This window comes from Armigeres subalbatus, chromosome 1, assembly GCF_024139115.2.
Source record: "Armigeres subalbatus isolate Guangzhou_Male chromosome 1, GZ_Asu_2, whole genome shotgun sequence".
Lineage (NCBI taxonomy): Eukaryota > Metazoa > Arthropoda > Insecta > Diptera > Culicidae > Armigeres > Armigeres subalbatus.
This window is the reverse complement of record NC_085139.1, coordinates 11,173,672-11,245,760: the sequence shown is the minus strand read 5'-3', so window position 1 is coordinate 11,245,760 and position 72,089 is coordinate 11,173,672. Positions and strand designations below refer to the sequence as shown.

Genomic DNA, 72,089 nt, shown 5'->3' with positions numbered 1-72,089 from the left:
GTATTTAACGGACAGTCCTGTTTTAGACCTTATTGGGCTGTCCTGTCGTAATCGAAAAAATCCTCAATTTGTCCTGTTTTTCATTGATTCTGCCAAAGAGCTGCAAAATGGAATTAAAATTTGGCCAATTTCATTAGTGGATTGAACGAAACCGGTAACTCGGTAAATAACCCTAGTAACATTTTGGTTTTATGTTGGTTTTATAACACTCTTGTAGAGTAAATTATGGTTTTCAAGAGCGTTAGAAAACTTAAAATGTTACTTGGGAAGTATGATCTGAAAATCAGGTTACGCTTCTATAAAACGAAGCGCAGGGACAGACATTCTAATTTCCCGATTAAGTTCATTTTCCGATTTTTTAAATCTTTAAAGAAGGTTAATTCTATTTTTTAATTCTGCTACACCACATAATTTTCAATCGTTTGAATATTTGAAACATTAGGAATCAAAAGTCTTCTTGAATAATTCAGAATATTTCGAATTCATCCAATATAAAAACGACGGAATAAAAAATAATAATTTATAAATTAGCTGAACAAAATCGAGTTTAGGTTTGAGTTTAGGGTAGTTTCAAACCGAGTGAAAATTTGGTCGGACTTCGGTCCCACGTACCTTAAGTTAGTTAATAGTTCAGAGTCGCGTGAACCTTTTGGAAGCACATGAGAGAAGTGAGGCTACTTTTAGCGTCATTTAAATCAATTTCGAAAAAAGAACTGTGAATTGATTAAATATGATATTTATTCACATGCGCCAATCATATTCATGGAAATAATTAAAATTACTTCTTATTAATGTTCTTTCCTTGTTAAGATTCTTGTTATTTTTATCCGCAGATGTTCCTCATTTATATTCATGGGTAAAGGGTATTGGCATGGAAAATAATCCCACCCTATTTCTCTTTTCGCATTTGTCTTCTGACATTTTTTAAATTGTTTTTTTTATCTCTAATGCCCAAATCGGCTTGAAAGGCTGGTTTACAATGCGTAAAACTTGTCACGGGATTTGATTCGCCATGTTTTTTTTTAAAGAGGCGGATTGAGGGGATTTTAGCTACGAAAACGCAACCCCCCCTTTGATGCATGGGAATCAACTCCCATGACACGTTTTCCGAACTGTAAACCAACCTTCAGGAAGGATACTTTGACTATTTTTTGTTATTTTCAATAGTTTAAAATTGGAAAAGTTTTTTATATTGGTCAGTAATAAAATCCTTAGATCTTAATGCATGTTTAATACATAATACATAATACATAATGTAGTGGATTAAAATAAAATTTCAAAATTCCAGAATTTTTCATAATATTGAAAAATGCGTAATTTTTTGTTCCTTAGTGTTTTTGTCCGCGCCCTTTGAAGAGTGAAGTATTTGAAGTTTAGCATTTTCCACAACTAACTTAATACTTAGAAGGTTAGTTAATGTACTTAAAAGAAGGTTATGGATTAATAACTTATGGTATTGAAAATTCATTCTAAACTTTTCTCAAACTTCTTACACGGAAAATGAAAATTAGCTCCATAAATATTGAAAATTTGAAGCTCTTGAATTTTGTCACAAGTTTTGATATGTCCCTTTTTGCAAGTGCGTTTGTCCCGTTTTTCTACCAAAATGATCTGGTCAGCCTACTTTTGGACACCCTCTATGCATCTTCAATGACTGTCCTGATTGAATCCAAAGTCGATCTCCCTTTACGGAATCCGAACTGTTTTTTTCCGATAAGCGTCTCACCTCCGTAAATGTGTAAGCCTTTAAGGATAACCTTCCAGAAGCTTCCCAGCGTATCCAGCAGACATAAGGGCTCATACGATAATGGATTTTTCTTCGGTTTTGGCAGCAGCACCAGTTTCTGGATCTTCTACTAAACACTTCTGCAGCACAATCCTCAACAGGTCCAGAAACACCAAAATCGCGGATTTTAGAGCCACATTTGGAATTCCATCCGGACCCGAAGCTTTCTTCATCTTCAAACCTTTCGCCACTAATAATAGCTCGTCATTGGAGACTTGCATACCTGCAGCGGTTACTTGGTTCACCTTCGTACGGCGTACGCGCCCACGTCGTAGAACCATGCTGCGGAAAAGGCCGTCCGCGATGATCTTCAGCTTGTCCGGACACAAAACCTCCGCTAGAGCTTGAATTTTCCCATCACTTGGATAGCCGCAATCCCCGATGAATCCGCCACCCAGTTACCGTTATTTGAAGGGAGTCGATAAGGTTCAGCAAAAATTGCCACGTCACAAATTGCTTCTGTTGTCGACTGCCATAACAGTTGCTGTGCGGTGTCGCAATGATTGAGATTCAACTGGATGATCTCCATTAATCCCGACCCGCCATCGCCTTCTTGTCTTCTTCTTCTTCTTCTTGGCATTACATCCCCACACTGGGACAGAGCCGCCTCGCAGCTTAGTGTTCTCTAAGCACTTCCACAGTTATTAACTGCGAGGTTTCTAAGCCAAGTTACCATTTCGCATTCGTATATCCTGAGGCTAACACGATGATACTTTTATGCCCAGGGAAGTCGAGATATCCAATCCGAAAATTGCCTAGACCGGAACCGGGAATCAACCCAGCGCCACCCTCAGCATGGTCTTGCTTTGTAGCCGCGCATCTTACCGCACGGCTAAGGAGGGCCCTTCTTGTATGCAGGGCATTGGCAGCCACCCATCGTATGATCGTTTCCATCCTCCGGTTTGCAGAGCAGGCATCTCGGTTGCTTCGTACAGTCCCTAGCAACGTGTAATTCTTTGCCACATTTTCTACATATACCGGATCTGTACGGACCTTTGCAGTTTCGCGCCTGGTGTCCAAACGCCATGCGTTTGAAGCATTGCACCGTCTCTTTGGTGCCCACGGAGTGAGTCTCAACGGGCATACCGACCATCCGACTTTCACCTTGCCCACCTCCACCATTTTGTTGGCAGCAATTGCTGGTAATCGTATCGCTGCTACTTGAGTACCACCGTACGCTTCCTTCAACCGGATCGTCATCTGCACCTGCACCAGCATATATTGCGAGACTAGAGCCTCCCTCAGTTCGTTTTCCGACGTAATCTCGTCCAGGTCTCTGCACTCGACTACTGCATCCTGTGTTAGAGCTCTTACGTTTGCTTCACTGCCCAAGGAATTGGCAACGAGCTTTTGATTGTAGGATCTTTCTTCATCGAACAGCAACCCCTTCTGGGTACGCCGTCCTCACTTTCCTGAGGATTGCTGCATACGTCGTTCTATCACTCGCTTTTATGATCAGGGCGTCGCCTCGACCGTCTCCAGGAGATCGACGTTTTGTAACGTTTTACGTTTTTTCGATAAATTTTAAGTACATGTCGTCGGGGGTGACAATGGGTCAAATGGGGGTGAGAATGGGTCACTGTTCCAACTACTTAGAATATTTGTACATTGGATTGAATGTATCTGAGGGCAAGAAGACTAAAATATAAGAGACCTTTTTGACCGATTTTGCTCTACGACCTCCAGGCTGCCGGTAAGAGCGATGACCCATTCTCACCCCCAGACCCATTGTCACCCCCACTGGCGGTAAGTCAAAATAGTAATTTATGACGTTTTTTCTTATTTCAAGTAAAATTACAAATTTAAATTATTTGGAATTAATAAAATAATGCAATATTATATTAAGTGAATAATTGGAAACCGGACGAAAAGAAATTTAAATGTTTGTTTGAATGTCGATTACGATGTTTGTGTCCTTACTAAATTATTATCCAAATTGAAATTGACCATTGACTGTTGTAGTGTTCTCATGTGTTCGTTTTTATCAACTCACTGAAGGCACGCACTCTTTGTCGCCATTTTAAAATTTATTTGGCGCAAATTTAAAATAATTAACGGCTTTTCAAAGGATAAGTTTCTTCATAAAATTCAGACCAGAACTCGATCATTTCGCTAAGTGAACGACTGGTGATTTAGGGAACGATTGCGAGAGTAGGCTACGAATTTTCTTAGTATTTAAAGTTGGGTTTGGCTAGTTTGACTAAAAGGTAAAGTGTGATTGGAGTGAATTGTTCTGAGTCTATTTTAATCAAATTTCTCAATTAACAGTTAACGTAGCAGACGTCATAAGGACGTGTTTTTTTTTATTTCAGCGAACACCGTGTTAGTTAATGAAACGTAAAAAAAGGTAAAACGAATTTAAATGTTTAATGTAATGTTTTTGTTAATGAACATAGGCGTAACTAGAGTCTCGGTCTAGGGGGGCCATGGCACCAGCTGGTGGGATGTAATTTTCAAAGGCGATTTAAAGCACTGTGCGCATGGATTGCAATAGAAATTGTTTGACTAAGTTTATCGCTCATTCGTCCTACAACCAACATAAAAAATCGCGAATAATACAATTGATTTCCAATGATGCTGTGATTGCTTCAAAACGCTGTGTCTGTGTCAACTTGTCTTCTCCATGTTACTGAATGTGGATAAGTGTAATCTAAGATTCAAGAATCTTCTACGAATTAACTATAAATGAAATTCGATATGAGTATATTTCTGAAACGTAACGCAAAAATCCAAGTTTTGACCCCTCCTCCCTCGTAGCAAAAAGTAACATTTTTTGCTACCCCTCCTCCCATGTAACGCGTAACTGTGAAAAAAAATTCTCCTTCTGAAGCATTTGGGTTTTGGTATTTTTTGAACACTATTAGAATAGAGCTCAATAATTAATAATCAAAGATATCAAGAATGCAGCTAGCAGAAACGAAAATAGAATTTGCGATCATAACCATTTACATAGTTTGCGGAACTGTGGTGTCGAGAAATACAATATTCGCTTGGTATTTTACGCATATCAGTCCCGCTATGTTAAGTTTATTCGATAATGACTAATATCGATAACGATAAACAGCAATTACTTCAATCAGTGATTAAACAAGACATTCAAATGAATTTTTATTCGCGTTATGCGTAACATTTGGTAGTACCCACCCCCCCACTTTAGTGTAACAAGAACGCAAGTAGGACCTCCCCCCTCCCCCCAGAAGCGTTACGTAATTTGTGAACAGACCCTTACTTAATGCATAAAGATCTCGATTTTTTTGAAACTTGAAATTTTTGAAACTCTTTAGATGTGGAATAAATTCTACGAATTTTTTTTTCGAATAATCAATATAAATGAATACTTATATTCCAATTCCAAAATGTATGCTATGTGCTGAAATAGTTAAGTACCGATGACCTCAAATTTGGAATCCTAAAGTGTTTTTTATGAGTCATAAATTCCATGAGTCATAAAACAAATTCCAGAATAACATAGGGTTTCTGTAGTTACTGACGTTAGGAAGAGGCTTTATTATGGTTTTCTGAATAGGTAAGAGATTTCTCTGCAAAAATCAAAGAGACTTGAGAAGCAACCAAATCGATCTGAATTGTGCTAAGGTTGCCTAAGTTTTGTTCAAATACTTTCAATGGAATGCGTTGTTGATTTTCTGTCATTGTAACAAAGATTCTTAAGTTTTAGAATTTTATATCTTTCTTGCCAGAATTATATAACGAAAGCAAAAAGCTCCATAGGAATTTGATCAACCGTTTTGCGGCATACCTTGCGATTAGCTCGAAGATTTTCGAAAGAATGGTCGTTCGAAATTTCATTGACCGGATTTGTGTACATGTACTTATTTTGATGTAGTGCTTCAGTCTTTTTGAAGCGGATGGTAGTTTAATAGAACAGAAATATTTATATCTTAATAATATGTTTTATGTTTCTAGTGACCAGGATACTAGTCAAACAAATGCAGAACAAATTTATTATTTTAAGCTAGTAAAGAATTAGAAGCGGCATTGATTTTAGCTTAAATCGAAAAAATGTTCCCGGGGTCCAACTTAAACATTTCGATGCTTGTTGAACAAATGGTCATAGATGTGATAACGCAACAAAAAATATGTTTATAGAATTCATAATCAAAATTAAGAAATATGTAGAAATATGTAAATGAAATAAACCAATTGTTGGAATTACTTTTCAAAATTTTCTGGGGGGCCATGTTAGGGGCCAGGCCCCCGGCCCCTCCTTATTTACGCCAATGTTAATGAAACGAATTCTCGTTGGACTTTTCCAGCGCATTGCGCTTTTTCGGGCTGAGGATACTGACCGAGTCGTTACGGGAATATGTGGCGTCTACAGGGCCCACCATTTCGTCCAACAGACATCGAGAGCTCGAGCGTGCGTTAAGGCTCGCCTGTAAAGACAGTCAAACGTAGGAGGAGTGAAGTCGCTCGTCAAAAAGCGAAAACTCGGCGTTCGCCAATCAACCGTCGAAGGTAAGATCCCGCCGATTCCCGTGGATCATTCCGAGAGTGCGGTCCCGTATGCTGTCAATAATCGCGCTGAACCGAACCGAATCGACGGTTAATAGTTTTCCTTTTAGTCCTCGCTCGGTGAACGGAAAGATACGCGAAGCGGTCGTTAGAAAGGTTACAAGCTTGAGGGAACGGTTGTTCCGGACCATCTCGATTCTGAAATCGGAAACCTTCCGTCCAGCCGACCCCTCCGCATCTCTAGTCTCGGTCATATCGCTCGAGCTCGACCTCCATCGCTGCGGGCCAATCTACAGCATCTGCGGCAAAGCCATTCGACCGCCATCGCCACAACCTGGTCGGAGGACACCGTCGCCATCTTTTCGGCGGAGTACTTTCAACGCATCAGTGCATCGAGAAGCAAAAAGCTGCGCAGGTATGTGAGCTTGTTATTTGCGGCCATGATTAGCTCTTTTTGCCTTTCCGTACCGAAACGTCTAACCCGAATTAGAGAATGGATTTGAAGAAGTTGGCTTGAGTTTTAGTTGTACAGCTTCACGGGGTGCGACACTCCATTGCGTTTGCCGTGCTACAGTTTGAAAGTTGGCTTCGAAAGTTTTTTCCGTTCTCTTTCCAGTGGGTTGAGCGAGTTCAGGAAGGTGGGAAGTGGGAAGTAAATATTAAGCGTGTAATTTTGGAGCCAGCGACCGTCGAGAGTCCCCAGAGGTAAAGGTAAAAGTAGGGCAATAGAGCACCGGTGGTCTCTTCGAGAGTGGCGCTTAAGCCACCGTGTTTTAAAATCACCTCGAGAACAATTCGCGAATGGTTACAGTTTTTCTTTCTTTTTCTGTTCCTTCTTCTTTTCCACAGTCATCTTCTGCTTCTTCCTCTTCTCTCGCTGGCTTTCTACGGTTTGCCAATCACCGTTCTTGACGCCATCCTTTAGTACGCTAGCACAGTCGTGCACGTTCTGCTGCTTTTTCGGGACTTCCTGCCTCCTGGCGAGTCCCTGCTTCACTCTCTCCGTGCGAGTATTTTGATGCTCATTGGTGTCTGCTGTGTGTCTGTTATGCTCCACTCCTCTCTCAGCGTTTTTCAGCTGATTCAGCTCATTTTGAGTGCGTTCTGTTCCGCTCGGCAGCTTTAACTGCGGATTAGATGATAGTCACTAGAACCTTTATCTTAGTGTGGACATTGTGTTCGTCCTTCACGAAGTCATAAAGCTCGTTGACTCGCTTCCGCATCTCCATCAGGTTGGACCTCCAGTTGTAGTTCCTGAATACACTATTGTCGATTTTGTGTGGGCACCTATTTTGGTTCCGGTTCGGCCTTGTTCTCAGAAATCTTGGCCAAATACTGGTACTTGCTACTGCTCCCATCACTGGAGATCGCTGCGCTTTCCACTTTTTGGAAAACATTTGCTCCACCTGTTCCTTCGTTGTTTTTTGTATTCTTTCCATGTTAAAGGGTCCCCTCCTGGTCGTTATCTCTACCTGTTGTAGATAGTCGCCTTGTGATCCCATGGGTCTTTGTAAACAGTGAGGTCTATGCAAGGGTGACTCAGTGCCTTATAACACCGGGTTCAGAGCCGAATCGGCGTAAATCAGGAATGGTGCATCTGAACCTACTACCACAGAGAGCTGTGTAACAGTCGAGCACATCTGTATATGGATGCCCATATACAGATGTGCTCGGCTTGCGGTTAGCGGCAGTATAGGTGACAGGTGTTGAGCGTTACCGGAGACCTACCAGGTTGTTTACCGGGACGGAGGCAGCCGAACCATTAGCCTGCTTGCAATTTCAAAAAGATGTCACTCTTTTTTACTCAGGAATCAGAATAGCTCGACTGTCATCCCATATACGCCTATCCTAATCCTGTCCAAAAACAGAGAATCGTCCAATGTCGTTTGCCATTACCAGTATACCATAATCAGGATCTTACTGGTATGAATCCCGATGTGCCGGTGGCGGTTTAGACAACTTAACAACCAACAAGTTGAATTTGACGAGTAATTATGTCCCATTATTTTTTATTAAAAATCAGATTTTGGGATCATAAGTTATGATCAATATACTTTTAAAACGTCAACCTGAGTATAACCGCATGTTAATATTGGGATATCCACCTAACAGTGCTATTAAACTTATATAAACTTTATCGCAACAGAGTTTTATCCAAAGTCAAATATTAAACAAATTTAAGCTTCATTTTGTTGAAAGATGTCACTAAGCTTCAATTCCCTGGGTCTTTTAAAAGCTTGAATTGACCGGCTTGAAACCGAAAAAAAGAGAATTTAGCAGAATGTGACCACGTAATAGTTCTCTTGATTCCTCCCAAAATCACAACAGATATCGATGTCATATGTTGAGGTCATTCAAACTGTCACCGTGATCTTAGCACACTCTATCAGCACCCCTAAACATCAATGTCCGCGTTCTGGGTCAAAATTGCTACCAACCATTCACAGTGAAATGAAAACATGTTGCTTCGGCTTAACTCCAGTCACGCTTCACAAGCTCGATTCTCGAAGTCCGCTTCATATGCCACTTTCAATCAATAACAGGTTTCATCAGTATCAGGAGTAACATCTGATAGAATAGGAAAACAAACGAGTAGCGTCGCAGGTTGAAGTGAGCGGTGATTGTAATGTCACCCAGCCCCAAATCATGGCCAGCTGTGAGCGGTGGATTGCTGGGACGCAATTTCATTATTAAATATTTGATGTTCCAAATTCAAGTTCAAAGCGTTGTTGTCTTATCAAAATAGAAATAATGAGCTTTTGAATTGATAAGATCATAACGAAATTGATTCATGGAACAACATGAGTGCGAGTTGTTCGGCACGCATCAGTTTCGAACCAATAGCCTGGCAGTCATGGACTTCTACTACTTACGATCGGCTCCGTGTCGCAGTGATGATGGTCGCCGAAACAGTGGGAGTCGAGTTGAATCACAAACTCACCAATCTGCTGAACGGTGATCATCTGAAGCCGGAGTTTCAAAGTATCCAAGCTATTTTGATAAAATGATTATTAATCGATTCAGTAACTCCAGTTAAATCCACAACACTGTCTGCCAACTCTGGTGGATGGAGATTTTGTCCTGTGGAGTCACGTGCCATCGCCATCTATCTGGGAGCAGTACGGCAAGGATGATCGATTGTACCGAAAGAGGTCCGCAAGCGAGCCGTGGTGAATCAACGGCTGTTCTTCGACGCCACAGTTCTATATTGCCGGTTCGCGGAGGTCCTATCCGCGATGAAGCGCGAAGGATTCTAAAGAGTTCAAAAATTACGCGGTGGCGATGTTGGAGGTGTTTCTGGAAGGGAAGAATTGTTGCAGGAGGGATTTAACGGTGATTATATATACTCCACTCAATGACGTTCGATGTGGCTGATTATGAGGAGAGGTATCCGAATGTATAGTTGGTATAAGGGTTAGCGGCTTAACTCCCGGATGGAGGAAGAACAGAAGAGGCGCTATGCAAGCAATTTTGTATCGAAAGTTCTTCCAGGTGTACTATCCGAAGTATTTCACCAAGTGAAGAGAGAGTAGTGAAGGGCGCTACTGCTTAATTTTTTGGAGCAGTTCCTGGATGGTATTAACATTTAACGGGCGAAGTAATCTCCATTGATCGGAGGTCAACGAGATAGGTAAGATCCAGCAACAAGGGATTTCTATAAGTCAGTATCTAAATGTTATGACATGGGCTTCAAATCGGAGGTCTGTAATTGAAATAAAAGCTTTTCCATGCTAATAACAAGGAAATTGCATTTTCTTGCAAGACGAAGTCACGAAACCGCACAAAAACTGGATTACCGTTAAACCTGTTCCAACTTGCTCGCCAACCCACACGATGCGACACGGATGTGCAGGAAGCAAATTCCGCTTCTGAAGGAATTTTAACTTAGCTGTCGTCCCAGCCGGCTGCCGAACACCAGTAGAGTCAGCTTCATCTGCGTCTGCATCGGCTATAACTTTATATTCATTATTGCACAACGCTCCAGCTAGCTATTCTCGCGGTTCTGTTTGCCATTCCCCAATAGCTATACGGTGTCGCACTGAAAGGCTGTAATATAAGAATGGAAACTTCGTTAAAAAAAAAATTATTGCATTGCAATGTCCGAGGAGTAAAAATTTTGCATAAATTACAGCCGTTGAAATCCTGGATATGGAAAAACGAGACGTAATTAAGTACTGCCTATGGCTACAAATGGGTTTGAACATCGAAGAATATAATTATTTAGTATGATGCTCTTACGAGTAGAATTGACATTCATTTTGTGAATATTAATGGGTGTCTGGCCTCAAATGTATGACTTCGTATTACAAGTTCAACGTAGTGTCACTGCCTAAAATCGTTTAATTTCCCTTATGGAAAGCTCGTTTTCACTAAATTCTTTAATTTTGAAACATGTTTAAGTATGATCCAATTAACAATCATTGAGGCGTCAAGAAATTTCCGACCTGGAATAGAGTTTTACGTTTATATAGAATGAAATCACAACAAAAAACATTCTCTCAAAAATATAGTTTTTCCCTTGAAAAAGCACATCCAAATGGCGAAAGTCGGGGAGTAAAACGCTAATCGTTTAATGGTTTTTCTTTTCATATACTGTATACAAGGCTATATGATCGCTCCAAACACAAACTTTTATAGAAGGCCCGGAGACCCATAGTGTTATATACCGATCGACTCAGCTCGACGAATTGAGGTAATGTCTGTGTTTTTTTTCTTCCTAAGCAATGGAGGGGAATCTGCTCAACAGACATCCCTGTCGAAGCGGTTTAGGGCCACCTCCCAACAGCAAACGAGGGAGGCGGACTACATCCCTGACCCGCTAAATAGTTTCCATTGCCGCCATCCCATCGTCCTTTCGGTCAACAGAAAGTAATGCATCGGGGCAATGCACAACGCACCCTCGAGGTTAGCTGCGTGTCCTGGCACCGCACATCATAACTCGCTTTTAGAAGAACACCATGGTCGCCAGCGTTGCCCTCCAGGTTGGAGCAATTACAGGTGATGTCTGTGTGTGTGTGTTCGGCACCCACCCAAAAAAATGTCACTCATTTTTCAGGTGCTTATCTCTAACTCGATTTACTCGCAACAAGTTGCACTCTCGACGCAGAATCTCTACCATTAATTACTTATTTCATAATGCATCGAGAAAGGCTTCATCACCGCTAGGTGGATTAATCAGGATTTTTAGACTGAGATAGCCTAAATTTCTTCATATAAAATATACCCCTTTTGATTCTATGTATTACAAAAGGGCATGCATCTTTAAAAAAAGATAACAGCTCCGAACTTTTCAGCATCTAATTTTGTTCCGCTGCTCTAATTTTGTTCGTGATTTCAAGGGCACCACTATCATCATGAAGAAACGAGAGTGCTGTCATCTTTTATTGTAGTATAAGCGTGCTGTGACGCAGCTTAACCAAAATAAATAGATGATAGCTATTCATTTGCTTGTTTATCGCGATTGATGTTTGTAAAAACGCGAGTATAATTTATTTGGATTCTGGACAGTTTTACCTTATAAGGTCTAAATGCTAGAGATTCTTTTGAACAACTAAAATGGAACGAGAGAACAAATATTGAACATTGAATCACAATCAGCATAAACAAAAGAAAAATAAGACAAATAAGACAAATAAGACAAATAAGACAAATAAGACAAATAAGACAAATAAGACAAAAGACAAATAAGACAAATAAGACAAATAAGACAAATAAGACAAATAAGACAAATAAGACAAATAAGACAAAAGACAAATAAGACAAATAAGACAACAAGACAACAAGACAAATAAGACAAATAAGACAAATAAGACAAATAAGACAAATAAGACAAATAGACAAATAAGACAAAAGACAAATAAGACAAATAAGACAAACAATAAGACAAACAAGACAAATTAGACAACAAGACAAATAAGACAAATAAGACAATAAGACAAATAAGACAAATAAGACAAATAAGACAAATAAATAAGACAAATAAGACAAATAAGACAAATAAGACAAATAAGACAAATAAGACACATAAGACAAAAATAAGGGCTGCAAATGGTGGGTTGACATCAAGGAAGGAGCGCCCAACAGAGCTCTCCCCACAAGACCCACTTCCACGGGCGTCTGATGACAAAAGACCGCCAGCTAAGGGTTGTGTACTTAGCTGGTAGTGCAGCCTGGGCACTGTGTCCTTCTGACATCAGCTAGAGTAGAAGGTACGCCCGAGCGTCTGTTCACCAGGGAGTGGCTCAAACAGCGTCTGCCTGGACCCAGCGGCTAGACTGAAATGCTGTATCGCGTCAGCTATACCTAAGGTGGCAGCATCATCGCGATGTAGGTAACGCGACTTGGTAAGGTTGCTTACTGAAGCCGCTCAAATACCACGAAAATGGAGATAGAAGAAAAAAGAGAACGTTATTTTTGGCAACTCACCCGCAACGAAATAAGGACTATGATTGGGTCCCGGAATGTCAGGACCCTAAATGAACCTTCTGTTCTGGCTCGTGAACTGCAGAAGGTTGGAGTGAACGTGGTTGTATTCAGAAGTCCGATGGCCTAGATCCGAGAACGTGAATTTCGAGCCGTAACCACGACCAATACTCGTATCCATAACATCTATCACAGCGGCGGTGAAAAAGCAGAGCATGGAGTTGGTTCATGTAGCGATGGGCAAGGGATGAAGGAGTGATGCGGTGGAAACCCATTAGCGAACGAATCTGTGTGTTGAGGATATGCAAATTTTCAATTAGCTAATCAACGTTGACGCACCGACAAACGATAACTGACGAGAAGGACACGTTTTATGAATGTCTTGATAAAGTTCTGGGGAGGCGCCAAAGCTACGGACGAAAATTGTTATCGGAGACGCCAACGCTCAGGTCGGTAGAGAGGACTTTTTCCGTCCCATAATCGGTGACAAGGCCTACGGCTAGTAAATTTGTGCTGCCAGAGGATGGCCATCAGTAGCACCTACTTTGCACGAACATCCGAAAGCACACCTGGAGACACCCAAATGGTGAAACTTGCAACCAGATAGACCATTTCTGGTGGATGGGCGATTTCTCGGATGTTATCGATGTGCGGACATTCAGAGGTCCGAACATTGACTGATCATTACCTCGTTGTCAGTAAATTCGATCAAGGTTGTCAACTGTATCGAACGAAAGATCACAGCGAACGATGCGTTCAATATCCAGCGATTGTCGGCGGAAGGAGTATCGGCTGAAAGTACCGCCAGAAGCTCGACGAACGGATAAGTGCAATCAACGTCAGCGACAACATCAACGATCTTGAGAGTCGATCCATGGAGCGGTGAGCACAAACAGCACGAGAAGGGTAGGGCACTGCACAGAGGCGACCCAGGACGGTGGTTTGATGTGGAGGTCAGAGAGTGACAGACGAGAAGAACGCTTCAGAAGCCGATGTTGGTGTCGGGTATCCGATCAAATAGAGATCGGTACAAGGAAGCAAGAGCAGCCCAAAACGAACCCACCGCAGGAAGAAAAAGAGTACGAAGAACAAGAGTGAGGCGCAGGAAAAATGGAGAGAACGATAGCGGAGGTTTTATGAGTCTTATCAATGGCGTGCGGAGACAGACAGCGCCATCTCCCGTCATGTGCAACGTCCAACAAGGGAATTTGGTGACAGATAAAACTGAAGTGGCTGCCAGGTGGAAGCAACACTTGAGACTTTGTTGAATGGAGGAGTGACGGTATCGTGAACAGAATAAATATTAGCGACGATGGACAAGCTCTGGAGTCACCTACACTAGATGAGGTTAAAAAGCTGTTAAAGAGCTGAAAACCAATAAGGCTGCGGGAAGGATCCAGCCCTCGGCTGAACTTCTCAAACATGGCAGGAGCAGCTTATAAAGTTCTGCACCATATTATGTCAAAACATGGGAAGACGAGGAAATGCTCTAGCTGGTTGACGGCCCCATTTGCCCTCTCTTTAAGAAAAGCACAGACTGGAATGCGCCAATAACCGAGGAATAACCCTCCCCATGCACAAAATTATGTCCCTATTCTGTTCAACAGATTGAGACCGGAAGAGTCCTCGTCGGTGAATACCAAGCAGGTTTTCGTGAGGGCCGATCAACGACGGATCAAATGTTACCCTGAGACAAACTTGATAAATTTCGGGAGATAAACTTGCAGACACATCATCTGTTTATTGATTTCAAGGCGGCGTACGATTTAGTCAAACGGAATGAATTATGACAAATTAAGCTTGAACATGGTTTTCCGGCGAAACTGATACGGTGATTGGTATAACGTTGGACGGATCGAAATCATGAGGGTTGCGATGAAATATCGACGTCATTTGTTACCTTAGACGGATTAAAGCAGGGTGATGCATCTCGAATCTACTGTCACTAATAGCGCTCGAGGGAGCGATTAGGAAAGCTTGGCAAAGAACGGTACCATTATCACAAAATCGAATATGCTGCTGATTTGCGGACGATATCGATATTATCGAATTATCGCCGTGCCGTGGAAGAGGCTTTTGGCTTTAAGAGGGGAGAAGCGAGATTGGATCATCGATCATACAGCAAAACGAAGTACATGGTCGCTGGCAATCAACGTGGGTTCATTAGGGTGGTGGTCGTGAATGGTGCTGGATGGTGAAAATTTGAAGTGGTAGAAGAATTTTGTATCTTGGAACATTAGTGACGTGATGATATGATGCTACCCGCGAGGTGAAAAGTATGCAGCTGCAAATAGGGCTTATTACGGACTCTAACCAGCTTAAGTCCCGAGTCATAAACGAAAAACAAACCCGCGGTGTATACTACTCTGATTCTTCCGGTGCTTATACGGCCATGAAACATGGCGTTAAAGGAGGCGATCGGAGAGCTCTCGAGTGTTTGAGCGTAAGGTGCTGGGACAATACTCGTTAAACAGGAGAACAGTATCTGGCGGCGTCGCATGAATCACGATTGTAACCTTAGGTGATGAGGCTGATATTATGCTTATACAACACGGCAGACTATGGTGGGCTGTCACGTTGTTCGTATGCGAAGAACGTCAAGCGAAGATAATATTTAGTAGAGAACCTGCAAGAGGCCGCAGGCTTTCTGGAAGCCGCGTACACGATGGCTTTTGCAGTTAGAGGACCTGAGGGCGCTAGTGTTCAGGGTACTGGAAGCGATTGGCCCAGGATCGAGTCCAGTGGAGAAGGATACCCATTCGGCGTAGGTTCATCGAAGAGCTGTAGCCATCAATTATCAAGTAAGCAAGGCTAAGACAAAAGAACAAAATAAGACAAAAGCAAAAGACAACAAGACAATACAAGACAAGACAACAAGACAAATAAGACAAATAAGACAAAAGAAACAATATAAATAAGACAAATAAGACAAATAAGACAAATAAGAACAAATAAGACAACAAGACAAATAAGACAAATAAGACAACAAGACAAATAAGACAAATAAGACAAATAAGACAAATAAGACAAATAAGACAAATAAGACAAATAAGACAAATAAGACAAATAAGACAAATAAGGACAAATACGACAAATAAGACAACAAAGCAACATTAAAGACATATAAGACAAATAAGACGTTTCCAACACACGGTTACTTTGAATTGTTCATGAGCTCTGAGATGTGAGTTTTTACCAACACCGATTGTAAGAGGTTTAGAAGCCTCATTCTAAGGCGTGTTATCATATCATGATTCTGAAGCCTCCCTGTCATGTAACACCTTCAAGAAACTGGAAGCTTCCTTTCAGAGGTCCGGAAGCCTCTTTCAAGGGCTAAGTCCTCTTCAAGAGGCCCAAGCCTCCCTTTCAAGAGGATCCTAAGCCTCTCTTCCAAGAGGCCCGAAAGCCTCTTCAAGAATCTCAAAGCCTTTTCAAAAGGCTCAAGCCTTCATTCAAGAAGTTGAAACCTTCCGAACCACAAGAGGCTGGGGAGCGTCCTTCATAAGGTCTGAAGTCTCCTTTCAAGAGTCTCGATGTTTCCTCGAGAGGCTCAGAAGCCTCCTTTAAGATGCTCGAAACCTCTTTTCAAGCCTCATTTCGAGGTTCGGAAGTTCTCTTTCGAGAGACTGGAAGCCTCTGAAGACTTAAGTCAAGAGTTAGAAGTCTCCTTCAAGAGACGAGAGTCAGAAATCTGCATTCAAGAGACTTGGAAGCTCTTTCAAATGACTTCAAACCTTGTTTTGAATGGTTCGAAACCTTCTTTCGAGGAGGCTTCCACCTTTTAAGAGACTCGAAGCCTCCTCCTAAAAAGGGTGAGGCACAGAATGTAAAACTCGAAGGGATACCTCTCCAGACAAAGGTTGAGAACGCTGATTTAGAGGAATTATTGGGAAATACCCAGAAGAGTTTCTGGAGAGTAATATCCAGAGTAATGCCTTGACGAATACTCGAAGGAATTCCTCTGAAAATCTATATCTAGAAAATATCCTGTAGAATTCCTCTGGAACTTCAAGAATGAGAATTCCAGGACGAATACCCGAAGGAATATGTGGAGGAATATCCGGAGAAACTCGTGGAGGAATATTCCTTGAGGAATATTCAGGAGCATTTGGAATAATTTCTGGAGATGGATGGATATAATTGTATGCATATTGAAGCTTTCCGTACTGGAAAAAGATGCAGCTGTATATCTTGAATCTCAATCTCAAATACTGTTTGGATTGTCCAGAATAGCTCAAAACTAGCTTACCATTTCTGTTTACCCCCTTCCCGATATAATTGAATGGATATTGAAGCTTTGAGTACCGAAAAGAGCTTCTAAGCAGCTGTCCCAAAGTCGTGAACTCAAGATAGTTTGGATTGTCCAGAATATTGAGTGTGGTATTCATCCGCTTAGCAGCGCAAATGTCATGTTGGACTAATTATCTTGGAATCTATGAGACTTGAGAGTGTCCAATTTCTATAATATTGTTAAGTACATAGAAATAACTGAGCAGTCTTAAGACGGCGTCTATGCTTTATTATGTCCCATATGCAACTGCCCAATTTTTGTTTGCGTTCATGAAGTACTAGAATGAACAAATTGCATAGCCTTGTCTAAAATCTCCTAGATTTGCAAAAAACAACCTGAGCAACTAATACTTCCTTAGGGTTTTAAAGTTGCTAAGGCGACTTGATAAATATTTGGCGAATCAAAACATTTATGGAACGTTGAAAACAGGATCTATTCTGCAAATAACTTTAATTGTTTAATTTGAATCATTGGAATCATGAATTTTATATTTTCAGGTTTGGAGGAAAGAAAGGCCAAAGTTTTCTTTCTTTGTGAGTGTATTTTGCGCATTACGCCATTTTGAAGCTACGTTTTCTTATTGCGTCAAACATAATGTAGATTACATTACAAAACTTATAACCATGTTCTATTGTAACTAATACTCCTAAACTACTTTCTTAGGCTCATACGAGGCATGACTAAATCAATTGCTTCACAATACTGATTGTAACAGACTCAATTTGGCATAGTTTGTTCGATGAGCACTTGTGGCAAATAGGTTTCGATTTCTCAATTGCCGAGTAGGAGACGCTTTGTCAATGATTGGATATCTCTACGCATACATCGCGCCTCGTACGACGGAAGTGGGAACGTTATCCATCCTAATTTGTGTGAGGCATATAAAATAAAATTGTTCTGAATAAATTCGATTCGATTCTCATGTCATATACGGAGACCATACAATACTACAATATTCTAGAATTGATCTGACATACGCAACGTACAAAGTTTTAATATCATAGGGATCTTGACAGTTATAACACAGAGAAACAGACGTCTCACCCTACACAAGTTCCATCGTTCATGTTTTTAACGGTGGATTAAATTTGTGTAGGTGGTCGATCGGCACAGAAGATGTTTCCACCGTTTTTTTTTGTGTTTGACGTTTGCTTCTTACCGGGTCCTGGTTGCCGCTTGTCCACCTATAGGTATGTATACAGTATACAGTATGTTTATGAATATAAATGGTTATATGAATACTTATGACACATGTATTTTCAACAAATAATAATAGTACTTCTGTAGTGAAAAAATAAATCCAGCAAAGAACGCCATTGTTGACAAACACCTTCCTGGTGCCTCAGTATTAAAATAGGCTAAAAAAATTATAAACCTTTGATAAATTCTTCTATGGCTAATCAAAATGCAAGGTTCGTATTTATATTTCTAAGCCTTCATTTATACATTTTCACGCTCACAATAAAATTAAAAAAATCATCTATTGCAGTTCACCCATCTTAAAAGTTCCTTAACATTTACTCATCTAACTCATCATCAAAGCAGCAATAGAGTTCTCGAAATGATAGGTGAGTTTTTATTTCTATTATATTTGCTAGAGATAAAATTTATTGCTCTCTATTTTCAGAACTAAAATCCATAAACACCGAGTTTAATTCCGAATGTTTCTTTGAGAAATGTTGGTTCTATCTCGCCGGAGAATGATTTTCATCAAACTTTCTGACGTTAACAATAAAAATACCTAGTGCTATGGAAAATAAAAACATTAACTTGGAATATTTATTAATAAAGTAGTTATACATTGAAAGCCGTGTATTTTCTTTTTGTTATTTGTTTTGTGGCAATGAATGACTACACAATCATCGTAATTTAAATGGGGAATGATTGTTACTTTAACTCTAAAATGTTGTTACGCTGACTAAGCATGGTATTGCTGTCATCCCAATTTTGCATCCATAGTAAAAATCCACAACTATTTTCGTTTGAAATGACTGATCAATGTAGTCTGCACAAATCAAGTGGCGTTGTGCATTTAATTTAAACCATCAGAATGGTAACTTTAACCGCACCGCTGTTTTCAGTGTATGTATACAGTGCGTTTAGCATTGGGCGATAATGTTTCCGTGACGATGATTTTAGTTGCATTTTGTTCTAAGTGGGACGACTCGCCTTTCTCTGTAATTATAACTAAATCTTTTAATAAAACTAAGCATATTCGCTGCTCTACGGATAAAGGTTCCCCCAAACATACGCATTAATCACGCGACGCGATTCTATCGACTTGGCGACTGCGACTCATCGCCGCTGATAGGAAGCCTAAATGGGACATTGCCTGCAGCGACCCAACGATAGAATCGCGGCGACTAGCTGCCGCCGTCCCACTTGATTAGGGACCGGGTAAAGGGACTACGGTAATGGCCGCACGGACCGGTTAATTTCCACCGAAGCAAATTGCGGATTGTGTGGTATGAATTGTTAGTTTATTATTCTCTTTTGGAAGTGTGTAGCGAGTGTGATATCTTATGATGTATTATCCACTTTATCGACTAAACGCACCACGAGTCGATATGACAAGCGCCGCAACTGATTTGAATTTGAAATATGCACAAGCAGGCCATGGGCAACAACGTGACGGAAGCCTCAGTTTTTCAATCGATTACACACGGACCACAGGTAAGTCAGCATTTCTTCTCCATAAACTTTAGCAGTTCGGCTGGTCCGATTCCAATTGGTTCGGGAACGCACATTTGGCAATCCTGCCAGCTAAAATTCAAGTTCTAAATTCGTCACCTGGTTTATTTGACAAAAAAGTGGTTACGTAAATATATATATCATTAGCTGTAAGCGAGAAACAACAACACAAGAAATTCTCTATCGTCACGCAAGTCAAAGAAATCCGCATCGCATCTTCATACTGCATATCAGTGGCAGATTCGAAAATTCATTTCGTTCCGTGTAAATCATCAAAGCCGCCGTCTCAAATACGCATCCAAACGTCCAACTGCCACGAAAAGAAGGCGAAAATAATTTGACATGAGAATCTGACACTTCTTGGTGACATTCGCATTTCCGCCAATGAACAGCTTTCCCTGGAGTCGCGGACAAGAATCGCACAGATCGCAGTCACAAAAATCGATTAAAACCGTAAGTCCTGAATGAGTCATTATTTACTCGTGTCAGTCAGCCAACGATTAAATTTGAGATAGTTCCGCCTATCGGAAAACGAATTCCCTGCCCGTTGAGCGCGAAGGCCCACACCATCGTGTACCGATTCAGTGGCATCTAACTCCAAACCTACACCCGTGTGCTTCAGGTACGAACTTAGGAAGGACAGACCGTCAGGAAAACTGCTGTTTTATCACTGGGAAAGAGTCCAGCTCCCTCCTGACAAGCGAACTATCAAGAAAAGGCCCCAAAGGGTGAGTTTTTTGAAATTAGAATTGGCCATATTAGGTTGTCATTACTGTTGCCTCAACAGGGCCTTTGTTACCATCCGGATCACTCCGAACAACGCGGGAACCCATCGCCGGGCAGAAGAGGCGGAAAGCCGGCGAGTGAACGACAGTCCAGGGCTACGAGCGCTCGTCCCACAAGAGCCGGCAGAGGGCGGCCTGGGACACCACTGACTGAAACGATCGAGGATCGGCAAGATTCGTCACCCGTTGTAGCGGGTGAAGAAAGCATCATCGACGACGAGCGCAGGAAAACTCCCTCGGAGGGTCCCCAACCAGTAACCCGGTCGCACTGGACGGCCAGAGGGATTGGCGAGCGGAGCGAACGAACGTACAAGAGCAAGGATTTCTGACGAGAGGCGTGCGTGGAGCGGCGGCACGTGACCGACGCAGAAAGGTCGTCGCTGTGGGGACGCCCCGACGGTACCGTGAGTACGAAATATGTTAGCAGTAAAAGAGATGAATAGAGAAAGAGTAGAGGAGTAAAGCCAGAAGTAGAGGCTAGAAAGAAGATGATCAGGGCCGCTGCCCAAAATACATGTATGCAAAATCTAGCTTCTTGGCTTTATTGTCTCTGTTGGTGCTTTTAGCCTCCAGTTTTGTTTGTTTTGTGTCCGCTTTGTTAGTTCTGCTCACGCATACCGGAAACCTCTCGCAGCTCACCTATACTTTCGAAGTTAACTCAGAAAGTGTGCCTCTGTAAGCACGCTCGAAGCAGGCAATTCATTTGTGCGGATTGCTCAATGCTAATGCTGATGCTAATAAATTCAGAATTAGAACTTTCCTGAAAAAGCATTCGATTTGTTTGGTTACATTGTTTGATAAAGCGATTTCATTATAAAAATACAAAACAAAACTCCAACATTTTCAATTGGTAATAGTAAACAATGATAGCAGATTTTAAATTCAATCATACGGTGGATATAGGGGAACTGGGGGTGGACGCCTTACGTTAAGTGAAAATGCTACTTTTCATCAATGGAAAACCACCATTTCAGCCAGTTTTCATCAGCGCATACTAAAGAACAGCATCACTGCGACTGACTACTCGATGACAGATATCTAATTGTACATTTTATTGCACAGAAATTTGATTTTAAAAGCACCATGAAAATATTGATTTTGAAACCTATGCGGGGTGAGATGCGCGCGGGATGGGTTAAAGCGCGATGTGTTTATTGTACTGATTTTCATTTTAATTGTCCTCACATAAGGCAATTAACGAATGTTCAGCTGTTTCGGCCATACAGAAATGAAAGATAGGCGTACTGTCTTCACACCGACCTCTCAGAAGCTTTGAAGGCCCATCAAATCGTTTCTTGGAGACCAATTTATGACGATTCTCGTGTGGAACACATAGAACACGAGTAAGCAGCATGGCTTCATATCCAATTTTCAATTTACTCAATGAATAACAGCGATAGAAAGACAATTACTGAGTTGAATTGCATCAAAACACGCAAAAATCATTTTTCGAGTTTTCATGTCGTACCTAGAAAAAATCACAGAAATATATGTATCCAATGGCAATATTTTCATTGATTCATCGTATAGACTATTTAAAATAATCACAATGGGATATTTAACCTATTTGTTCAGGGGTGGCGCGTTTTAACCCCTATGGGCGTGTTACCCCCACTTCCCCTACTACGAAGCAAATGAGAATAAAATTGAATTCAATCTCAGTAGGCTTGCATGAGATGCCAGATTTTTCAAAGCGTGACGTAGAAAACAAAATTTGATCATTAAAATAATTTTCACTAGCTAATTTTTTTACGGATGAGTGAATCGAGCTTAAATTGCTTTGGCTACTACACTGTATTGACGAATTTTTGACGGTAGGTGAAATAATTCAGGCCCTCGAACCTCTTCAAGCAGTGTTGAACTCACTTACCGTAGAGGCAGTGCAGCGCACGACATTTTTGCATCTGCGCATGCTGCTAAAATTTTCACGCCGCTAATCTATAGTTTCACGCCTATTCAAATTTGAAGAAGTCCTAGCAGAATTTTCAGTGGAAATCCTGGAGATCCAACTGAAATCTCTGCAGAATTTTTTTGATGATTCTCATGTATTAAGTTGAAGCTCCAAGAGTTTTCGTGAAGATACACAATGATTTTCTTGAAAACCTCCTACATTTTGCGTGAAATTTGAGAATCCTTCCGTAAAAACTAAAAAACTCAATGGAAATAGAAGATTTCGCCGTGAACATCCAAAGAATTTATCGTTGATCTTTTGTACGGCAGGAAAGCCATTTGGCTCAAAGACATAAGTATTGATAGTTGTTTGGTCGACCCGTATGCTTGACCGACAGACCATTTTGCAAAAGAATTCATCTGCATAAAGTTATTCGGTCTTTGTCATTCGGATCGAACAGTTCATTTGGCTGAAAAATCGATTGGCCGAATTTGCCATACCTGAAAAATTGCCAGTAGTCCGAAAATGCAGTTCGGTGAAAGTGAAACATTTTTCTACGGGAACTACTGTCAAGTGTTGAGAATTCTTTTGAAATTACCGAGAGAGCTTCTAGATTTGCTAGGAAACATTATTGAATTTAAGCGGAAAATTGTTGATTTGACATGAGAGTTCCTTCAAATTTTCACGGAAAGTTCGTTCCAAATCTCTCAGAGTAAGATATTGTTCTGAAATTCTAACAAACGATGCTTCCACCATGACTTTCAATCTAGATTTTTAAGACGACTAAATTAGAAACCAATGTTAAAACAGATATCCATCGGGAGACCTCATTGACTTTTCACGACGAAAAATTCTTCGAAGTTTCAGCGAAAGATTGTTCCAAATGTAAATTTTAACAAAAATCTTTGGTTTTAATGAAAAAATTGTTGGAATTTTTAGAGTTTCTTTTTTTGTTACTATTTGTATTGTCTCATAAAGAAAATTTTGGAAATTCCATTGACCGGAAAGTGACAGACGGTCGAGCTGGTAATTTGTCAAAGACCCTAACAAGTCGTCTGGGTCGAAATCGATTGTTCAGCTTGAAGAAGCATTCGGCCAAAAATGCCGTTTATCGAATGCTTTACATATTCGGTCAATGTCAATTACTTGAACGGACCATTGGTCTTAACTGGCCACTCGTTTGTTCAAATTGCCTTTTTCGACAAATGAAAGCAAAATTCCGTAACCTCTACTAACGCTTACTGGTCTTGCCAAATCCATTTTAGCCGAGCCGAACTGGATTGTTTATCTGAAAATACTATCAATTAACAATGGTTTCAGCCGAAATGTAGTTTTGCCGAATGCGACATACAGCCAAAAGGAAAGATTCGGCTCGAACTGCAAAACAACCTTGTCCAAATGGCATTTTCTGTGAAAAGTGCCGTCTCGACTGAATTGATCAGCTACCAAAAGTCGTTTTAACGATAAGATCATGTAGTAAAAAGGCTCGTTGCTGAATGGGTTGTTTTGCAGAAAGGGATCATTCGGCAAGTGATTCGTCCGTCAAATGGCCATTCCTACCAAAACGACCGATTTTCAGTCAAATGATCTAATCAATCTATCGATTAAATTCAAACTAAATTAACAGTTCTATTGAATTCCCTTGGCTTTGCGTAGCTTTTCGCCGTAAGCTATATTCGACAAACCATTTCGAGATTCACAGTTTTCAGATGGCGTTCAAGGATTGGTTCAGATAACCTGGCTGTTAACCAGCACGACTCAAAAAGTAGAAGGTTACAAATTTCATAAATGGTCATTCGACAAAAAGGCTATTTTCGCTGTTAATCCTCATTCGGTCAATCAGGTGAACATATTTTGACCATAGTATCCGTTCAGTAATTGCGATGCCATATTCATATGGACCCTTAGCTGCCAAAACGACATTTCGTAAACAGACCATTCTGTCAAACAAACTATTTGCTGACCAAACGGTATTTTGCTGATGAATAAATCGACCAAACGGCCTTTTAGGGAAAAACGAATTTTTCGCCAAATTATATTTACATTCTGGTCATATTTTGCTTTGAGCCAATGGAATTCTCTCAAGAATTACTCACTAGTCGATGCTGGGTCATTAGGCCTGTCGTTAGCCTGAATGGTCATTAGGCAGAACGTTATTAGGCCGAATGAAGTTGGAGTGAGAAGTGAGAATTGCGAAGTAAGGGAAAAGTGAGCAGACGAAGAAAGAAGAACGAAGGGAGAAAAAAGAAGGAAGTAAGAAGAAGGAATGAAAAATAAATAATGAAGAAGGATATAGAAAGAGGGCAGAGAGGAGAATGATGAAGAAGGAAAAGGTGAATGAAAGAAGAGGTATGAATAAGGAAGGAGATAGAAGAGCAATAATGTAACTGAATCTTAAAGTACACTGAGTCGCTTACGGGCCAAGCTAGAGCTGTGTTACTTTGGAGACCAAAGTGAGAATATGATCATGGATCAAATAATAATATTTTATTGCTACAACTGTTGATAAATTGAGAGCAGAAGTATCTCGAAACTGACAGTACTTCCCTCGATGATATGTTGAACATCGGAAGGATCGTATGAATCTTGAGTGAACAAGCGAAGGTATTAATCTTAACTTAAAAAACATAAAAAAGGGAATTCTTTTGAAAAATAATAATATTTTCTATTGTTATTAAGGTTCAAGAGTTCGCGTAGGAAATCAAATTTTTTAGCCATTGATTAAAACACAGCTTCTATAAAATGTCCAACAATCAAAACAAGAAACCAAGCACGAAGTGAACCAGATGTCTTGGGGAACCAGCGATATCAAACGATCGGCATTGTCCCATAAAACCTCTCGCTGCCATAAGTGCAACAAAAATTGGGCCACTTCGCACGTTGTTGCAGAGACAATCGAAAGCACCGGTTCCATGGCAGCGTAAAAACTGTATGGCCAACAGAATACGCCACAGAATACGGATGAGAAACCGAGGAATTCGTACGTGAGATCGACGATGTTACCAAAAATGTGGAGATTCGAGAATTATTCCATCTAGAAGGCAAACGAACGGTGATGGCTGATGTCGGTCGAGAATTGATCACTCTTCGCTTTATTATCGACACCGGAGCGGACGAAGTACGTATTGAGCACCGGACGATTGGACTGACATTGAAACGCTTAGGGGTTCGACCCACTTCACGGCCTTTTGTGTTATTACTGGGTGGTCCCTGGAAGATCCAAAACCTCCGTAAAATGGTCAATTCGTAAATTCCATCGTCATTAGAGCGACAGGACTTTTTAGAAGGCTTTTTTGCTATGGAGCTCCCTAATTATGGAATCGATGCTTTGACTCATACATACGGACCATTGTGTCCACTGGGTGGTCCCCTGGAAGATCCTGGAACATCCGTAAAAAAAAAATGGTCAATTCGGTAATTCTCATCGTAGAGGCAGCCACGGACTTTTTTAGGAAGTTTTTTTTGCTGGCAAACCCTGAGTATGCCGAATTGATGCTTAGACCTACAATACGCTATGACCTGATTGTGTCCACCGTTAGTCCCTGGAAGGTCCGGAACATCTGTAAAATGGTCAGTTCATGCGGTCCAAATCCCCCATACAGCGACGGGATTTTTTAGCACCATTTCCTGCTGAACCCTGAGAAATTGATGTTTTGACCCACTTCAACGGCCTTTGTGTCCACTGGGTGGTCCCCTGGAAGATCCGGAACATCCGTAAAATGGTCACTTCGTAAATTCCATCAATGCAGCCACGGGATTTTTTTAAATTTATTTTTTGCTGAACCCTAGGTATGGGAAATTGATGCTTGAACCACTCTCCGACTCTTTGTGTTCACTCGGAACATCCGTAAGAAATGGTCAATTCGAAAGAAAATTCCATCGTAGAGCGATTAGGGACTTTTCCCAAAGTTTTTTTTTTGCTGAACCCTGGAGTATGGAATTGACGCTTCGATCTACATACAGTTTATTGTGTCTACATTGGGTGGTCCCCTGGAAGATCTGGAACATCCGTAAAATGAGTCAATTCGTCAAAATTCCATCGTACAGCGACGGATTTTTAGCACCATTTTCTGCTGAACCCTGAGTAGGAATTGATGCTTTATTACCCAACCTTCCGGCCTTTTGTGTCCACTAGAATGGTCCCTGGAAGATCTGGAACATCCGTAAAAATGGTCAATTCGTAAATTCCATCGTACAGCGACGGGATTTTTTTAAATTATTTTTTGCTGAACTCTGAGTATGGAATTGATGCTTCGAACCACTTCCGGCCTTTGTGTTCACTGGGTGGTCCCCTGGAAGATCCGGAACATCCGTAGAAATGGTCAATTCGTAAATTCCATCGTAGAGCGACGGGACTTTTTAAAGGTTTTTTTGCTGAACCCTGAGTATGGAATTGATGCTTCGACCTACATATGGACCATTGTGTCCACTGGGTGGTCCCCTGGAAGATCCGGAACATCCGTAAAAATGGTCAATTCGTAAATTCAATAGTAGAGCGACGGGACCTTTTTAGAAGGTTTTTTTCTTGCTGAACCCAGAGCATGGAATTGATGCTTCGACCTACATACGGACATTGTGTCTACATGGTGGAATCCCTGAGTCTGGAACATCCGTAAAAATGGTCAGCCCTGTAAATTCACATCGAAGGCGACAGAATTTTTTAGAACCATTTTTCTGCCGAACCCCGAGCATGGGAATCGATGCTTTGACCCATTACGGACCATTAACATCCACCAAAATGGTCAATTCGTAAAATCTCCATCGAAAGCTTGACAGGAATTTTTGCGAACCATTTTCTGACGAACCCTTGAGCATGGAATTGATGCTTTGACCCACATACGGACCATTCTGTCTACTGGACGGTCTTCTGAAACTTCAGAACATCCGTAAAATGTCGTCAATCTGAAGTTCCGTCGTTAGGTGACAAGATTTTCTTAAACTATTTCTGCCGAACCCTGAGCATGGAATCGATGGTTTGACACATGTGGACCATTGTGTCCACTAGGTGGTCCCAGTAAGATCCAGGAACATTGTTCGTTAAAATGGTCATTCAGATATTCCATTCTATAGCGACGGATTTTTAAGAACCATTTTCTTGCCGAACCCTGAGCATGGGCGATACTATGATGATACGGGACCCATTGTTGCCCACTGGTAAGTTCCTTCTGGAAGATCCGGAACATCTGCCAGTAAAATGGTATGAGATTCGAATATTTCATCAGTTGGGTGACCGCAGGATTTCACCGAATCCATTCTGCGTCGAACTCAGAGCATGGAATTGGTACTTTGACCCACATACGGACCATTGTGTTCTTCGGTGGTCCCCTGGGAGATCCGGAACATCCGTAAAATGGTCAGATTCGAATATTCCATAATCGTAATCTGTGGGATTTTTAAGAACCATTTTTCTGCCGAACCCTGAGCATAGAAAACGATGCTGCAACGACCTGTTATTGAAGTTATTGTGTCCACTGGGTGGTCCCTTGGATGATCCGGAACATTCGTAAAATTGATCATTTCAAATATTCCACTTCTGAAGCGGTAGGATTTTTTTAATAACCATTAATGCTTTGATCCACATCGTTCCGCAAAAATTTGTTTGGTAAAAATGACGTCGATTCAGTTTGCGAATTGACCATTGTTACGGGAATTCCGGATTTTTGAGGGGATCTCCCAAATGGCACAACGATCCGTTTTTGGGTCAAAGAATTAATTTCATGCTCAGGGTTTGGCAACAAATGGTTTAAAATAAAAACATGACGCATCACGATGAAATTTACGAATTGACCATTTTTACGGATGTTCCGGATCTTCCAGGGGACCACCCAGTGGACACAATGGTCCGCATGTGGCTCAAACAATCAATTCCATACTCAGGTTTCGGCAGAAAATGCTTCTAAAAATATCGCGTCGCTTTACGATGTAATTACGAATTGACCATTTTTACGGAGGTTCCGGATCTTCCAGGGGACCACCCAGTGGACAAAATGGTCCGTGTGTAGGTAAAAGCATTAATTCCATACTCAGGGCTCGGCAGAAAATAATTTTAAAAAACTCCCGTCGCTGTATGATGGAATTTACGAATTGACCATTTTTACGGATGTTCCGGATCTTCCAGGGGACCACCCAGTGGACATATAGGCCGAAAGTGGGTCAAAGCATCAATTCCCTACCAGGTTCGACAGAAAGGCTGGTTTTAAAGAAAAATCCTGTCAGCTGTACGATGGAAATAACGAATTAGCCATTTTTTGCGGATGTTCCGATCTTCCAGGGGACCACCCAGTGGACACAATGGTCGTATGTAGCAAATCCAAGCATTAATTCCATACTCAGGGCTCAGCAAAAAATAATTCTAAAAAAATCCCGTCGCTGTACGATAGAATTTACGAATTGACCATTTTTATGGATGTTCCGGATCTTCCAGGGGACCACCCAGTGTACACAATGATCCGTGTGTAGGTCAAAGCATTAATTCCATACTCAGGACTCGGCAGAAAATAATTTTTAAAAAATCCCGTCGCAGTACGATGGAATTTACGAATTGACCATTTTTACGGATGTTCCGGATCTTCCAGGGGACCACTCAGTGGACACATAGGCCGAAAGTGGGTCAAAGCATCAATTCCCTACTCAGGGTTCGGCAGAAAATGGTTTTAAAAAAATCCCGTCGCTGTACGATGGAATTAACGAATTGACCATTTTTACGGATGTTCCGGGATCTTTGGGGATTCTTGATGGGACACACCCAGGATGTGTGATCATTCAGTGAATTTGCGTTCGATCATTTAGTAGTTGACCCAATAACACCTCAGAAGTTGAATTTTCAAAATATGCTGTATGGTGGACTTCTAGTGCAGCGAAGGCTTTTCTACCAAGCTCTTTGCTTAATAAACGAACCATTAAAATTCAACTAATAACGGAGTTAGAGTTAGTTGCACCCCTAACTCAAACTAAATGATTGGAATTTTATTTATCATTTAGTCTAAGTTACTGAAACTATAGCTATAAATGTGGAATTCAAACAACGAACCATTAGGCAGAGTTGTAGAAAAACCTTCCCACTAGAAGTCCACCATACAACATATTTTGAAATTCAGCTTCTGGAATGTGTTATTAACAAACTACTAAATGATCGAACGCAAATTACTGAATGATCGTTAACATCCTTGGACACAATGGTCCGTATATGGGTCCAAAGGCATCGAATCAATACTCAGGGATGGGCCAAAAATAATTCGAAAAATCCCGTCGCTGTACGATAGAATTACCGAATTGACCATTTTTACGGATGTTCCGGATCTTCCAGGGGACCACCCAGTGTACACAATGGTCCGTATGTAAATCCAAGCATCAATTCCATACTCAGGGCTCAGCAAAAAATAATTCTAAAAAAATCCCGTCGCTGTACGATAGAATTACCGAATTGACCATTTTTACGGATGTTCCGGATCTTCCAGGGGACCACTCAGTGGACACATAGGCCGAAAGTGGGTCAAACCATCAATTCTCTACTCAGGGTTCGGCAGAAAATGGTTTCAAAAAAATCCCGTCGCTATACGATGGAATTAACGAATTGACCATTTTTACGGATGTTCCGGATCTTCCATGGGGACCACCCAGTGGACACTATGGTTCTTATGTGGGTCGAAGCATCAATTCCATACTCAGGTTTCGGCAAAAAATAATTCTAAAAAAGTCCCGTCGCTGTACGATGGAATTTACGAATTGACCATTTTTACGGATGTGACCCGGTGACCCGGTGGCCTCTAAGACACACACACCTCCAAAAATATGTACACCCGATTCTTTTTTCACACGGGGGATGCGTTCCGTGTAAAAAAAGTTTTCAGTTCAAAATTTGAAAATCCGTGTAAAAAAAGTTTTATGATTTCTCGACGAATCATGCCAAATGGAGCAACCTTGCAAAAATTTTGTATGGGATTTTTTTTACACGGCCGTGTAAACAAAATCCGTGTAAAAACAGAATCGGGTGTACATGCACTTGAGCAGCCTTTGTCCCAGTGACATACGCAAAGATTCATATAATCATTACACTCATATAAATATACAGGCCCTCTGATATATGATTGGGTACCCGGGTACCCCGTCACCCGTTTATGGGGTATAAATAGTTTTCGACCCCTAATAAGCGCTCTAATCGCAACCTGGACCTCAAACTTTGCCCATCGTTTCGTCTCAACATTCTACGAGATGTCAGAAAGTTTCATAGTATTCGAACTTATCTACAAAAAGTTATTTAACTTTCAATATCAGAATGGGTACCCGGGTACCCCGTTACTCACATAAGGGTTAACGGTGCTTGGAGAGGCAGAAATGGAAGTTTCGATTGGCGGAGCATCATGTGTTAGCACGTTTTTTGTCATCAAGGACGGGAGGTGCTCGCTGCTCTCTGGAAAAACAGCTGAAAAACTATAGGCATAGTGTGAAGTTCTTACGATACGCTCCTCCTGAGGTGACCTGCATCAAAGGTAAATTTAGTATTGTTTAACTTTATATGACGTGTATAATGCATAGTTTAATTAAAATACCCAGATATGTGGGCTTCAATAAAAATAGATAAGTCTATACCACCAGTCAGACAATCATATCGACGAATTCCAATTCCTCTAGAGGAGCTAACATTATTGAAACTAAAAGAATTAGAAGATCTTGACATAATTGAACGGGTGTTCCCATGATTGTCAAACGTAAAAGTGCTACAGAAGTTCGAATTATTATAGATTTGCGTGAAGCAAATAAGGCAATCATTCGAGAAGTTCATCCTTTGCCCACATTCGAACAAATGATTTGCCGGCTGAAAGGAAGCCATGTTTTTTTTTCCAAATTTGATATAAAACAAGCATTTCACCAACTTTTGCTTCGAGAGGATTGTCGATATATTACAACTTTCATATCGCCGCTCGGATTAATGCGATATAAACGGCTAATGTTTGGCTTATCTGCCGCCCCGGAATTATTTCAAAAATGTATCGAAACAATTTTGGCCGGTTTTCCATGGATAATAATATTCATAGATGACATTTTAATCCATGCACCTAATGAAGACATTCTCAAGGTATATTTCTTCAAATATGTTAAATGTTTGAAGTTAACTACTATTACTTATGTCCTTCTAGCTAAGAACCGAACTGGTCAAAATCGCTTGAAGGAATACAATGTTGTTCTGAACGATGCGAAACCGTAGAATGTGTCACATCACTAGAATTTCTTGGTTTACCATTTATCTGCACAGGGTGTAAAAGTGTCGGATGAGAAACTTGCTGCTATTACCAAGTTCCGTGAACCAAAAACGACGGAAGAAGTTAGAAGCTTCTTAGGACTAGTCACATTCGTAAATTCACATATACATACATACCGAACTTGTCTACCATTAGCAAGCATCTACCATAGCAAGCACAACTTTTGATAGAAAAAACATACACCTGAGATTTTTGGACACAATGCACAATATAAGCTAAGCTTTCCATCGATGTATTAATATTCAAAATTGGTGGTTGCAAACCTGGCGGAAAAATAGTTTTTAAAAAGAATTCAAGATGGCGGCCAAATTCAATATGACTGCCTCTATTTTTACTATTGCAAATTGAGGATACACTTTTCCTCTTTCCAACGATATGCTGATCTCTACGATCGGTTGAGAAATGTTTGAGTTATGATAGTTTTGGTGAGTCAGAAATTGACAAAAATCGAGGGGTCCATTAAAATGATTTCGTGTATAACTAACGAGGGGCTCATCTTTCTGAAGAATTTAACTCGAATCCTTCATATACTCGCCGAAAGCTTTAAATAGAATATAAATTTAGGCATTTTTAAGAACCTTGTGCAAATAGTGGCCCGGTTTCAGCGAGAATTACTCCTTACATTGGAAAATATGGATACCGGTGTAAGGTCCGACAGACATGTAAATCACACAAAACTGTTAATATGCAGCAACCCATTTGACGATATTTTGAATTCAAAATCCAACCCAAAACCAATACCACAAGAACATGAAGTATCGGATCAGAAGCAAATGTGTACTCGAGAGAATCGATGTAGTCGGAAGAATCGGAAACCAGAATACTTGAAAGATTATGTTCTTTATAAATGCAAGCGTATGAATTAATGTAAACAGATAATTTTGTTAAATTGTGTTTAACTATTAAAATGTCATAAAAATATTTTTAACGTAAAGGAGAGATGTAGTAGGCTGTAATATATGTAGATGATCGTAGTAGACTTTTATATGCGTAATAAATCACTTTGACTTTTGCACCGGATCTGAAAGGACGTCTTTTAATTGTACGAGCGAATCCTTACACATTCTTCTCCCTTTATTCTTTTTGCTTCCTGTGTGGTTTTTTCTTCCTGTCTTTTATTTTTTTTGTTCCTTCATTTTTTTTATTTTTCTTTTGTTCATTTTTAATTTCAGTTTATCTTTTCATATTTTCTTCCCCGTCTCTCTTCTCCTTTCTTCTTTCTTCTTTGCACCTCCTGCCGTCTTCCATCTTTCTTTCTACCTCTCTCTATTCCTTTTTCCTTTTTTTCTAAATTTCTTTCTTTCTCAATTTTTCTTCTCCTCTATTTTTTCTTTCTTCATTCGACTTCTAACTTCCACCTTTCTTCGAACTTCATTCTTCTTTTTTCAATTCTCCATCTTCTTTCTATCACATTCCAATCAACTTTCCATTTTCCCTTTTTATTTTTTTTCTTCATTTTCCACCTTCTTGCTTCATCCTTTTTTTGTCTTTTTTCATCTTTTATCGTCTTCCTTCTTCCTTTTCCGTTGTCCTTTTTTCTTTTTTTTTGTTTTCCGTTTTACTTTATTTTTTTTCTTTCTTCTCCTTAATTCTTCATATTTCTTTTGTCATTTATCTTCTTCCTTCATCCTTTTCCCTTTTCGACTGTCCCATTTCCATCTTTCTTTTCCCTAATTCTTTATTCGTTTTTTCCTTCATTCTTTTTTTCTGTTTTTTCTTCTGCTTTATTACTTATTTCTTTATCTCTCTTCTTTCTTCATATTTCCTTCTTCCTTTCTCCATCTTCTGTATTTTCTCTTTCTTCTTCTTTTTTCCTTATCCCTTCTTCCTTCTCCATTATTTTGTCTTTCTATAATAAAATTTGTAAAATTTGTAAAATTTGTAAAATTTGTAAAATTTGTAAAATTTGTAAAATTTGTAAAATTTGTAAAATTTGTAAAATTTGTAAAATTTGTAAAACTTGTAAAATTTGTAAATTTGTAAACTTTGTAAAATTTGTAAAAATTGTACAATTTATAAAATATATAAAATTTGTAAAATTTGTAAAATTTAAAATTGTAAAATTTAAAATTTGTAAAATTTGTAAAATTTAAAAATTTGTAAAATTTGTAAAATTTGTAAAATTTGTAAAATTTGTAAAATTTGTAAATTTATTAAAATTGTAAAATTTGTAAATTTGTAAAGTTGTAAATTTTTAAAATTTGTAAAATTTGTAAAATTTGTAAAATTTGTAAAATTTGTAAAATTTGTAAAATTTATAAAATTTGTAAAATTTGTAAAATTTGTAAAATTTGTAAAATTTGTAAAATTTGTAAAATTTGTAAAATTTGTAAAATTTAAAATTTGTAAAATTTGTAAAATTTATGGTTGTAAAATTTAATAATTTAAAATTTGTAAAATTTGTAAAATTTGTAAAATTTGTAAAATTTGTAAGGTTGTAATTTGTAAAATTTTGTAATTTGTAAATTTAATTTGTAAATTTGTAAAATTTGTAAAATTTGTAAAATTTGTAAAATTTGTAAAATTTGTAAAATTTGTAAAATTTGTAAAATTTGTAAAATTTGTTAAAATTTGCAATAGATTTGTAAAGATTTGTGGGTTGTAAATTTGTGGAATTTGTAAGATTTGTAAGTTATGGGTTATTAAAGAGTTTGTAAAATTTGTAAAATTTGTAAAATTTGTAAAATTTGTAAATTTGTAAAATTTGTAAAATTTGTAAAGATTTGTAAAATTTAAAATTTGTAAATTTGTAAAATTTGTAAAATTTGTAAATTTGTAAAATTTAAAATTTGTAAAATTTGTAAAATTTGTAAAATTTGTAAAATTTGTAAAATTTGTAAAATTTGTAAAATTTGTAAAATTTGTAAAATTTGTAAATTTGTAAAATTTGTAAAATTTAAAATTTGTAAAATTTGTAAAATTTGTAAAATTTGTAAATTTGTAAAATTTAAAATTTGTAAAATTTGTAAATTTGTAAAATTTGTAAAATTTGTAAAATTTTGTAAGGTTGTAAATTTGTAAAATTTAATAAAGATTGTAAAATTTGTAAAATTTGTAAATTTGTAAAATTTGTAAAATTTTGTAAAATTTGTAAAATTTGTAAAAATTTGTAAAATTTGTAAAATTTGTAAAATTTGTAAAATTTGTAAAATTTGTAAAACTAAAATTTGTAAAATTTGTAAAATTTGTAAAATTTGTAAATTTGTAAAATTTGTAAAATTTGTAAAATTGTAAAATTTGTAAAATTTGTAAATTTGTAAAATTTGTAAAATTTAAAATTTGTAAAGGTTGTAAAATTTGTAAAATTTAATTTGTAAATTTGTAAAAAATTTGAAAATTTGTAAAATTTGTAAAATTTAAAATTTGTAAAATTTGTAATGAAATTTATTAAAATTTGTAAAATTTATAAAATTGTAAATTTGTAAAATTTGTAAAATTTGTAAAATTTGTAAAATTTGTAAAATTTGTAAAATTTGTAAATTTGTAAAATTTGTAAAATTTGTAAATTTGTAAAATTTGTAAAATTTGTAAAATTTGTTAAATTTGTAAAATTTGTAAAATTTGTAAAATTTGTGAAATTTGTAAAATTTGTAAAATTTGTAAAATTTGTAAAATTTGTAAAATTTGTAAAATTTGTAAAATTTGTAAAATTTGTAAAATTTGTAAATTTGTAAAAAATATAAATTTGTAAAATTTGTAAAATTTGTAAAATTTGTAAAATTTGTAAAATTTGTAAAATTTGTAAAATTTGTAAAATTTGTAAAATTTGTAAAATTTGTAAAATTTGTAAAATTTGTAAAATTTGGTAAAATTTGTAAAATTTGTAAAATTTGTAAAATTTGTAAAATTTGTAAAATTTGTAAAATTTGTAAAATTTGTAAAATTTGTAAAATTTGTAAAATTTGTAAAATTTGTAAAATTTGTAAAATTTGTAAAATTTGTAAAATTTGTAAAATTTGTAAATTTTGTAAAATCTGTAATATTTGTAAAATTTGTAAAATTTTTAAAATTTGTAAAATTTGTAAAATTTGTAAAATTTGTAAAATTTGTAAAATTTGTAAAATTTAAAATTTGTAAATTTATAAAATTTGTAAAATTTGTAAAATTTGTAAATTTGTAAAATTTGTAAAATTTGTAAAATTTGTAAAATTTGTAAAATTTGGTAAAATTTAAAATTTGTAAAATTTGTAAAATTTGTAAAATTTGTAAATTTGTAAAATTTGTAAAATTTGTAAAATTTGTAAAATTTGTAAAATTTGTAAAATTTGTAAAATTTGTAAAATTTGTAAAATTTAAAATTTGTAAAATTTGTAAAATTTGTAAAATTTGTAAAATTTGTAAAATTTGTAAAATTTGTAAATTTGTAAAATTTGTAAAATTTGTAAAATTTGTAAAATTTAAAATTTGTCAAAATTTGTAAAATTTGTCAAAATTTGTAAAATTTAAAAATTTGTAAAATTTAAAAATTTGTAAAATTTGTAAAATTTGTAAAATTTGTAAAATTTGTAAAATTTGTAAAATTTGTAAAATTTAAAATTTGTAAAATTTGTAAAATTTGTAAAATTTGTAAAATTTGTAAAATTTGTAAAATTTGTAAAATTTGTAAAATTTGTAAATTTGTAAAATTTGTAAAATTTGTAAAATTTGTAAAATTTGTAAAATTTGTAAAATTTGTAAAATTTAAAATTTATAAAATTTATAAAATTTATAAATTTTGTAAAATTTGTAAAATTAGTAAAATTTAAATATTTTGTAAAATTTGTAAAATTTGTAAAATTTGTAAAATTTGTAAAATTTGTAAAATTTGTAAAATTTAAATTTGTAAAATTTGTAAATTTGTAAAATTTGTAAAATTTATAAGTTTGTAAAATTTGTAAAATTTGTAAAATTTGTAAAATTTAAAAGTTTGTAAAATTTGTAAAATTTGTACAATTTATAAAATTTGTACAATTTGTAAAATTTGTAAAATTTGTAAAGTTTGTAAAGTTTGTAAAATTTGTAAAATTCGTAAAATTTGTAAAATTTGTAAAATTTCTAAAATTTGTAAAATTTGTAAAATTTGAAAAATTTGTAAAATTTGTAAAATTTGTAAAATTTGTAAAATTTGTAAAATTTATAAAATTTATAAAATTTGTAAAATTTGTGAAATTTGTAAAATTTGTGAAATTTGTAGAAATTGTAAAATTTATAAAATTTGTAAAGTTTGTAAAATTTTGAAAAATTTGTAAAATTTTGTAAAATTTGTAAAATTTGAAAAAATTGTAAAATTTTGTAAAATTTGTAAAATTTGTAAAATTTGTAAAATTTGTAAAATTTGTAAAATTTGTAAAATTTGTAAAATTTTGTAAAATTTTGTCAAATTTTGTAAAATTTTGTAAAATTTGTAAAAGCTATAAAATATTTCAAATTTTCTACGCGTTTTCCACGCTGCACGTCACGCTTTATCCTTCGTTAGTTCTTTTTCATGTTGCATTGCTTTCTGTAACCTTATTCATGTCATGCAACCATTATCATTCTGTAACACTATCAGTAGGCAATCCACGTACCCCCATCTCAAGTGCTGCCTATTTGGTAAATTTTCGCATCATCGCAATAACCATTAGGGACCTTCTGACCCAGCATGCTTCATATCTTAGGCACTACTTAGTTGTTAGAAGTTGGTACGGAATCCAGTTAGCTAATACTTCTGGAGCATCGAAAAACTTTCGACTCAACCAGACAAGTTCGAGCTGGCTGGATCTGGGTGATGGATAGCGCACGAACAGAACGGGAAAGCACACGTAATCTGGAAAACTCTTCTTTTTTGAGTTCGGCTGTTCAAACGAGTTCCACTTCTGTTGGCAGGATTAGAGACCCCAGCGACGACGGGGATGAACCACCGCCTGCACTGAGAAATTGGAGATGAGGCAAACGAGCAGAGCTCTCTTAATCGGGATTGGTTTTCTTCCGTGTTCTTTTTTCTGTACACCGATAAAAAAATTCGAATATATTATTTATCTTCAAAATGATTATCATTTGTTAATCATGTCATCATGTCCTCTTAGCTTTGGAACAAATATTAAGCGAAGAAAAACCTACGAAATTTTTTGTTTGTGTTGTCATTCAAGATCACGACCATCATCTTCCCCAGAATCGACGTCAAAGTGGAATAGGAATGATGGAAGGACTTCCGCATGGTGTCCGATTCTTTCCGTAGCAGCCGGAAGCTATCGGATCCGCTTCTCCAAGCCAGGAAAAATGACGAGACTGGTTTGATGAAGAAAAGTGCCTTCACTGGCGATGCGATGGAATGATTTCGATTTCTGTCGGCACGAATTTGATGGGAGAATAATTATGGAAAAACAAAATTCAATTCTTCCGACTAAAGGAGGGAGTCCAGCCAAGAGTCGATAGCCGAGGGATCTTTTTGAGAAAGGAAATATTACGATAATGGGAATCACAATTGAGATGAACGGTCTTTGATATGATATTCGGATGAAAAATAAAACCTCAATCAACCTGGTTGGAGACCAACGGAGAAAAACATCACTGAACCACACATACATAAATGGATGCTGCTGTTGGGTGGTTTTGCAGCTTTGAAATAATGAAATGATGACATATTTGATAGACAATGGAAAAAAATGCGTATCGTAATCCGAATTCCAGTTGATCACAATTTGACTCAATTAAAGCTCACACCGGTATGTGGGTATGTAACTTGTAAATCTGAGAACAATGCTTTGGATTACATTATTGCATATACGGTGCAATGAATGAAAGCTGATCAAACGTATTTCAATGCAAACTGATTATGCCATCAAACAAATGATTTAATCCACATTCCCCTAATTTCATAACGCACGGGAAAAATTGATGCTGAACGCAAATTCTTGTTGAACTCTGAAAATATTAGTGGTGGCTTTTTTTCCAGTTATCTTATAAAATCGTATTTTGGGAAGCTTTATGAAAAGACTCCTTTTTCTCCTTGTAGTACTTTTAAATTCTTCTTTTGTAAATTTAAATGGGTCTCATGAGGTTCAAAGCTCAAAATAAGCAGCGTATATATGTACATAATAAACCCAATAATCGATTATTTCAGCATATGATGCCATATTTCCTAAACTTAACTGGAATAATAAATCAAACCTACTCACCTCGATAATGGCCCTTTCCATAATTTCCTCCGGCTCCGCCTGCTGACACCGAGTTGCCACCCGGTGGCAAAAACTCCGCTCCCTTTCCGGACAAAAGACTTTCACTCGCTTCGGCCCGGACCGTATTTCCACTCGAGCTGCTCCACCCCACAAGTGCCCCTCCCGGAAGGACCAGCACCAGATAGAGCACGAAATTTGTCACTTTCACTAATTGATGACTTTGTCTCATTATTACTCGCTCGTCCGTGTCGCCGTTTGGCGTCTGCTTCCTGATCGCACTACAATTTTTAGCTTTTAAACGGGCTTCTATCGACTATCGTTGAATCCACATTGAAGCGCAAATACCACCACTGCATCACTTCATCCACCCGTGGGGGGTGTCAATGAGCATGATCTGTAAACATGGCATTATTTAGATTTCCCCAAACGCCTACGGTTAGTGCACATGTCATCGTATGTGTGATGGCACGTCCACCGCACGGGAGGCGATATTTTCCGCCAGCTTTGTCAGCTTTCGCTACTTTATTCCCACCAGGATATTTCTGATCCCATCACCGACCCGGAACCGTGTTTCATGCAAATCGACGTGAATCGTTCGGCAGTCGTTAGTACTTGTCGCAGCAGCACAACAATGAAGGACGAGTCGAGGATAACTGTTGCTGCCGGTTCTGTGCTCTCATGAAAGAGTTGTTTGCACTCTATTCGATCCCTTGTTATGACGTCCGACCCGGGCACCTTCGGCATAATCACGGGACTATGCGACAGAACAACTTTCGGTGCAATGATGACGAGCGCCATTAGTGTCAGCTGCATCACAATGTGGAAGAATTCAGCATAATTTGCGACCCACTACAGCGCGGGACAAGGTGAAGCCATGACCTAGATAGTAGCCGATCAAAAATATCACAACAAATTGAAGGTACCTTCCGACAAAATAGATTGCCCCCATTTCGATGGTATCGCCAACCGTTGTTGGTCATCAAGAAAGGTCTCTACTATCAATTCGATAATGGCTCCCACCGCATCGCACCAATAAATTGTCGCTTTTGTGTCGGGTGACAATAAATATCAAGGAAGCAAGCCTAGACATGGGTAGCAGGGCCGTTCCACCAGTATGGTGCTGTGGACAAACTTTCGAATTGGTACACCCAACCAGCAACTGTTAAATTTTCTAACAATTCTGCATAAGAACCTACCAAAACCTGTATTTGGAACTGGAAGACATTTTTCGAAAGGACGGACAAACGAAACGGAAGAACTACTTCCGAGGAAGAGATCACATTCATCATTTATTTATTCCAGAAAAACGGCAACATCCATAAAAGGAATCTCAATTCCCGTTGCTTGATATCGGACAAACACCTTGTTTTGAAGAAGGGATCAAATCCACCAATAGCTCAATCTGGGCAAACGCCGCGCCGACGTCCAAAGGACGATTTACATGAAACGTTTGCCTTATTCTGGGCAAGCTGTTACTTTTAAAGAAGGCACATCACCATTGCCTTAATTGCCATTACCTTAATCCAGGCAAGCGCCTTCTTTTAAAGAAGGGATCACATCCACCATTGCCTTAATCCAGACGAGAGACTTAATCCACACGAGTGATCACATCAGCCATTTCCTTGATCCGGACAAACGATTAGTTTTCAAAAAGGAAGCACATTTACCATTGCCTTGATCCGGGCAAGTGCCTGTTCTTAAAGAAGAAATCTGCGAAAGTATCTGCGTTTATCTGGGCGAGTGCCTACTTTCAAAGAAAATATCACATCCACCATTGCCTTATTCCTTATTCTTATTATTGCAAATGCTTATTACTCCTAAGGGGTACTCGAACTACTATGCGTAATGGCGGATAAATTGCAATTCCAATCAAAACTTACTGATAAAGTTTTGATAATCGTGTAACTTTATTATAGCGATCAGTAAATCAAAGCCTATTGCATCGTGTCCTCCACAACCAGCACAGTGTGGCAAAAACTCAAAAGGACAAACGTTTTATGCACAATTTTTGACAATATTCAGTGCAATCAACTTATTCGAAACAAAATGATGAATAATTAGTCAAGAATACTATGCTTTGTAAATATAATCTTGAGTCTGAAGGTAAGGAAGCCGGGAGAATTTGAGAGGTATACAATTTTTTTTAATTGAAAATTTATTCGTTGCAAAAAAATAAGAAGCATCCCACGTTTCTAGGAAGCCAACCAAGCAGCTCAGAAACCTTCTTTCAAGAGGCTCGGAACCCTTCTTTTAAGGAGGATTCCTTTCAAGAGAACCGGAGGCCTCTTTCGTTGGAAGACTCCTTTCAAGAGGTTCGGAAACTACCTTTCAAGAGGCTCGGATGGCACCTTAAAACAAAACTCGGAAAGCTCCTTTTTAAAAGGCTCGGAAGGCCTTTTATAAGAGGTTCGTAAGCTTTCATTCAAAAGTCTCGGAATTCTTTTATAAAAGGCTCAAATACGTCTTTTCAAGATGCTCAGAAGTCTTTTTTTAATGTCTCAACGTCTTTCAAGAGGCCTGGAAACCTCGATTAAAGACCCTCGGACATCACCCTTCAAGAAGCCCAGGCTCGGGAGCCTCTCTTTAAAAGGCTCGGAAGCTTACTTTTAAGAGGCTTGGAAGTCTCCTTTCAAAAGGCTTACAAGGAAATTCTTCTTTCAAGAGGCCCAGAAGCCACCTTTCAAGAGACCCGGAAGCCTCCTTTCAGTAGGCCCGGAATCCTCCTTTCAAGAGGCCCGGAAGCCTGTTTTCAAGAGGCCCGGAAGCCTCCTTTCAAGTGGCCCAGAAGCCACCTTTCAAGAGACCCGGAAGCCTCCTTTCAAGTGGCCCGGAAGCCTCCTTTCAAGTGGCCCGGAAGCCACCTTTCAAGAGGCCCGGAAGCCTCCTTTCAAGTGGCCCAGAAGCCTTCTTTCAAAAGGCCCGGAAGCCTCATTTTAAGAGGCCCGGAAGCCTCCTTTCAAGAGGCCCGGAAGCCTCCTTTCAAGAGGCCCGGAAGCCTCCTTTCAAGAGGCCCGGAAGCCTCCTTTCAAGAGGCCCGGAAGCCTCCTTTCAAGAGGCCCGGAAGCCTCCTTTCAAGAGGCCCGGAAGCCTCCTTCCAAGTGGCCCGGAAGCCTCCTTTCAAGTGGCCCAGAAGCCAACTTTCAAGTGGCCCAGAAGCCAACTTTCAAGAGACCCGGAAGCCTTCTTTCAGGCGGCCCGGAAGCCTCCTTTCAAGAGGCCCGGAAGCCTCCTTTCAAGAAGCCCAGCAGCCTTGTTTCAAGAGGTCCGAAAGCCTCATTTAAGAGGCCCGGAAGCCTCCTTTCAAGAGGCCTGGAAGCCTAATTTTAAGAGGCCTGAAGCCTCCTTTCAAGAGCCCCTGGAAGCCTCCTTTCAAGAGGCCCGAAGCCCTCCTTTCAAGAGGCCCAGGCCTCCTTTCAAGAGGCCCGGACGCCTCCTTTCACGAGGCCCGGAGGCCTCCTTTCAAGAGGCCCGGAAGCCTCCTTTCAAGAGGCCCGGAAGCCTCCTTTCAAGAGGCCCGGAAGCCTCCTTTCAAGAGGCCCGAGAGCCTCCTTTCAAGAGGCCCGAAGCCTCCTTTCAAGAGGCCCGAGAGCCTCCTTTCAAGAGGCCAGGAAGCCTCCTTTCAAGAGGCCCGGAAGCCTCCTTTCAAGAGGCCTGAAGCCTCCTTTCAAGAGGCCCGGAAGCCTCCTTTCAAGAGGCCTGGAAGCCTCCTTTCAAGAGGCCTGAAGCCTCCTTTCAAGAGGCCAGGAAGCCTCCTTTCAAGAGGCCCGAAGCCTCCTTTCAAGAGGCCAGGAAGCCTCCTTTCAAGAGGCCCGAAGCCTCCTTTCAAGAGGCCCGGAAGCCTCTTTTCAAGAGGCCAGAAGCCTCCTTTCAAGAGGCCAGAAGCCTCTTTTCAAGAGGCCAGAAGCCTCCTTTCAAGAGGCCCGAAGCCTCCTTTCAAGAGGCCCGGAAGCCTCCTTTCAAGAGGCCTGGAAGCCTCCTTTCAAGAGGCCCGGAAGCCTCCTTTCAAGAGGCCTGAAGCCTCCTTTCAAGAGGCCCGGAAGCCTCCTTTCAAGAGGCCCAGGAAGCCTCCTTTCAAGAGGCCAGGAAGCCTCCTTTCAAGAGGCCTGGAAGCCTCCTTTCAAGAGGCCCGGAAGCCTCCTTTCAAGAGGCCCGGAAGCCGCCTTTCAAGAGGCCCGGAAGCCTCCTTTCAAGAGGCCAGGACGGCATACTTCAAGAGGCCCGGAAGCCGCCGTTCAAGAGGGCGGGAAGCCGCCCTTCAAGAGGCCCGGAAGCCTCCTTTCAAGAGGCCCGAAGCCTCCTTTCAAGAGGCCTGGAAGCCTCCTTTCAAGAGGCCTGGAAGCCTCCTTTCAAGAGGCCTGAAGCCTCCTTTCAAGAGGCCCGGAAGCCTCCTTTCAAGAGGCCCGAAGCCTCCTTTCAAGAGGCCTGGAAGCCCTCCTTTCAAGAGGCCAGAAGCCTCCTTTCAAGAGGCCCGGAAGCCTCCTTTCAAGAGGCCAGGAAGCCTCCTTTCAAGAGGCCCGAAGCCTCCTTTCAAGAGGCCCGGAAGCCTCCTTTCAAGAGGCCCGGAAGCCTCCTTTCAAGAGGCCAGGAAGCCTCCTTTCAAGAGGCCCTGAAGCCTCCTTTCAAGAGGCCCGGAAGCCTCCTTTCAAGAGGCCCGGAAGCCTCCTTTCAAGAGGCCTGAAGCCTCCTTTCAAGAGGCCCGGAAGCCTCCTTTCAAGAGGCCCGAAGCCTCCTTTCAAGAGGCCCAGGAAGCCTCCTTTCAAGAGGCCTGAAGCCTCCTTTCAAGAGGCCCGGAAGCCTCCTTTCAAGAGGCCAGGAAGCCTCCTTTCAAGAGGCCAGAAGCCTCCTTTCAAGAGGCCCGGAAGCCTCCTTTCAAGAGGCCCTGAAGCCTCCTTTCAAGAGGCCAGAAGCCTCCTTTCAAGAGGCCCGGAAGCCTCCTTTCAAGAGGCCCGAAGCCTCCTTTCAAGAGGCCAGGAAGCCTCCTTTCAAGAGGCCCAGCTTCAAGAGGCCCGGAAGCCTCCTTTCAAGAGGCCAGGAAGCCTCCTTTCAAGAGGCCCGGAAGCCTCCTTTCAAGAGGCCCGGAAGCCTCCTTCAAGAGGCCCGGAAGCCTCCTTCAAGAGGCCAGAAGCCTCCTTTCAAGAGGCCCGGAAGCCTCCTTTCAAGAGGCCAGAAGCCTCCTTTCAAGAGGCCCGGAAGCCTCCTTTCAAGAGGCCTGAAGCCTCCTTTCAAGAGGCCAGGAAGCCTCCTTTCAAGAGGCCCGGAAGCCTCCTTTCAAGAGGCCCGGAAGCCTCCTTTCAAGAGGCCCGAAGCCTCCTTTCAAGAGGCCCGGAAGCCTCCTTTCAAGAGGCCAGGAAGCCTCCTTTCAAGAGGCCCGAAGCCTCCTTTCAAGAGGCCCGGAAGCCTCCTTTCAAGAGGCCCGGAAGCCTCCTTTCAAGAGGCCCGAAGCCTCCTTTCAAGAGGCCCGAAGCCTCCTTTCAAGAGGCCCAGGCCTCCTTTCAAGAGGCCCGGAAGCCTCCTTTCAAGAGGCCAGAAGCCTCCTTTCAAGAGGCCCGGAAGCCTCCTTTCAAGAGGCCCTGGAAGCCTCCTTTCAAGAGGCCTGAAGCCTCCTTTCAAGAGGCCAGGAAGCCTCCTTTCAAGAGGCCAGGAAGCCTCCTTTCAAGAGGCCCGGAAGCCTCCTTTCAAGAGGCCCGGAAGCCTCCTTTCAAGAGGCCTGGAAGCCTCCTTTCAAGAGGCCCGGAAGCCTCCTTTCAAGAGGCCCGGAAGCCTCCTTTCAAGAGGCCCGGAAGCCTCCTTTCAAGAGGCCCGGAAGCCTCCTTTCAAGAGGCCCCGAAGCCTCCTTTCAAGAGGCCCGGAAGCCTCCTTTCAAGAGGCCCGGAAGCCTCCTTTCAAGAGGCCCGGAAGCCTCCTTTCAAGAGGCCCGGAAGCCTCCTTTCAAGAGGCCGAGAAGCCTCCTTTCAAGAGGCCCGGAAGCCTCCTTTCAAGAGGCCCGGAAGCCTCCTTTCAAGAGGCCCGAAGCCTCCTTTCAAGAGGCCCGAAGCCTCCTTTCAAGAGGCCCGGAAGCCTCCTTTCAAGAGGCCCGGAAGCCTCCTTTCAAGAGGCCCGGAAGCCTCCTTTCAAGAGGCCCGTAAGCCTCCTTTCAAGAGGCCCGTAAGCCTCCTTTCAAGAGGCCCGTAAGCCTCCTTTCAAGAGGCCCAGAAGCCTCCTTTCAAGAGGCCCGGAAGCCTCCTTTCAAGAGGCCCGGAAGCCTCCTTTCAAGAGGCCCGGAAGCCTCCTTTCAAGAGGCCCGGAAGCCTCCTTTCAAGAGGCCCGGAAGCCTCCTTTCAAGAGGCCCGGAAGCCTCCTTTCAAGAGGCCCGGAAGCCTCCTTTCAAGAGGCCCGGAAGCCTCCTTTCAAGAGGCCCTGGAAGCCTCCTTTCAAGAGGCCTGGAAGCCTCCTTTCAAGAGGCCCGGAAGCCTCCTTTCAAGAGGCCCGGAAGCCTCCTTTCAAGAGGCCCGGAAGCCTCCTTTCAAGAGGCCCGGAAGCCTCCTTTCAAGAGGCCCGGAAGCCTCCTTTCAAGAGGCCCGGAAGCCTCCTTTCAAGAGGCCCGGAAGCCTCCTTTCAAGAGGGCAGGAAGCCTCCTTTCAAGAGGCAAAAAGGCCTCCTCCTTTCAAGAGGCTCGGAAGCCTCCTTTCATGAGGCCCGAAGCCCCCTTTCAAGAGGCCCGGATGCCTCCTTTCAAGAGGCCCGGAAGCCTCCTTTCAAGAGGCCAGGAAGCCTCCTTTCAAGAGGCCCGGAAGCCTCCTTTCAAGAGGCCCGGAAGCCTCCTTTCAAGAGGCCTGAAGCCTCCTTTCAAGAGGCCCGGAAGCCTCCTTTCAAGAGGCCCGAAGCCTCCTTTCAAGAGGCCTGAAGCCTCCTTTCAAGAGGCCCGGAAGCCTCCTTTCAAGAGGCCCGGAAGCCTCCTTTCAAGAGGCCCGGAAGCCTCCTTTCAAGAGGCTCGAAAGCCTCCTTTCAAGAAGCCCGGAAGCCTTTTTCCAAGAGGCCCGGAAGCTTCTTTTCAAGAGGCCCGGAAGCTTCCTCTCAAGAGGCCCGGAAGCCTCCTTTCAAGAAGCCCGGAAGCCCGAAAGGAAGGCCTGAAAGGTCGACAAATCAAGCATATTCTACAAATTTCCTCCATGCACTGTTTTCTACACGGGAATAACAAAACAGTCGTCAACGAAATTCGGCTGTGCTTCCACATATCGAAATTTCGCACGGTAGTACGCCAGGTTTCCAGGAACTGCCAGGGATGTACGATTCGTAAATATTCTCCAGGAACTCCTTAAATAGTTCAATTGCCGGAGGCACGTTTGGAACAGTGTTGACGACCATTCCCCGGCGGAGAAGCCTCAAGTTGGAGATTTGGTGGTCTTGGAGGAAAAAGATGGCAATGGGTGAACTAGAGGACGCATTTTCTCTGTAATAAAAGGACGTGATGGTCGTGTGCGACAAGCCATCGTGCAGACGACCAACGGTATTCGTCGCCGCCATATGAACAAGATTGCAGTGCTGGATATGCAACCAAGAAGAAGTAAACCATGTTCAAAACAACATCATTGGCCAGCGTTACGAGTTGAGGTGTGTTATGGACACTGACTAGCACTGCCACTAATTCCGCACGGGGTTTGACTACCGCGGATACCAGCTAAATTGTTGTGGGAAGACAGCGGCTGTCACTGAATATTCCTGTGAATATCCATCAATCTATAGTTCCAAAAAAAGACACAGACAAAAATGATAAATTTTGATTATATTGTTTGGATAAATTCAATTTGGTTACATAAACGTAAGTTAAAAGAAATAATTGAAAATGGAACAACTATAATAAGAAAGTGAATTACTTTCATGGCATGAAAAAGGCAAAAAAGTCTTTTCCTGGGGTGGATCCGAATCGCGTAATTGACCCAACAGGATCAACCCGGCCATATTGACCACAATCCGGAGAACCTACGGTTAAGTTTGAAGTAACAAAAAAATGAATGGTTTGTAGACACTTATTCAAACGGTGGAAACTCAAAATTGTTGCTAATGAATAGATCTAATTTAGCTTTAGGTATCTCCCTCTTTCTGTGCTTCAAAAACAATTGAAGCAATAAAATTGGATATCTATTCACAACATGAATCCAATTGGTAAAACATTGTCGAAAATCAGCTTAAAATCTTATTCGTAAGTTAGTAAGCTTCAGTTTGATGAACTGAAAAATTAACACTTGATGTGCAACATCGATAGGAATTAATAAAGACATATCTTCAATAATGCGTATACATACATTCCACCGGTATTTCCACAAACCATTCCAGCATTTAAGTGAAGTTTCCGGGAATTTCGGAACAAACTTTTCTTTGAAGATATCCAATACAATGCCTGCTATGCGCACGTGTTAGACATGGATGACTGAATGTGTGTAGAAATGGAATCATGCGTTTGTATATTTGGCGGCATCTCTGGCTATGACAAGCAATGACAAGGACACGGTATCACAAATGTACGGACTGCTCTGGGGCACGCGGGTGACAACATGGACTAACTAATAAACTATTGAACTATCAACGTCAATCCGTGCATTACATAAAGTATTGTACGTTATTCTTTCCGCATGATAAAACTGTCACATTACATATATTGCTAGTTTAGGGCGATGACAAGTATTTCTGATAAGTTTGAGATTCCGTCACAGTCTAATAAATTGGCAACAACAAACAAATGTTGCATAATAAATCTTGGAAAATTACATCGCTGCTAACAAGTGAAATTGATTTTTCTTCAAAGAGATGTTTCGAAGCACAACAACCATCCAATCGAAGTCGTTTACAATGTTGCAAATAATTGCAAAATAATTCCAATGCTCACATCAAGAGTTAGAGCGGCTCTGCATTGTTCGCATTCGCAGAACATCGCATCGTTATCGGCAGCCCATCGGCCGGGCCCAAGTAAACGCTGGCATATTGCTTTTACTCGCCGGTTTCGCCCCTCCGGCCTTCGCCGATTGCGCCTTTGACACCATATTTTCGCAATCAAAAGAACATCCAGATAAATTTAATTATTATCGTATTACACTACAGGGAACGATAAATTATGCATTTTGCCGCTGCTGCCGGCCATAACCCGTTCGTTGCCTGCCGCCGTTGGTTGCCACCGACTTTGGAATACATTCGCCGGCACCGAAACGTGACGATTTCGAGGTGGTGGACCCGGATAAACAGCGTCACGTAGAGTTGTGCCGCTGTCGTCGTTGGGTGGCATCAGCGCCGTTTGTGCTCATGTTTTCTATATATTTTACACGGTGTCCTTGGTCCGAGAACTTCAAAATGAATAAAAAAATTTGGGAATTTTTCCGTGCAATTTTGTTAAAGAGGTTCATCCCTTTAATTCCGTATAGGGGATGAAAATTCCAGAGATTCTATTTTTCAATAATATATTTTTCACGGAAACACCGTGATTCCCCAAACCTATGCCAATTCGGGATGATCCAAGTGGACCAATTGCTTCGACACGCACAATCCCATTTAGGAACCACGGGATGACGAACGGGTCCGCCGGATGATGAAGATGATGATGATGCTATTTTCATTCCATTCGATGATAAAAACGAGCCCATTCGAATGCATCGGATTCGATTCGCATCACCAAATTCGGCACCTCCCACCCACCACAATCGGGTGGGAAAAGGATGTTTCCGGTGACCGCGAGGCTGACCGCTTCCGGTGTCCAGGTGAGAAATTTTCTGCGCTACGGTCGTCGGTCATCGTTGTCGAAAGCGATATTGTTTCTGGGGCCGGGCGCTCGCGCTTGATTACCGTGAGCAAAAGCACGTGCAAGCGGACCAACAACGTACAGTGCTGTTGGGTACGAGGTTGACGGTAATTGCCACCACCAACAGTCCCGCAACACGGACGGACGGTGGCTTTTCGTGGCTGTTGGGACCTATACAATAATAGTCAGGATGATTTATGAACCCCAGCAACGGAACCAGGAGCGTAGTCTAGTGAGTTTGAGTTTCCTTTTGAATTATGTTTATTGTTTTGAAATTGGGGTTTTCCCGGGGGCTGCGCGGGGAGAACGGATCGATCTGAAGCACAATAAAGCTTTGGAAAATGTCCTTCGAATGATGCGGATGCCTGAGGAGAATGTTTTAGAGCGAAAATTGTCGTTCGAAATTCTTTGTCGTTTAGACAAGGGTGGTTTAAGGATGAGTCTTTTGGATATGTTGAAAAGGAAGTTTATAACCCAGTGGATCATTCTGTGGGCAGAATATAAAATTTAAACCACCAAATAAAGCTTATGCTTGCGGTTTAGCATCCAATAAATGTGAAAGTAAAAAATGGATGACACATAAACATTTACTAGCGATAATACATTAAATTTTGAGAGAAGAGGCTTTAGTAAATAACAAGCGTTTTAAGAGCCAGGTATCTGAAGTTGTTTCAATGCCCATTAAATACATCACGTTTGCTAACATAAAAGTCTTCATGTTGTTAGAAACCTGTTTGATATAGCTTAATGCTTCGGTCCCATACGTGAAAGATTATGCGATAGAAAGTCAGTCTGGAATTTCAAACACTGAAAGCGGGAATTAAACACCGGGAAGCAAGTGATTATTAAATGGTTAAATTTGAAAAGCATTTACAAAACTGCTTGGGATGTAGTGTTTGCTAATTCAAGAAGGTCTGGAATTTCATGACCTTTCGATGTCTTTAGCAATTGGATAAGGGTTTCACAAACATACAAACAAAATCGAAATAAAACATATTGAAACAATCTCACCAAACCAATCCTTTTCAGGATAATGGTACCGAGTAAGTAAATGGGATCTTGAATCCAAACGCTTCACTTCTCTCAATATTCAAAACAATACGACACTGACGCCCGATTGCTCATACGCAGACACAAAGCTCAATAATTTATTGTCACTCGCGACATGCCGGAATCATCCACGGGATTACACACAAATCGTGTTTAGGTATTTGGGTGAAGCCGACCGAATTTTGTTCCTCCAATACGCGGAGAAAATGAAAAACGGTAATTTGTGGTCGGTCGCGAGCATGGTCCGCTACGATCCCTTGTCAACCATTTTACAATTTCGTTCAAAATTTATGGTTAATCATGTGGATATTGGTTCGACTTATTTTACATGATTCATTGGAATTACTCTTCTCTCAATGTTCGCTCAAGTGAAATTGATTCCTAAAAATGCTTGCAGATATGCTGAATCATGCCGTGAAAAATAGTTGGTCCATTCTAGACACTTTCCTCCATGCAGAGAGATAAAAAAAATCCCTTGGGTGGAAATTTATTTCAGAATTCTTAGCCGCTATGTAATTCTCCAGAAAACTTCCATAGTGGTCCACTGGATGTTGGATGTATGTCCTGTTCTATGTCCAAGGATACATATGTTGAAGTGTTTAGTAAGATGGCTTAAAAACATTTTTTTACATTTTTTGAAGGACCGCCCTCTCATTCGGTTCTATTTGATGCCCTGATGCTCTGGACAAAATTTCAGCCAAATCGGTCAACGTTTGTTCGGTGTTAAACTCATTGGAAGTTTAGATAAATAGAATAATGTATGCAGAAACATCGAGAAACAGTGATTTGCATATTGATGGTACAATTTACAATGAAGAACTATCATACTCATTCAGTTCTTGTAGAATTAAATACAGAATATAATGCTGAAAACCGCTAGAAGATTAAAGTTTATTAGGTAAAGTTAAATAAGTTTTTCCCATACTAATTTGAGCCATCCTAGTGCTCAGTCTGTACGACCTCTGATCGAAAATGGTGATACAGTCGTTTTTTACATTCTTTGAGGATTCCTTCTCGGTCTGTTGGCATGAGAAATTTTATTAATGCGTGTTCAAAGATTTCTAGAAATCTTAGAGGAAAGCCATCGGGGGTGACAATGGGTCTGGGGGTGAGAATAGGTCATCGCTATCACCGGCAGTCTGGAGGTCGTACAGAAAAATCGTTCTAAAAGGTCTCTTATATTATAGTCTTCTTGCCCTCAGATACATTCAATCTATTATACAAGCGTTCTAAGTAGTTGAAACAGTGACCCATTCTCACCCCCATTTGACCAATTGTCACCCCCGACGATTTTCATTGTTCAAGCTCACCTCTGAGGATGTTTCAATAACTATGAGTGATTCGTAACGAATTGAGCAGCGGAGTTTTCCGGAACAACAAGACACTCGAATCCTGATGGCAACTGTTAGTGAGGGTGTGGCGATAAGAAGAAGATTGCCAAATTTTGAGAACCCATCATACAACAAATGGATTTGAAATTGGTGAGCATGTACCAGTTCCCTAGTTTTATACCATTCAGTGTATTTTTAAAACTAGATGTGGAAAACGATGTACGAGCGAAAACATGTGTGTTGAGGAGCAGTCGGGAGCGGGAACATTTGGGCAGCACCCCCTACTCCCGTCCACAACATTATTAACTCGACCGCGTTCCAACCAAATGGCTTGATTGTTTGTACAGTACTAGACATCGACAGGAACTATTTTTTATTACCAGACTAAGGCCGGAGTGGCCTGTGCTGCACATAGAAGTCTTCTCCATTCAGCTTCTGTCCATGGCTGCACGTCGCCAACCACGTGGTCTGCGGAGGGTCCGCAAATCGTCCTCCACCTGATCGATCCACCTTGCTCGCTGTGCACCTCGCCTTCTTGTTCCCGTCGGATCGTTGTCGAGAACCATTTTCACCGGATTACTGTCCGACATTCTGGCTACGTGCCCGGCCCACCGCAGTCTTCCGCTTTTCGCGGTGTGAACGATGGATGGTTCTCCCAACAGTTGATGCAACTCGTGGTTCATTCGCCTCCTCCACGTACCGTCCGCCATCTGCACCCCACCATAGATGGTACGCAACACTTTCCTTTCAAAAACTCCCAGTGCGCGTTGGTCCTCCACGAGCATCGTCCAGGTCTCGTGTCCGTAGAGAACTACCGGTCTTATGAGCGTTTTGTAGATAGTCAGTTTGGTACGGCGGTGAACTCTATTCGATCGGAGCGTCTTACGGAGTCCAAAGTACGTACGATTTCCAGCCACTATGCGCCTCCGAATTTCTCTGCTGGTATCGTTATCGGCGGTCACCAGTGAGCCCTTCCTATCATGTACTTCGTCTTCGACGTGTTTATGACTAGTCCAATCCGTTTAGCTTCGTTTTTCAGTCTGATATAGGCTTCCTCCATCCTCTCAAATTTACGTACCATGATATCAATGTCGTCGGCGAAACCAAATAACTGGACGTACTACGTGAAAATCGTACCACTCGTGTTAATCCCTGCCCTTCGTAGCACTCCCTCCAAAGCGATGTTGAATAGCAAATACGGAAGACCATCACCTTGCCATAACCCTCTGCGCGTTTCGAAGGGACTCGAGAATGTCCCTGAAACTCGAACTACGCACATCACCCGATCCATCGTCGCTTTGATCAACCGTGTCAGTTTATCCGGAAATCCGTTTTCGTAAATTAGCTGCCATGGCTGATCCCAATCGACCGTATCATATGCGGCTTTGAAGTCGATAAATAGATTATGTGTAGGCACATTGTATTCGCGGCATTTCTGCAATACCTGTCGTACGGCGAACACTTGGTCTGTGGTAGAGCGTTCACCCATAAATCCCGCCTGGTACTGCCCCACGAACTCTCTTGCAATTGGTGTTAGTCGGCGGCATAAAATTTGGGAGAGTACCTTGTAGGCGGCGTTCAGCAATGTGATTGCGCGGTAGTTGCTACAATCCAGCTTATCACCCGTTTTGTAGATGGGACACACGACACCTTCCATCCACTCCTGCGGTAGAACCTCATCCTCCCAAACCTTGGTAATCACCCAGTTCAGCGCTCTAGCCAGTGCGTGTTTAAACAGATCTCCTGGTAGTTGGTCAACTCCAGGTGCTTTGTTGTTTTTCAGCCGGCCGATCTCATCCTGGATTTCATGGTGATTCGGAGCCGGAAAACGCATGTCCTGCGCGTGCTCCTGTGTTCATTTCCATACCGCCACCGTTGTCTGCCACATCGCCATACAGGCGCTCTTCGAAGTGCTGCCACCACCTTTGAATCACCTCACGCTCGTTTGTAAGAAGGTTCCTGTTTATGTCCTTACACACATCGGGCTGTGGCACGTGGCCCTTAAGTGAACGGTTCAACTTCTCATAGAACTTTCGTGTGTTATTAGCGCGGTACAGTTCCTCCGTCTCTTCACGGTCTCGATCTTCCTGCTGGCGCTTTTTCCTCCGGAAAATCGAGTTTTGTCTGTTCCGCGCCCGTTTGTATCGTGCCTTGTTCGACCTCGTGCGGTGTTGCAGCAATCTCGCCCATGCTGCATTCTTCTCCTCAACTAACTGCTCACATTCGCCGTCATACCAGTCGTTTCTCTGATCCGGAGCCACCGTGCCTAGTGCAGCGGTTGCGGTGCTTCCAATGGCGGATCGAATATCTCTCCAGCCATTTTCAAGAGATGCTGCGCCTAGCTGCTCTTCCGTTGGGAGTGCCACTTCCAGCTGCTGCGCGTATTCTTGGGCTAGTCTACCGTCTTGCAGCCGCCCAATGTTTAGCCGCGGCGGACGACTCCGACGCGTGTTGATCACCGTCGAGAGTTTTGAGCGCAGACATACTGCAACGAGGTAGTGGTCGGATTCAATATTCGCACTGCGGCAAGTGCGTACGTTCGTGATGTCGGAGAAGAATTTACCGTCGATTAGAACGTGGTCGATTTGGTTTTCCGTTACTTGATTAGGTGATTTCCATGTGGCCTTGTGGATATTCTTGCGGGGAAGAAAGTGCTTCGGACTACCATTCCGCGGGAGGCTGCAAAGTTTATGCATCGTTGGCCGTTGTCGTTCGATACGGTATGCAGACTATCCGGTCCGATGACCGGTCTATACATTTCCTCCCTTCCTACCTGAGCGTTCATGTCACCGATGACGATTTTGACGTTGTTCCTCTCAACCTTTTGTAGTTTCGTTCTCTTGTACTTTTGGCATATTGTATTACAGTCCCTTCCCGATTTTGGCAACACGACCGGATTTTAATGTTGCCAAAATGGGGATGTTGCCAAAAACGGGAAAAAAATTTCATACAAAATTTCAATTTTTTTTTGTTTGCATGATTGAAGCTAAATACTTAGAATATGTACTACAAAGTATGTGGAGTGTATTTGAGTGATGCACGTGCATCATAAGTGACATTTTTGCGATATTATTCATAACTCGGAGATTGTAGTTCATACAAAATTGAAACAAACCCAAGAATGGTAATCAAACGATAATGTATCTAATTAGCCAATTTCATAATACAAATTTAATAATAAATAATATTTGAAATTAACTTTAGCGTCGGCCACGTCCTTACAAAAATTTGTGGTGATGAAAATAACGTTTCTATCGTAGTCCATTGAAGTGCTGACTTCAATCTGACATCTCATATAAACTTTAGGCCACCAAAAACGTTTTTTTTTAATCATATTTCACAATGTAAATCAAATAGCGATCCAACGGATTACTAAATGTGCTACAAATTTCGAATTCTTTCAAACTTTCTTGTGGTCGGTGTGATTAAGAATAAAGTTCTGTGCACAATTTTCGCTGACATTATGGAAAAAATGAACGCAAGTCATAAGACACTCCATTGTTTTAGAAAATGGTAACGGAAATCTGCATTCTGCACATTAGTCAAGCGTATCCAATGTAGTGTGAGTATGGGTTAACTACACTCGACTCACTAAAACCAAATCCCTTTGCACTAGTCGGTCTCCTAGCACTCAACCCAGGAATATGTCTGACGGCAATGATTGATCCATGAGCACAACGTGCATCTCGAACTACAAGTGGCAGTGTGGCCAATTGGAAGCTGGAAGACCATTTGCGGCATGCCACCTCTGACACTCGACAGCAGTCAACCTACGGACAAACTGGTGCTCGCTGCAGGTCATCGTACTCCAGTTCCCCATGCACTACTTTCATTAATATAACTTTGAAAAGATGGACGAATCCTACATCAGACTGAAGAGGGAAGCAAAGCAGATCGGACTAGTCATTAACACGTTGAAGACGAAGTAGGCTCAAGAGAGACAACGGCCATTCACCACGAGCTTGTATCAATGGCGACAAAATCAAGGTGGTTGAAGAATTCGTGTAGTTGGGCTGACTTGACCTCCGATAACGATACCAGCAGACAAATTCGGAGACTCAACGTGGCAGGAAAGCGTACGTACTTTGGACTCCTAAAAACACTCCGATCGAATAGAGTACGCCGCCGTACCGAACAGACTCCCTCATTAAACTGGTGGCGGTAGTCCTCCTTGGACACGAGGACCAACGTGCACTTGGATTAAAAATGGTTCTCTACAATGATCCGAAGGGCACAACAAGGTGAGGTGTGCAGCGATCAAGGTAGATCGATCAGGTGAAAGACGATGTACGGACCATCCGTAGACTGCGTGACTGGTAACGTACAGCAGTGGACGGAGGCGACTGTTATGTACCGCAGACGCCACTCCGGCCTTAGGCTGAATAAATAATAATAAAACCACATGTGACGCATCACTCGTCTATCAAAGCAGCTAGAATTACACCAGTGATTTCATGGGAACTTTACAGGAGGTACTCCACTTCTAATACTTCGCCATAACAAACAGAACACTCAAGAGCAGGCATTGGAAGTGTGAATGAGCATTGTGAACATTGATCTATTCCAATCGTAGCGTCCATAGCCAATGAGTGAACTGAACTGACTTTTTTCAATGCCTGTTCGACAGCCTTACGGTTATATGTTACCAAACTCTTACCATTACTGTTGAACTGTTGGCAAACATGCTGGAATAAAAAGGCTCGTTATGCAATTGACACATTAGGAAACTTGAAAACCCAACAGTGTTCTGATATTAATAGCTAGACAAATTCGCGTCAATTTGAAAGACTCTTTGAAATAAAATTGTTGCTTATTATCAATACGGGAATGCAGCAGAAAGACGGATAAAATGATAATATATCGTATCGATTGCATTGTGATGTAAACAGCGGGCTTCGCTTAATAGGTGTTGTACTATGTACAGCGGTGTGACTCAGTTTATCATCGACAAAATCAGTGAGAATAATAAAAAATACGACATTCTACGGTGGGCTGGTTAGATTAGGGTAGTGCGAATAGGGACATGGAAAACGTGAATAAAAAGAGCAGATAAGTTTCAATATAAATTGTTAGCAATGAGCGGTAATACGAGTGGTGGTTCATTATTTCAGTTAAAATGCCCACTATTTGTACAGAGCCCATAATACGTATATATACCCTAATGACATTCGCTTTTGGTTTTGTTTATCATATTACATATTAATAAAAAGGTTTTAGCTCAAAAAAGAAATAAAAAAATATTTTCGAGGTTGTTGCCAAAATCGGGAAGAAAATGTTGCCAAAAACGGGTGTTGCCAAAATTGGGGGTAGACAAAAACGGGTGTTGCCAAAATCGGGATGGGACTGTATTCGGTTTTGTGTCAAAAGTTAGGCTTAAGTGATAGCAAAACTAATTCCAACTTTACACAGGCACCCTAGAAGACAAAAAACAATTCAGGAAAGAGAATGCATGGTTTGTACACTTTTAAGTAAAATTGTAGAAAAAGATTTAAGTTGATTAAGTTAAAAAAGAACATTTATTCAAATTATTTGTTGCTCCCTGAAAAAATCATGACTGCAGACCGAAATGTTGATAATTTGAATTGTCAGTTTGTTTCTAAGTTTCAAAATGTTTTTTTTTGTATAGCACAAACTTAATAATTTATTCGAGTGCTGTCAGTCTTGTTACCAGCATCATCGATAGAATCTTTTCCTTTGAATCATTTGAAGACTACCTTCGTATATTGCACAAATTATTTGTGACGTTGAACAACGTCTTACCCGTAGGTACTGGATGTCAAATCAGAATTTTAAATAGGGGACCGTCACAAAACCATGTAAGATTTTAAACGTTATTAGCGCCTTGATCTTTCGATTGATTTTGGAGATTCATTTATCAATCGACTCAAAAACTCTCCAGCAATTTATCAGTTTTATTGACACTCAAGATTATCTACGATAAACTATTGAAAATTTAAATTCTTGTCATACCCAGTAAAATTTTCAGAACCAACCAATACAGTTGATGCATTTCCAACACAGACATCAGATAGCTGTAAGTTGCGGGCCATATGTCAACCGCAAGATTTTCTTTGTGTATAAAAGAAGCAGTGCCTGCCGCCTGCACCGGTTCGGACCGAAACAAAACGAAGTGAGGCATGGCATCAAAGCTGTCGAAAAGAAGACGAGGACGACGAGACGGTAGCGGAGGCGGCGGCAGCAAGGCAAGAAGAATATCGTCAAGTTCGACAAAAGATGAAGCGGTCAACTATCCCTAGCCGTAAGATTCAGACCGGCGTCCGCCTCCGCTGGGCGCTGCCGAACAAGCTGGTCAAGCACGCCATCTAAAAGAATCGAAGCCGTCACCAAGTAGGGGAGAACGGTCCAAAATGCACCCCTGGGGCAAAATGGTCTCTCATAATCACACATGTAATCTGTTGTAGTACATTGATGAACGAATATTACGTTTACAATTCATTATTAGTGATCCATCATTGAGCACCATTGGAAGAAAAATAGCTAAAATACTTCATATTCACTCAAATTTAACGATTTGCTATTCTTCCACCACATCCGTAAGAACTACAACAATTCTTTAGGAAAAACTCAAAGGTGCAGCCCAATCGGGTTGTACGCAAAGGTGACGTTGAACTACGTGGCTGTATGTAATGTACAGGTTTTTGACTTTTCTGTTCGATGAGAGAAAACAAAGCAAGCGTTTTTCAAGCCCAGGTTGAATCTGTTTTCGTTATTTTATCCTGCGCTCCTGAGATTGAGTGAGCATTACGCACTCTGGTCATAGATATAATTATTAAGGGGTCAGAGCAAATTAGTATTCATTTTATGATTTCTCAGTCTAAAACCCCGGTGGCTCATTACAGAAAATCACATCGTGAAAGCTGGGCTGATAATGGCGTATGGTGGTCTGGAGGTGGTGGAGGAAGTCAGAGTAGACGCGATAAATAAGTTTGATAATAATTAATGTCGTTTTCGTTTTTGAGGTGCAGCGACACCGTTTAGTGCAGCATTTTGCATGGGTTTGTTTGTTATGGATACCTGTTGGATACCATAAAAAGAAAACAATAACAACGTGAGAAACTTGACAATAAACTACACTACACGGCACACTCTGATTTTTTTTCTGGTGCTACACTGATTGTTTCAGTGCAAGAAAAATGCTACACTGATGTAGCACGAAAATCAAAAACGAACATTTTCGGTGCAAAAGTGTAGCACGAGTGTAGCTACACCGCAAAAACGAAAACGACATAAGATTCCTTCATGTGAGTTGCGTCGGACTTCGGACACCTAGGAATCACATCCACTGCAGCAGCGAAGAAGATTCCGAGCTTCTCTACTGGCATCAATAGACGTAAGCGAGAAGCTGCCGTCAAACTACCCCAAGGTTTTGAGATAAAACGCGCGTGTAAGTTAGCAGAAACGAACTGCACCAGCTGGTGCAGTCCTGTAAGTTGCATTAATTTGACTTCTATGCTGGCTTGAGGTCTCCAGTTAGCCTTGCGAACAATGGTTTAGAAACCGGAGATGGCGAGTTCGATTCTCAATCCAATCTAGAATATTTTCGGGTGGGAAACATTCTCGACACCCCGAGCATAGTGTATTCATTGTATTTGTCACACAAGATACGTACATACTCAATACTCATGCAATATCGGGCATATAAAGCTTTCAATTAAAACTAAAAAATGCTAATAGATTACTTTGAAAGCAGGCCAAGTTTCAGATGGAATGTAGTGCTGTGGAAGAAGTAGCTTGTGACGTACTTACGAGATTGACTGATTCACCGAAACCTAAACTGCTAAATATTTTTATTATTGCTAAACTGTTAGCAAGTTTCCGATACTAAATATTATCATACCTAAATATTGTAACACACTGGAGTCGGTCTTTACGCGGAGGATGTGGGCCGCGTGCATTAAAAACAACGTAAAAAACCGCGTAAATCCCAAAATGTGTCTGAATGAGCCATGGAAATCCCGAAATTCTGATGAAAACAAAATCGCATAAAAAGCGAGTCGTGTACAAAAACCGCGTAAAAAATGACTTCAGTGTACATCGGTTATGAAGCGTTGACTCTTCCTTGATCGAATGGTCCAAGAAAATTGAAAATCTATCGAGAAACAGCTGAGATATTAACGATCAAAGTCTATCATATTTTCGTGACGTTTTTTGATTTTTTGTAATCGTAAAGTGTACCCCAATATAGAAAAGACAGACGTAGTTCTACGTCAAAAACAAACAACCATGCGTTCACCATCATTTTACATGCAATTGAGTCATTTTAGATCACCATTAGGGCGTTTTTCCCCAGGCCTATTTTTAAAACATTTTTTTAAATGCGTTAGAAAGTCATGAAAACCTTATTGTTTTGAATAGGAGATTATTGTGAAATGTAGCTGGGTTTGTAAATGTTGCACCTGTACAGAGGCGCATCCACGTTCCGAGTCGTGGGTAGGACAAATAGGAAATGCTGATTTAGGCAACAGTTCTGGTATTAACAGTAGCATTAAGCGATTCGCAGGTGTTACAAGACTATTTCGTCACTTTAACGGATGTACACAAATAATAATTTTGGACTGATCACTGGAAGCAAGGCACTCTTCAACAGTCGAGATCTGTCCTGGCCCCGTTCTTGTGAATGCTGGAGGGAAAAGAATGGTTAGTTGGGACACCTATATTTTGTAAAGGAGCAGAGAACTCTACGTCCTCCCATCGGTGCCACGGGACGTTTTGGAACTGTTAGTGTGAAAGCTGTAACGGTAGGAATCGTTTAGGTAGAACGTGAAACACGGAAAGAACTAAGGCATACAGAATAGGAAAATGCGAGCCAGAGATCGAACCCATGACCTCCTAACTGCTAACTAACTGCTTTTCTAACTGCTAGGATTTCATATTACCTCCAGGATTTAGCGATCCAAACAAACTACCAAAAAATCGCAGGATTGTCAAAGAATCTGTTTTCGGAGCTCAGAACCTTTTAAGAGCGGTCTTCGGTATGTTTCTGGTTCCTCAGATTTCAATAGATCTTTTGAGGTTTGAAGAAAACTTTTTCCGTAGGCTTTTAATAATCCATTCAATCGTGCTTTAGGCCGATACAAATATTTAAAATCTATTTTGTCTCCCCCCCTCGGATTTTTTTGCTAAAAAATAATATTTTGAGGGGGCAACAAAATAAAATTCGGATAATTTTGAGGATTTTCAAAACATTCTTTAACAAATCCGAGGAGTTTTTTGATTTTTTTCATTTTAATATTTATGTTTTATTCTCCCCCCCTTGACATTTCGGAACCAGTAGGACAAAAAGTTAATTAAGTATTTGTAACGGCCTTATCATAACTTCTAAAATATTTAATTATTCGCATTTGCAGATTTCAACAACTTTTATTTCACCTCTGTAAAACCTAGACATCTTTGAGCGCTTTAGGGATTTTAAAGTGCCTGAAGTCCTAAACAACAATCAGTAGTCTATTGCTTTAGGATCCCAAAAACATCTATGATTATTGTTTGGACTCTGATTAACTTTAAAATCATCTTCTGCTAACACACAAATTCTTGCCATCCAATGACTTCATATGTTCTTACCACAATCATGGGTAGGACAATGCTTTGACTGTCCCACCCAGGAAAATTCATGCGTAGGACATGTCCTACCTGTCCCACCCACTCCCGGCGCCACTGCACCGGTACGTTGAAATGGTTGGGTATTCTTTTCAATCAAAGTTTATTGCCTATTTCCGGGGAGGCTCCACCCCAGTACCCCGAATGCCAGTACCCCGAATGGGACAGTACCCCGAAATCCATTACCCCGAAAGGCCAGTACCCCTAAAACATTTCGAATCTGTAGCTTTCCAGTATAATTTTTCAAACTCACAGATATTGATGAATCCAAAACGACAATCTTTGCAAAGAATAAAAAAAACGAGAAATGGGTAATGTTTTGAACATAACCGCGAGTAGACGTAGGACTTATACAAACGTAATTTATTTACATTCAACTTTTGAATTTCTGGGGTTTGATAATAGGTATTAATTTTGGAAACAACAAGCTCTGTAGAATTATATGCAATTTGTGTATTTAAAACTTCAGGAAATAAAAACTAAATAGATAAAAACATAATCAGATATCAGAATAGCCGTGAACTCCGAGCGATGCGATGGGCGATCGCATCAATCGCAACCGACACCGACCATCATCAAGTATAGAATGACAAAAAAAATGTCCACTTCTTTCATGCATATTCTCCTGCTGGCGACTGCATGCTGTGTACGTAAACACAGCGAACGAACGAGAAAAAATAGTACTGGCAGACCCACCGACCGGCAGGGCAACTCTCCCGCTGACGACTGTACGCAAACACAGCGAACGAACAAAAAAAATGCGCGAGCAAAACGCACGTCATTACGCGCTGCTATCACAAATTGAAATGACTCACACACGGCAGGCACAGCTCTTTTATACACAAAGAAAATAATGCGGTGGACCTGTAGGCCCGTGGGATACTGCATTCTGATGTCCGTGTTAGGAATGCACGGGATTGGTTATATATGAAATTGTTATTGTCTTTGACAAGAAATTTTATTTCAATAGCTAATCGTTAATAATCTAAACTTTCAATGAAATTGACAAATTGCTGGAGAGTGTCCGAGTCGATTGATATATAAATCTTCAAAATCCACCGAAAGATAAAGGCGCTAGTAACGTTCAAAATCTTCCCTTCCAGCGTAACGTTCTCGATTTCCAAAAATCTAAATGACACCCAGTATAGTAAAGAAAGACGTAAGTCCTACGTCAAAAGAGTTAGAGTTACTTGTAAAAACGTATTAAAGATTTAACCAACTGTTTAGTCAACAATGTTCATTTTTCATCTAATTAACTTAAATTGTCATTCCACAACATTATTACCAGGAAAACTACTATTCTACGAAATATAGTAAGGAAGTGATAATGTCTCTTTCAATAGGATGTGTTTGCAGAGCAGATAATGCTTTCTTCAAATGATCGCGTTTGCCCGGTATAAGGCGAACAGAGGAGTTGATGCCTTCTTTGCATGAACGCATCTGCCCGGTATAAGGCGGATAGAGGAGATAATGCCTTCTTCAAATGTACGCGTTTGTTCGCCTCCAGGCACACAGAGGATATAATGCCTTCTTTATGCGCTTGCCCGGTATAAGGCGATCAGAGGAGATAATGCCTTCTTTAAATTAATCCTTTTTCCCTGTACAAGATACACAGATGAGATAATGATTTATAAATGAACACGTTTGCCGGGTACAAGGCACACAGAGGAAATAATGCCTTCTTTATGCGTTTGCGTTGTATGAGGCGAACGGAAGAGAGGATGCCTTCTACAAATCAACGCTTGTTTCCGAAGACAAACAAAACTCTTTCTCTCACCTAAACACAATATATTACTCACTCACTACCTCTTCCTCACTAACCATTACTCACTCACCTACTCTAACTCACCCGCCCTTACTCACTCACTTACTCTCAATCTTTCAATCACTCCCACTAACTCACTTACTCTTCATCAGTACTGCAAAAGGTCGTGATCGTCATAAGACCGAGAGCAAAGCGCTTTTTTCTATATCTGGCGACCAAATGAAATAATCGTGGGTTCATTGATCAATTTTGCATGAAAAGCAGTCATGAAAGGATGTTGTGCTATATTTTCAAAATGAAAATTTCTTAATTATTTTAATAGATATTTGCAGAGGAACAATAACTGGACGATAAATCAATCACATTCCTTGAATCCAACGAGTTGAAAGCGGTAATAAACACAATAATAAAGCAGTTATTGCAAACTGTCATGTCCTGTCACGGAATAAAAATTGATGAAATGTTTGCAGCATGCTTTTCATTCTTCGCATTTCCACAGAGAATAAAAGGGGTAGATATGTAAACATCGCGTGACATCTCTCATTGATATTGAGAAATTGCAGTACTGCTGTTAATCACTCACTCTCTCTTATTCACACAGTCACTTTTACTCGCTCATTCACTCTTTCACTCTTAGTCACTCGCTTATTCTTACCACTTACTTACTGTTACTCGCTCACTCACTAACTTTTACTCATGCACTCATTCTTACTCACTCACTCCGATTTACAAACTCAGTCACTCTTGCTCACTCACTCTTACTAACTCACTCACTCACTCTTACTCACTTACTCACTCTTACTCACTTACTCGCTCTGACTCACTCACTCACTCTAACTCACTCACTTACTCACTCACTCCTACTCACTCACACTCTCTTACTCACTCAATCAGACTAACTCACTCACTCATTCAATCGTAGATTCTAAGAATTGGATCACGCTTCATCCGGAAAAACTATAGCGACCAAGGAGCAACTTCAACCTTGTTGCCTTTATAGCCTTGCTGGCGTGGACCGCAGTTAACCGCACTGGGTGCAGTTGACCTCCTCAATCGTCAAATCTGAAACGACTCTACGACACTACCCATAATTCCATTACCCATAATGCTGTTACCCCGAAGGCCACTACCCCGAACGCCATTACCCATAATGTTTCACTACCCCGAATGCCATCACCCCGAATGGGATACTACCCCGAATAAGCCAGTACCCCGAATCAGTCATGATTTCAAGTTTATAGTTTATTTCAATAAAAAACGTAAATCAAAAGAAGTTTATTTAGAATTCATGTGAAAAATTATTACTTGTTTTACGAATTCTACAACAGTAAAGCAACTTCAGTCGAGCAAATTACATATTTTTCACGAGGATTTCGATCCGTACTTATTTTTCGAGCCGATAGTCCTTTGACAAGTACACTATTAAAGTTGTGAGCAAATTTCTTCCACGTGAAATTAAACGATTTACAATGATATGGAAATGCTAATTCTACCATGAACATGTACGTCTAAGTTTGGAAGATGATATTAGCATTTCCATACCTTTGACAAGGTTCACCGTTTCAGACTCGGTACTCAACGGTGCTATTTGAAACTATTATCCGCTTGAAACTATTATCCTGCAATCAATGCAGGGCGCAGCTCGAAATGCCACAGTAGCGAAGAGTTGTAGTGTCGCCTCTGCTACTCGTTGCATCGTCATTGACGCATGCGACAATGACTTTACGGCAACCAAATAGTCATGACGACACCAAAGCACGAAGACTTCATACTATTATTCTTCAAGCGGCAGCTGCCACTCGGAATGTTTTAATAACCTTTTTAATAATGAATTTGAATTAACATATAAAGGGGTTTTTGATACCTTTATGTTACCAGAGCTCCTACTATTTGTTTATTTGATAAGCCATTCTGGTTTGATCCAGTCTGTCCATAGTAACGTGCAGTCAATTATGTTAAGAAGCCACTACGAAAATCGCCATGACTTTTGGTTGCGCGACCATCTTCGTGGTAGGCATGCAGCACGAAGAAACCGAATAGGTGATGCGTTGAACCTGGCGAACGCGTTCATTGTAAGAAGTCATTATCTCTTCTTCCTGCTTCATAACGGGCAAACATGTTCATTTAAAGAAGGCATCATATCGGGTAAACGCTTTATACCGGGCAATTGCGTTCACTTAAAGCAGGCATTATTTCCACTGTTCGCCTCATACCGGGCAAATTAGTTCATTAAAAGAAGGCATTATCAACTCTGTTCTCCTCAAACCGGGCTAACGAGTTTATTTAAAGAAGGCAGCATCTCCTATGTTTGCCTTAAACCGGGCAAATTCTTTAATTTAAAGAAGGTGTTATCAACTCGGCTCGGCAGGCAAATGCATTCATTTAAAGAAGGCATCATCTACTCTCTTCAACATATACCGGGCAAATGCTTTCCTTTAAAGAATGAATTTTCAACTCGGTTCGCCTTATACCGGCCAAATGCGTTCATTTAAAGAACCGGGAAGTTGCATTCATTAAAAGAATCATCTACTTATCTACTCTGTTCACCTTATCCCGGGGAGATGCGTTCATTAAAAAAAAGGTCTTATCAGCTATGTTCGCCTTAAGCCGGGTAAACGCGTTCGTTTAAAGAAGGCATTATCTCCTATGTTCGCCTTATCCCGGGCAAATGCGTTTATCCAAAGAAGGCATCATCAACTCTGATCGCCTTAAAGCGGACAAACGCATTAATTGAAATAATGCATTATCAACTCTGTCCTACTTCAACTGGGCAAATGCGTTCATTAAAAGAAGGCTTTATTTCCTATGTTTGCCTTATACCGGGCAAATACATTCATTTAAAGAAGGCATCATCTTCTCTGTTCGCTTCAAAATGAGCAAACACGTTCATTTTAAGCAGGCAAATCTTTTTTTCTGCTTTATATCAGGCAAACGCGTTCATTTAAAGAAGGCATAAATTTCACTGTTCGCCTTATGTTAATTGAAAGAAGGCATTATCTCCTCACTTACTCCATTTCATAGAATAACACTTTCCCAGATAATAATGGCGTAGAATGCTAGAAAAAATAGTATACGAGAAAGGCAAAAAACAAAAATGTTGGTTAAATAGAACCTTTATTGTTAATATTCCGGAGACGCAGACACAAATAAAACGTTTATTGCCTTTCTCTAAGCAGTATGTATATACTTTTATTATTGTCAAAGATTGTCATTTTACGATTCATGAGTATCTGTGGGTGTAAATAATGCTGGAAAAAACTACAGATTCGGAATGTATTCGGGGTAATGGCCTTTCGGGGTAATGGATTTCGGGGTAGTGTCCCATTCGGGGTAATGACTTTCGGGGTACTGTCCCATTCGGGGTAGTGGCCTTCGGGGTAATGGCATTCGGGGTACTGGGATTCGGGGTACTGGGGTGGAGCCATCTGAAACACATGCAAGTTGGCGGCCATTACCGCTTGCGGATACTTAGTTCAATACTGCGTTGAAACAGTTTAAGGTGAAGGGCAAACTATTGTTGATTTATATGAATTCTGAACAAAATTTTATTAAGTAACATTTTTTTCACCGAAATGAAGTATAAACTTGAAATAAGGACTTATTCAAGGTACTGGCTCATTCGGGGTAGTGTCCCATTCGGGGTAATGGTATTCGGGGTAGTGACTCATTCGGGGTAGTTGCCTTCGGGGTAACGACATTATGGGTATTGGAATTATGGGTAGTGTCATAGAGTCTTCCGGGGATTAAACCATCCGACTTGGGGATATTCTTGTTTATATGGGCAAAACATCGAAAAAGCTTGCATTTTGGACCGTTCTCCCATACAGCAGCTCCTGCTGAATACGAACAACGACGGAATGTACACCAAAATGGCTCTTTTCAGGGCCACAGACACACTTGCAAAGAAAGGGGTTTCGTACACGCATTTTTCTTTGATGATGATTTGTGGCGGAGGGGTTTTAGTGATGTGTCGTTCAAATGATCCTATATTGCATGCTCTATTGATTCTCCTTTTGGTTTTGTTGTTGTGCGTATTTAAAAAGGCGCATCATTTAAAATAAATCGGTTCACGAGCGCGCACCAGAGACGTTGGAAAAATAATTCGCAGATGTAGTTAGGTGAATTTTTCTCTCAAGATTCTGATTTGATGTTGTTGCTGTTTGTTACTGGCTAGGATAGGATGTGCCAATAGGTCATAAAAAATCGTACCGATTTTCTGTCATTATCGTACCGGTTGCTGATTGGGTGAAAATGACAATCGATTACTTCGATTGGTGGTGGCACATTTTCAGAAGGGTAGCTTGTTGTTAACTTGGCCGTGTTGCTGGTGCATAGAATTGATATTCATAAAAATATGCAAACAAATTTTTAATGATTTTTTGTGTAAAATTAAATTATGCTGGACTGTAAATGATATATACATTTATTTATTTATTTATTTATTTATTTATTTATTTTCTGGAGCAGGGAAAAGCCCATTCGAGTAGAGCTATTAATAAGTGCTTAATATCAATGGGCGCAAAACCTCCTCGTCTTGTCATATCAACAGAATACAAATATCCAAATGATACATACAAAATTTGCTTAATAAATTACCTTTCTTAAAACTAACTAGCAACCAACTATCTAGCTAACACTTCACGATAACGATTCTTATTGGTGACACGGGACAAGTGGAAGATAACAGGATAACGGCGGTTGAAAACACGACACATACTATTTATAAGATCATTATATACATAGTTTGTACGATAAGCAATAAGACGAAGAAATGCATGAGAACGGAGATGATGATGACGGATGTCAATATTCAACATATCTAGTACATGAGGACAATCAATGAGGGACTGAAAAACATCAGAAATGAACGAGGCTTTAAAAGCATTCCGACGTGTTTCCAATAACTCCAGATCAATTAACATACATCGATCTTCATAAGGCGGAAGGTTCAGCGGATCGCTCCATGGAAGTCTTCGAAGGGCGAAGCGAATAAACTTGCGTTGGACTTTTTCCAATAGTTGAATTCCATTTTGATAGTAAGGAGCCCAAACAACGACAGCGTATTCCAAGATAGAACGTACCAAAGAGCAATAGAGAGTTTTTATGCAATGGATATCATCGAAGTGTTTTGCAGCGCGGAAAATCATGCCCAAGCACTTGGATGCTTTGGCCGTAATGTAGCGTATATGCTCCTTAAATGTTAGTTTCGAATCTAACAGAACACCAAGATCTTTAATGGTGCTTTCTCGTTTGATTGGAGTGGAGGAAATACAGTAGTTGAATGACGTTATTGAGCGTTTTCTGGCAAAAGAAATCACGGAGCATTTGCTTGCATTCAAGCTCATTCTATTCAGTTTGCACCAATTGACAAAATTATCTAGTTCCTTCTGAAGAAAAATAGCATCTTCGTGACATGAAACTATATAATAAAGTTTGAAGTCATCAGCATAGGAGAGTTTGAAACATTTCAGGATTCGGTTGACATCATTCAGGTATAATAGAAACATAAAAGGCCCCAAATGACTCCCTTGAGGAACACCTGATGTTACGACAAATGGGTCGGAAGTAGTGGATCCTAATTTGACTGACACTGTTCGATTGTGTAAATATGAACGAAACCAATTTAATATTGGATTAGAGAATCCTAGACGTTCCAATTTTGCTATCAATATTTGATGATTTATCTTATCGAACGCAGCAGAAAAGTCAGTGTAAATCGCGTCGACTTGTTTACGGTTTTCTAACGCTTTGATGATGAAGGACGTGTAAACAACAAGATTAGTTGACGTTGACCTTTTCGGAAAGAATCCGTGCTGAGTTTCAGATACGTAGTCCAAGCATTGGTGTTTTAGGAAATCAAGAACAATTAGCTCGAATAGCTTAGATGTAGCACATAAAGCAGAGATTCCCCTGTAGTTGGAAATGTCCTGTTTGTCACCTTTCTTATAGACCGGAAACACAAACGCCTTTTTCCACAAACAAGGGAAACAACCGGAAGATAGAGAAAGGTTGAATAATAATGACAGTGGCTGTGAAAGAGTACCGCTGCATTTCTTCAGTACTAGAGCCGGTATTCCGTCGGGACCAGGATTGGAAGATCCTTTCAAGCGGGAACATGCAGATTCAACAGTAGTTCGTGAAACTAAGGGATGAGTGCTCACAGCAGAGGAACGTAAAGGTACATTTGTAGCAGCGTGGATAACATGATGTGGATCCAGAAGTTCGTCTGTGAATACAGAGGAAAATTGTTCCCTGAAGAGGTTCGTTATTGAAGAGCGAGAGCAAGCTTCCTTGCCATTCAACACCATGGTGGCCGGAAAACCAGTTTCTTTTCTCTGTTCATCGACGTATGACCAAAACTTCTTAGGGTTGCGTTTCAGATTTCGTTGGGTACGGCGAATATGTGAGAGGAACAGTTGGTTGTTCAATCGTTTGTATCTACTACTAACATAAATATAGTTCAGTCTGGTATGTGGAGTATGATAGTTCGAATGTTTTCTAAGAGCTGACCTTTTTGCAGATTTCAAACGTTTCAGAGTAATATTCGACCAAGGTGGATGCATGTGTGTTTTGGTAGCAATTTTTGGAGTATAATGGTCAATTGCATAAACTACAATTGATGTGTACACTTCAACTGCTGTTTCTAAACTCAAGCCTTTCAAAATTTCATCCCGACTGATAGTAGAGAGAAAACGACTCATTTCTATGAAGTTGGTTCTTTTGTAGTTGTAGCGGCTAGTTTCAACTACTGGTAGAAACTTGTGTGGAACACATTTCCGTATATCCATCTGTAAAGACGGATGATGGCAGCATTCTTTTACGAGGGGGACAGGGGCCTTTGTGACGGTAACATACTGCATAAGATCAATACTTGCAAAGCATAGATCGAGCATTCACGCTCTCAGATTGTGAACAGCGTTTAACTGAATGAGACCTGCTAGACTGTAGTCAGCCAATAGTTGATTCTGAATGCTGCTCATTGAAGATCGAGCCAGATCAGGGAACAGATAACCAGCTGACCTTCGTTTCCAATTAATTCTGCGCATGCTGAAATCTCCCAGAATAAGTATTTTGTCAGTTATACTCATTTCTGATGTAATCCATGTTAATGATTCGGAGTGATGAGCGGCAAGTACTAGATCGGTGACTCGATCAGGAGGGATGTATAATACGCAAATGTATAAGGTATAACCATGTGCAAGAAGCACCACACACAATTGTTCAATAGCGGCACAATTCGGAGGGTGTAATATGCGGCATTTGTAGGAGGATCGTACAGCTAAAAGTACACCTCCTCCTGATGACTTATTACTAGTTTGGTTCGACCGATCTGATCGGAAAACGACATGCGTGTTACTAAATACTTGAGAGGACAGAGTGTTGCTTTTCAGCCAGGTTTCAGTGAAAGCGTATATGTCATATAGTCCATCGGAACAGGCAAGCGAGTATTCAGATAGGGTAGTATTCATGCCACCGAGATTTTGGTAATAACACAGTAGTCCATTTATACTAGAGTCGCCCTGTACTTGGGTTTTACCATCCTGAATGGTGCAGCTAGTTGTATCGGAACTGGAGCTGATTCAAAGACGGGATGCTCTGATATTGACGAACTTGCTCCTGTATTCGATGGCGGGGCGTCGATAGTGTGCGAGATGTTGGTGTGCGTGGAGACAAACGAACTTGTACACGAGGTCCAACAGGTTTGCTGTTGTTTGATCTCCTCTCTAAAAAAGGAGCAATTGCAACCCCACTGGGCCAGAACTGTTCAGATAATATGATCTGCTCAAAACTAACCGGAACACTGATTTTAAATGACAGAAAAGATAGTTGTCTAGTATCATATCCCTCTCTTACAAGCTTATGACAGATGACTTGATTAGGATTGCAATTGGCACGACGTGCAATATAGTTGATTATGTTTGCTTCTGTTTCATGAGGTAGGAACCGCGTTAGATAATACCAGTTATTACTACTATTGGTTTGTATTGGTGTCGATGGTGCTGGAGGAGCAATAGCTAGTTGCGGCCTGCTAGAAGATGTCACAATTTGCAAATTATTCGTGGCAGTATTAGAAAACGAAGGTAGGACATTTGTATGAGGTGAGCGATTATTCGATACAATATTGCTTACGGAACTATGTAGTGGATTACATGTGTAAATACCGTCAGATGAAGTCGCATTTGTCAAATCAATAACATCATGCTGAAGTGGTGTCATTGATTGTTGAACGGAAGGCGTTGGGTTCGTAACTGTAGCTGTAGTGCTGAATGTGGCAGGATTCATTGATGGTAATACAGGAGCAGCAGAGACGGCTGTGTTGGCCGTGATAGCTTCACTCATTGACGGATGAATGGAGACATCAGAGACAGCAACAGCAGCAGCAGCAACAGCAGCAGCAGGGGCACGTGGTCTTTGTGGCTTAGGGCTTGATTCGGTTTGCGTGCATTTATCGGTGGAGCGTAAGATAATTGAAGCGGAAGGTGCTAGGGTGGCTTGCAATTGTTGTTGCTGGGCGGTTATGGAAGTACTGGCAATGATACTAGCGGAGGGTGTCGCAGGCGTGGCGTGATTGGTGGCGATGCTATTTGCTGGGATAATAGCGGTGGTAATAGTCTGGGCCAAATTCGTGTCTTTGGCGATGAGGCAGGTGTTCGACGGGATGATTTGTGGTTCGTTGCATTCGATGATTGTAGGAATGGGGCCCTCGTTAATAACAAGCGCTGGAGGAATATCTGCATCTGGAATGGATGGGATTATAGTCGCTGTTGAAGCAGATGTAGAAACCGGAACTTCAACTCTCATTTTTTTGCTGGATCTTGATGACGTAAGATGGGATGAAGATAAGCTGCTCGATCGATCCCTTTTGGTGTCGGAGGTGTTCTCTGTGTCGGCGATGAAGGAACCGAAGACGTTCGTAAATTCTAGCTGGAGATTGTTTATTTCATCTTCGAAGGTCCGTGATTCGTTGCAAGGCAAAGTGTGGGCTGGTCGGATGCTGATATTTTCACGACGAATATTGTTGCTTAGAGCACGACAAAGTGATCGAGTTACATCTATTTGAGCTCCGACAAGACGAAGCACCGAGGATAAGCGATCCATAATTAAATTAAAAGCTGGATTGACTGATGTATGCTCTATATCGTACGATGAGTTGCGACAAGCAGGGCAAAACCATTCAGCACCAGGAACATCGCGAATTCCCTTATATTGGTTCGTCGAAAGGCCGATGCATTTCAAATGAAATGATTTTTTACAGCTAGCACACAAAACTTTACTGCTACGGGTTGAGCCAGTAATGCAATGAGAGGCAGAACACTTTTTCGTCATATTCACTATGAGCGACGGCAGGCGCAAATTGTGTACGCTTTGTTTTGACTCGGCAGCAAACAATGGCAGCGAAAACGTGACGAAATGGTAATGTCGGGTGATAAATTCGATTACTGTTGAAATGTGTTGATATAATCGAGAATATTTGCACCGGATAAAGAATAACTGATGATTTAGCAATAGGTTTTTGATATAACTGAAATTTAAACGACTGAATGAAATGAAATAAAACACTATTTTCGGTGAGGCTGATTTTGTAAACTCTGATCGAATTGATCGTTGATCGTTTATACATGATTCACAAAGATTATGCTAATTAAAACCACTCGATTTGAAGCATCATTGACCACAGTTTGACCATTTTCACTCTGAAAGTCATCTAATTTCACGTAAAAACTTGTTTCTGATACACAGATAAAAATATGTTGTGATTTTAAATGTATTTTCATGCACATATTTGGAGCATGCAAATAAACGTAACTTCCAATAGATCTTA

General features: G+C 40.6%; 1 protein-coding gene and 1 pseudogene across 1 annotated transcript; one reads left to right on the top strand and one right to left on the bottom strand.

Annotated features, from left to right (window-relative positions):
- The first annotated feature begins 9,113 nt into the window (after positions 1 to 9,113).
- On the top strand, positions 9,114 to 9,516 carry LOC134205956 (glutathione S-transferase 1-like; annotated as a pseudogene).
- Positions 9,517 to 39,258: 29,742 nt separating this feature from the next.
- On the bottom strand, positions 39,259 to 71,842 carry LOC134212595 (transcription initiation factor TFIID subunit 12-like). The gene is made up of 3 exons (XM_062690600.1): positions 71,708 to 71,842; positions 70,121 to 71,148; positions 39,259 to 39,585 (listed from the first exon to the last, which is right to left on the bottom strand). Exons 2-3 carry the CDS (start codon positions 71,066 to 71,068, stop codon positions 39,259 to 39,261), a joined length of 1,275 nt encoding a protein of 424 aa, XP_062546584.1. The 5' UTR covers positions 71,069 to 71,148; positions 71,708 to 71,842.
- Between the last annotated feature and the right edge of the window lie 247 nt (positions 71,843 to 72,089).

What these genes read in the sequence shown, in the direction of transcription:
- LOC134212595 (XM_062690600.1), bottom strand. Translation starts at nt 71,068, where the DNA reads ATGAGAGTTGAAGTTCCGGTTTCTACATCTGCTTCAACAGCGACTATA. An exon ending in AAGTCATCTGTCATAAGCTT is followed by an intron (nt 39,586 to 70,120) that starts GTAAGAGAGGGA and finishes CCCGCGCTGTAG; the next exon opens with TGGGTCGCAAATTATGCTGA.